Raw genomic sequence first — 71690 nt, 5'->3', positions numbered from 1 at the left:
AGGAGTTGGCCCTGCCCTCCCCCTGCTCCGGTCGTCAGGCCCCAGCAGAGCCACACCCTTTTCCACGTGTCACCTGCCCTGCCAAGGCCAAAGGGCACCCTGCCTGGGTTTGTCTCTGTGCACCCACCCTGGGGAGCAGGGAGCCCAGCCGCCCTTGGTCACCCTTGGCTGGCGGGGCCTCTGGACTCCGGGGCTGTGGCCGTGCCAGGCAGGGCCCGGTCATGACTTGTGGCTCCTGAAAGTACCTTTGGACTGAGCTCCCGGGGCCTGGGCCGGGCCTGTCGGGTCACCGTGTGGCTGGTTCAGGGACAACGTGTGGATGAGGTGTGTTCCTGATCTCTCTGGCCGGCCTGTTAAACACTGACCAAGGCCAGGCCCCAGCAGGCTCCAGGGACTCAGCCTTGAACACGACAGGTGCGCCCCCCCGCCCCCCACCCCCACCCCAGGTGCTCACAGAGCGCTGTGTGTAGCCGGGGGAATCATTCGAGTATCACACGGTGATTGCACAGTTGCACACAGGCAAGAACCATGAAGAACGGAAGTTTCCTGCTGTGAGAGGGCTCCCAGAAGCACGGAAAGGAGTTAGAGATGTTCTGGGCCGCGAGGAGGACGTGAGCAGAGGCCCTGGAGGCTGCCTGCCGGCTTCGTGCAGAGGGCAGAGAGGAGGCTGGAGGGAAGCGAGGTGGGGAGGGGGTGGGCGACCTTGAGGGGGTGGACACTGGGCCTGGGCAGGACGTTGGTGTTTATCTGATGATGATGGGGAATCACAAGGGGGTTTAATGGGGCAGGGACCTCCCATTTGCTGTGAGAAAAGCTCCTCCTGGCTCTCGGGTGGGCTCGGAGGTGAGGAGACCCGGAGGGAGGCTGAGGCAGGCGTCCAAGCGCTCGGTGCCGGCGCAGGCCCGTCTGTGTGGCCCTGGGGCTCAGAGAACCTCGTGGCTACCGGCCTCCTCTCCCCAACCCCAGCCTCTCTGCCTTCCGCCATCCTGATGCTCGTGAACACCCCGTACAAGCGAGGATTCTACTGCGGAGATGACTCCATCCGGTACCCCTACCGTCCAGACACCATCACCCATGGGCTCATGGCCGGGGTCATCATCACCGCCACTGTCATCCTTGTAAGGCAGGAGGGGCGTGGAGGGCGGGGGCTGGGGCGTTAGCAGGTCGCGTCCTGCCCGGGGTGGTGTCTGCGGGGAAGAGGGCCCCCTTGGAGTTCCCAGCTCCCCAGTGACCGTAGGGAGGCCGCGCACCCTGACCCCTTTCAGCGGCCCTGAAGTCCCCGGCTGTTCCCCGCAGGTGTCGGCCGGGGAGGCCTACCTGGTGTACACAGACCGCCTCTACTCCCGCTCCGATTTCAACAACTACCTGGCCGCCCTCTACAAGGTGCTGGGGACGTTCCTGTTCGGGGGTGCAGTGAGCCAGTCGCTGACAGACCTGGCCAAGTACATGGCCGGCCGGCTGCGGCCCAACTTCCTGGCCGTGTGTGACCCGGACTGGAGCCGCGTCAACTGCTCCGTGTACGTGCAGGTGGAGGTGTGCAGGGGAAGCCCTGCTGACGTCACCGAGTCCAGGTGGGTACCGCGGGGGGCCCGGGCCACAGACACCCTACCCGGGGAGGAGAGTGGGGGCTGGAGAAGGGCCCTCGGGAGCTGGATATTGAGGGACGAGTTGTCAGCTATAGAAGGTGCAGAGGCTCCACGCTGGGCAGAGAACAGGCAGGGGCAAGGCCTGCAGGTGCCCGTGGGCCTGTGTCCTGCAGGCAGGGGGGTGAGGTGGCGCCAGGGGTGTCGGGCCCTGGAGCAGAGCAGGAGGGGTCAGGAGTGACCCACCTCCCCTCAATTTCAGGCCCCACCCTCACGCTTCTGCTCTGTCCTCTCACCGTCTCTACTGGGAAACTTTTCATTTAATTGATGTCCTTATTTTCCTTCTTTAAAAATTAGATAAAAATTCACAAAGCATAAAATTCACCAATTTAACCATCTTAATGGGTACAATTTGTTGGTTTTTAGTACATTCCCCGTGTTGTGCATCCATCCCTGCTATCTTATTCCAGAATATTCTCATCACACAAAAAAAGTCCATGTCCATGAGCTATCGCCCCCTCCCCAGCCCCTGACAACCACTAACCCACTCTCTGTCTCTGTGGATTTGCCTGTTCTGGATGTTTCACATCAGCGGAATCACACACTGTGGCCTTTTGGGTCTGGATTCTGCAGTGTTTCCAAGTTCACCCACGTCGTAGCTTCTGTCAGTTTTTGCCTCATGTATTTTGGGCTCTGTTGTTAGGTGCTTATATCTTTGTAACTGTTATTGATATACCTTCTTTTTTTTTTTTTTTTAAACATTTTTTTTCAATTATTAATTTATTTATTTATGGCTGTGTTGGGTCTTCGTTTCTGTGCTAGGGCTTTCTCTAGTTGTGGCAAGCGGGGTCCACTCTTCATCGTGGTGCGCGGGCCTCTCACTATCGTGGCCTCTCCTGCTACGGAGCACAGGCTCCAGACGCGCAGGCTCAGCAATTGTGGCCCACGGGACCAGCCGCTCCGCGGCATGTGGGATCTTCCCAGACCAGGGCTCGAACCCGTGTCCCCTGCATTGGCAGGCAGACTCTCAACCACTGCGCCACCAGGGAAGCCCCAATATACCTTCTTGATGGATTGATCCTTTTCTCACTATATAATGTTCTTTGTCTTGTTATTTGTTTTCTGTATATTGTATCTTTTTTGTTTGTATTTCAATTTCTCCATCACTGCCTTTTCTGTTAATAGGTATTTACTCTGCAAAATATTTGCAGCTATGTAGTTCCACCCCCACCCCTTACGAGGTTATTGTCACAAATTATATCTTTATACATTGTGTGCTCATCAACATAGATTTATAATTACTGTTTTATGCGGTTTTTAAAAAATTGAGCTATATTTGCCATATAACATCATGTTAGTTTCAGGTGTACAACATAATGATGAGATGTTTGTATTTATTGTGGAATGATCCAGTAAGTCTAGTTATGTGCAGTTTTTTCTTTTTTTAATCATGTAGGGAAAAGCAGGACTATAAACCAAAATACATTAACACTGCTGTTTATGTTTTGTAATTACTTTTACTGGTGACTTTTACGGTTTTTTTGTGGATTTGAGTTACTGTCTAGTATCCTTCATTCCTCCATGAAAGACTCCCTTTAGTATTTCTTGTAGAGCTTGTAGGTGTATGAGCTATGAATTTTCTTGGTTCTTGTTGGTCTGGGAATGTCTAAATTTCTCCTTTATTTTTACAGGATCATTTTGCCAGATGTAGAATTCGTGATTCACAGGGGTTTTTATCCTTTCAGTACTTTGAATATGTCATCCTTCTGGCCTCCATAGTTTCTGATAAGAAATTAGCTACTAATCTTACTGAGGATTCCTCGTACACAATGAATCCCTTCTATTGCTGCTTTCAAGATTTTCTCCTTGACTGTCTTTTGGTAGCCTGATTATACTGTGTCTCTTTGTGGCTCTCTTCGAGTTTATCCTCTTTGAAGTTCATTGAGCTTTTTGGATGTGTAGATTGATGTTTTTCATTTGATGAAAATATTCTTCAACTATTCTTTCTGCCGTTTTCTCTCTTCTCCTTTTGAGACTCTTATTTGTATATATGTTGGTACATTTGATGGTGTCCCACAAGACTCTGCGGTTCATTCATTTTTCTTCATTCTTTTTTTTTGTTCCTTAGACCAAAAGTCTTGATTGACCTATCTCCATGTTCACACACGCTTCTGCCTGCTCAGATTTTTTCTGCCTGGTGATTTATTTCAGATACTATAGTTTTGAACTCCACAATTTCTATTTGTTTCCTTTTTATAACTTCTGTTTCTTTTTGGTGTTCTGTATTAGGTGAGACATCATTCTCACAGTTCCTTTAGCTCTCTGAACGTATTTTAAATGGCAGATTAAAAGTCTTTATCTAGTGAGTCTAACATCTGGGCTTCCTCAGGGACAGCTGCTAGTAATAGATTTTTTTCCCCCGGGTATTTCCCGCATTTTTTCATGCATGCCGTATAATTTTGTTGTTGTTGTTGAAAACTGGGCATTTTAAATGTTGTAATTTAGCAACTCTGGAAATCAGATTCTACTCTCCCCAGGGCTTGTTTCTGCTGTTTGTTGTAGTTGTTGGTTGTTTGCTTAGTGAGTGTTGTAGAGTCTGAGTGGCCGTGAAGTTCTGCTGTTAGCTGAGAGATCAGCTAGCGATTGGACAGATATGTCCTTAAATACCTGGAACCGGGGGAAAAAAACTTCCATTTTACAGACGGGCTTTGTGTGCTGTGTTGGGGCATGTCAGTTGACAACTCTGCCTTAACCTTTACTTCTTGCTTGGTCAGCCAGAGGTGAGAGCTTAGGGCCTTCTCAGGTCTTTCCTGAGCCCTGAGGCCCAGCCCTGGCCTCTGGAATCCCAGCCCTTATTCTCCAGAGCTTCTCATTCCCTGGCCTTTCCTCCCAAGCTTTTTGGTTAGTCTGTTTGCTGCAACTGCTATCCGTTGCCCCAGGCAGTGGTGACCATTACATTTGCTGTAAATATTTACGACCAGTGATCCAGGGAGCCATCAGACAGGACCGGACAATCTCAGTTCTTTGTAAGTGAGCTCTGTTCTCCCTCCGCGGCCACCACCAATCTGATTCTTACCGTTGTTGTCAGTTTTTTAGTTGCTTTTATGGGGTGGGGGGATGGACCTTTGGAGTCTCTTAATCTGCCATCTTTTCTCTTGTCCGTTGATGTCCTTTGTTAAAACTTGAAATTATATAAAAAGAAAATGGGAGCCTTGTATCAGTGACCACAGGTGGAAAATAGTCTTGAAAAGAAACACGGTGAAAGTGAAACTGCTGGCTGGACACAGTTGTCTGCCCTCGGTTCTGTGTTCAGGGCCTGCAGCATCTTTGTGGTGAGGCCTTAAAGACCGCGAGACCCTACCGCATTGTCACAGAAATGGAAAGGGAAGAACTGACGGTGTCCAACAGTGGCCGTGTTTCTACGTGAAATCTTCCCAGACTCTGGAAGGCATGGCAGGATGGGACCGGGGCCGGGGGTGTTTGACGGCAGAGGTGCTGAGTGTGGGCCCTCCCGAAACCTGCCGCGCTCTCCTTTCTCAGATTATCCTTCTACTCTGGACACTCCTCCTTTGGAATGTACTGCATGATGTTCTTGGCGGTGAGTTTGTTTCTCTGTGACGTGCTTGTTGTGGAGCCGAGGCCAAGGCCCTTCCCTGGGCCTCAGTAAAGCGGGGTGGGTGGAGGTGGTGGTGGATGGGCTTCTGGTTTGTTGATAAAGACTGGAGGCCCTGGGCCTACAGGTTCCAGACTCTTGGCCTCAGTGTCACCGTGTGTGCGTCCGGCGGGGGTGGGCTGGCAGGCTCCCATGCTGACGGCTGCTCTTGGCCCCCAGCTCTACGTGCAGGCCCGGCTGTGCTGGAAGTGGGCACGGCTGCTGCGGCCCACCGTGCAGTTTTTCCTGGTGGCCTTTGCCCTTTACGTGGGCTACACCCGTGTGTCTGACCACAAACACCACTGGAGTGATGTTCTCGTTGGCCTCCTGCAGGGGGCGCTGGTGGCCGGCCTCACTGTGAGCTCCCGGACCCCGACCCCCTGCCCTGACCAGAGACCCCCCCCCCCCTCTGGGGCCCTCCTGCCCTCTCTCTGCCTCTCCAGGACCCTAGCCCTCTCCTCCCATCTTTCCCCTAAGATCCCACCTCTGCCGTCCTCACTGCCCCCGCCACCGTGCCCCTCAGCTCCTGGGCTCCACTGCCCCTCCCTGCCCTGTGCCGCCCCATCCTGTCCTGTCCCCGCCCAGTCAGCTCCTGCCCTCCTCTCCTCTGCTAGGTCCGCTACGTCTCCGACTTCTTCAAAGCCCGGCCCCCGCGGCACTGCCTGGAGGAGGAGGAGCTGGAGCGGAAGTCCAGCCATCACTGACACTGGCCCTGGGCTAGGCTGGCTGCAGCCACTGCGGGTCCCCTCCTCCTGAGACCCTCAGGTCTCCTCCTCCTGGGGCCGCAGCCGCGTCCAGCTGGGGCTCGGGCTGTGGGCAGCAAGCGTGTCCATGGTCCTGGCAGGTCCCTAACCCAGGATGGCGGTTAAGGCCCTGCACAGGCCCCAGGCTGGATCCTGGCGTGGGTTCCACTAACCCCACCTCCATGCACTGGGCCAGGGGTCTGGGGGTACCTGGGGCAGCCCTAGCGTGTGGAGGGGGGACTCTTCCTCAGAACCCCTGTCTTTTGTTGGGTATGGGAAGGGACCGAGAGATCCCAGTGGATGCCGTTTTTGTGAAATGTGACGTCTACGTGGATTTTTAGTAAAATAGGGCGTTTGCTTGACAGATGTTATCAGCACCTCTTCCTTATGGCCGTCCTGAGGACTCTCTTCCTACAGCAGAGGGCGAGACCCTCTCTGGCTGGGGGCTCAGCTGAGCGAACCAGCCATGCGTGCGTTGCTGCTCTGGTCACGTGGGCAGGAGGGGCGCAGAAGAAAGGCCGACTGCCCGTTCCACTCTCCTGTGGCACTCAGGTTGGGGGTCGGGCGGGCCTGCACAAGCAGTCGGGGTGTCACCCTGCACAGAGAGCCCTGAACAAAAGACACCTGCCGCTGTTTGGCCCCTGGGGCCGGGGAGGCTAGCAGAGACCTGAGTCCAGGTCGAGTGGAGAGGTGTATTTCCAGCTCTCCCCTCCTCCCAGTAAGGAGGCCTCTGCCGGCGGCCCCTGTGCAGGCCCCCAAGTGGAAGGGCTTGGGCAGAAGTTCAGATGTGGGTAAGAGCGTGGCCACAGGAGCCTGGGTCCTCTGCAGCACCCCCAGAGACTGACTGTGTGCAGGGCTGTGCTCAGGTCCGCTGAGAGGGCAGCTCCCGTGGGCTCTGCCAGGTGGAGCCTTGCGGTGGCTGTCGTTGAGTTTGAAAGATCACACATGGGGTTTGGGCCTGGAGCGGGCTCCTTGTCCCCTTTCTGCTTGGGGATGTACCACCCCAGGCCCGGCCCAGGCCTCAGAGTCCCTCCCCTCAAATGACCGGGACCTCTGCCCTCGGATCGTCCCGTCTCAGTAGTGCCCACCTGCATCTGTCCACTCCCTGTGTCCCTGGAGGACTCAGTGAAGCTGAAACTCCCCCAGTCCTGACCCCTTCCCTCTGGTCACATGGACCCCTGTGCACATGGGGCTTCAGAAACGGGCCCCCTTGACTTCTGCCCTGGAATGGGAACCCCTCACTCACCAGCCACAAAATTGAATGTCAGGCAAGCGGCATAGATCAGGCCATAAACAAACCTTAAAGAGGGAAAATAGGTTCAAAACCTTAGTGTGGGGAAGACTTTTGTAATTGGGAAAAATAGAGAACGGGAAGTAGAAGGAAGCTGGGGCCCAGGCCGCAGCAGAGGGTCAAGAGGTGGAACAGACGATGAGGTATAGACTCCACGTGCCAGGAAGGTGTCCAAGGTGACTGAAGCTTCTGGACCTGATCACTGATGGGCCGGGGTCCCTGAAACTTGCAGAACACACAGAGCTTACCTGCTCAACCAGAGTGTAAGTAGGAAGTTTAATCTTTCGCCAAACATCTGGGCAAAATGGGTGATTTAGTTTTAAGGGTCTGTTTTTGTTTTACCTGCACCCAGAACCTGTCTTATTCCGTATCCGTTTCAGGGTGTTCCCGTCTGGTCTTAGCAGTGACTGGGGGCAAAGATGCAGCCTAGCAGCCTTCACTGGAGGCCAAGATGGAGAAGATGAAGATGTTCACGGCCACCATGGCCTTGCCCTCAGCCTGTGGTAGACGGGGAGGGAGGTGGCCCACACACTGCAGGTCAGCAGGACGCTGAAGGTCAGGAGCTTGGCTTCCTTGAAGGCACTGGGCAGGTTCCGGGCCAGGAAAGCCCTGTTGAAGCTCCCCAGGGCAAGGAGCCCAGGTATCCCAGGACACAGTAGAAGACAGGGACCAAGCCCCGGTTGCAGGCGAGGAGGACACATCTAGGCTTGGAGTGCGTGTCTGTGTCAGTGAAGAGAGGAGAGGTTCCCAGGAAGATTCCACAGAGCGTCGGGTGGATTGGGGAGTGGATGAGAAAGGTGAAGTCGGGTGCCCCTGACACCAACCAACTTTCCTCCCAGGAGCAGTGATCCTGAAAGTCAAGACCACACAGATGGTTTTGGCCCAGACAGTGGAAACAGCCCAGTAAACACCGTGCCAGATGTGGTTGCTGGAGGGCGCAGGTGGCCGTGCTGGGACGGCCGATGAGGGGTGAGCAGCGCAGGAAGCCTGGGCACAGGGAGATGAGGAGGACGCAGCTGAGAGTCTCGTTCCTGGCCTTGACCGTGGGCGAGTCTCGGGCTTAACGAAGACCCCGAGGACCACAGCTGTGAGAGCAGCGGAGCAGAGAGCCGCCCCCAAAGGGTCCTCAGAGGCTGGGCAGGTCACAGCCTTTGCCGGGGGGCTGCGTTCTCTCTTACTGTTTGAGTATAGGACGCTGCACGCACTGGGCATCTGACGAGAAGGGCAGAGATGCAGTGTTTCAGGTTCAGTAATTCTTACAAATCCAAGCGTCAGTGTGTGGTCACATTGGAAGTTAGGACATATTGATACACCCAAGCAGCGCTGCAAGGCAACTCCCATGCGTAATTTGAGGTTTACGGTCCTTATGGTTCTATGGCAAAAATAGTCTTTTCTCTTTTCCTCTTTACGTGGAGGGGGGTGGGGGTGGTGTTTCTTTAGTTGATTCTCGTGGGAAACTCCTAGGTTCTTAGCCGGGTAAATATCATTTCTCATGGCGTGTCCTCGACGCTCAACATTCCGTCTACCTTCTGATGTTGATCGGGTTTTGAGAACCCCTCCTAACTGAGTATTGAACCACATGCAGGAATTTCTGTGCAGCACAGTGCTGTGGTTTTGTAGGAAGTCATGCTTGCTTTTTCACAGGTGAAGTTTTGTAAGGGCTGTGACTGACAATATTTCACAGTACAAAAATGGGATGAAAAGGTGGCAGAATTTAGTAATTATGAAGTCTGCCTGTTTGTGTATAGGAATCCATCGTGCCGCTCTCTTTCCTGTATTTTGAAAACTTTTACAGTAGTTCAAAACAGGAAAGCTCTGCCTAAGTAAATCTTCCTAAGTTGAAAAATAATGTATTCATTCCTCATTCACCAAACAAATCCCTGCTTAAGTTGTAACGGCATAAAATCCTAATTGAAAAACTTTGTAATGTTGGTTACTGTAGCGGTTTCTGCTCAAGGGTTCCCAGCAGCAGTGGAGGTCATGACGTTCATGTCTGTCTGACCGACCACGAACAGGCCATTGGTAGGGACTTTGTGGAGGGTCACCCCCTGGGGCTGTGTGGTTTGGGGATTCTTCCTGGAGGCTTAGCAGCCTCAAGCCTGCTAGTCTAGCCCCGCCAGTACCCTCAACCATCAAGCACCTCTTATGGCGGGGGTGGGTGCTGTTCTACTGCAGTTTTTAAAACCTGTGCTTTTTCTTAAGCCTCTTTTAGCATATTTTCAGCAGCTGGACAGCTCCTAGGTCTCCTGTCGGCCCGCTGACTTCCCGTATCTGACGTAAACATGCTCCAGAATTTTTCTGTTGGCCTCATTTTTTTTTTTTTTTTTTTTTTTTTTAAAGGATTCGTTTTTTTTATAGCTGCTTTATTTATTTATTTATTTATTTTTGGCTGTGTTGGGTCTTCGTTTCTGTGCGAGGGCTTTCTCCAGTTGCGGCAAGCGGGGGCCACTCTTCATCGCGGTGCGCGGGCCTCTCACTATCGCGGCCCCTCCCGTTGCGGGGCACAGGCTCCAGACGCGCAGGCTCAGTAGTTGTGGCTCACGGGCCCAGCTGCTCCGTGGCATGTGGGATCTTCCCAGACCAGGGCTCGAACCCGTGTCCCCTGCATTAGCAGGCAGATTCTCAACCACTGCGCCACCAGGGAAGCCCCTGTTGGCCTCATTTTTTTTTTTTTTTTTTTTTTTTTTAAATTTATTTATTTATTTTTGGCTGCGTTGGGTCTTCGTTGCTGCGCGCGGACCTTCTCTAGTTGCGGTGAGTGGGGGCTACTCTTCCTTGTGGTGCGCGGGCTTCTCATTGCGGTGGCTTCTCTGTTGCGGAGCACGGGCTCTAGGTATGCTGGCTCAGTAGTTGTGGCTCTCCGGCTCTAGAGCGCAGGCTCAGTGGTTGCGGCGCACGGGCTTAGTTGCTCCGTGGCATGTGGGATCTTCCCAGACCAGGGCTCGAACCCGTGTCCCCTGCATTGGCAGGCGGATTCTTAACCACTGTGCCACCACGGAAGCCCTGGCCTCATTTTTATCAGTGTGATTTTTTGGGATCCAAGTAGCCCAGTTTATACAATTGATAACTACATTTCTGGGTGAATCTAGGGTCCTAAGGAACAATTTCCAATTGGAAAAAGGCTGGAATCACTTGACAACAGGCACCCGCCCTGCAAGGGTGCCCAGATCTCCCCTGTGCCTGTCTTTCCTTGGCCTCCAGAGACAATGCTCACCTCTCACATCATCACAGACTAACAGCCCCGCCCAGGTCCAGCCATGGGGCGGGCAGCAGCAACACCACGCCTGAGGCCAGAGGAGCCCTCCTGGAGGCCACGTGACTGAGACCTGGTGACCGACCCTTGACAGTCAGTCAGCAGAAGGCCACAGGGACCTTCAGTGACCTGAATGGGAAGGAGAAAAGCATGGTCATTTTCTTCTCCAAGGAGACAATCAAGAGAGAATACTTCTGTGATAACTCATTTGAATAATATCCCTTTTCACCTGCCACGGAAAGTGATCTGGATATTAAACAACGTTACTTTCAGTAAGTGCAGCCGCAAGAGTTTCTCTGTACCATGTTTTCTTTTCTTTTCTTTCTTTCTTTCTTTTTCTGGCCACACCGCACGGCTTGCAGGATGTTAGTTCCCTGACCAGCGACTGAACCCGGGCCCTGGCAGTGAAAGCGCCGAGTCCTAACCACTGGACCACCAGGGAATTCCCCATATTTTATTTTCAACGTCACTGGAAGGGCTACCTGGAAAAATTGCTCAGAACCTATTTCTAGGACCTCCTGCGGTTGACTTTAGTCTGTGAAGTCTTCATTCTCTCACTTGTCATTGCCGAGTCAAGTAAAGAACATGCCACTCCAGTTCTGTGCATTCCGGTTTTCCACCTTGAACGATGTACAAGGACATTCTCTCCTAATTTGTTTTACTGCCATATTTTGTTGCTGGACAGGACGTATATTCAGCTCTGCCCCACCGTGCCTTCATCTCCATCTGTGGGAATTTGTAGAGGTCCAGCAGTGTCTCCCTGAGCAGGAAAAAGCTGATGTGGTTCCTGCAGTGACAGCGGTGGCTTTGTTCTGTTTCTCACAGGTGAAATACAGGTTGGTCTGGCCCGCTCCTGACAGCCATGCCAGGGAGCTCTCCAGGGTCCTTTGGTCTCTTTTGTAGGAAATGTATACGTGATATCCTAAGGGTGGGTTAGGTGGGTGATTGGTGTTCCTGTTGATCTCCTCAGTGTCAAGTCCAAAGGCCAGAATGTAAATATAGTTTCTGAATATCCACCTGCACTAAAGGAAGAGCATTAGGGATCCAAAGTCATCCACACATGCGGTGATTATCTATTAGGCTAATCACAGGGCACCACGTGGTGCTTTGTCCAAATATGGAAGCCACTAATGACACTTAATGGCTTTTTAAATTCAAATTAATTTAAATTAACAAAATAAAAATCCAGTTTACCAGTCACAGTAGGCTGAGGAGAGGAAAAAGGATATTTCTGTCATTGGAGGAATTCTTTTGAGATATTCTTGTTTAGAGAATTAAAACTAAGAAAATTCAGTTAGGGTTAAGGTTCCAAGTTAGAGTTAAGGTCAGGGTCAGAGGTTAGGTTCAGGATGAGGTTAAGGTCAAGGTCATAATTAAGGAGTGGGGAGGTAGCTCCATATCCTTGGTGGCTGAGTGACTGTATCAATTAATTGGAATTTTCTGCATAAACTAAACTGAGGGGAAAAATAGACAGCCATACAATTATAGTGGAGACTTTGCTATCCACTTTCAATAGTGGGTAGATCTAACAGAACCAACAACAAGCAAAAAAAAATAATAAAATAAAATAAAAATCAGTGGACTTGAATAACACCACAGACCAAATGGACCTAACAGACATATGTGGAACTTTCAGCCCAACAACAGCAGGATGTACATTCTTCTCAAGCACATATGGCACATTCTCAAGTATAGATCACATGTTAGGTCACAACTCTTTAAGAAGATTGATATATATACCAAGTATCTTTTCTAACCACAATGGAATAGAACTAGAAATCAATGGTAGAAGGAAAACTGGAAACTTCACAAATAGGTGAAAATTAAATAACACACTTTGAACAATCAGTGGGTCAAAGAAGAAATAAAAAGTGAAATTTAAAAATATCTTGAGACAAACAAAAATGGAAACACAGCATACTAAAACTTGTGAGATGCAAAGAAATAGAAAACTGTCCCTGTTTGCAGACGACATGATCTTATCTATAGAAAACCCTAAAGACCAAAAACAAAAACCTGCTAGAAATAAATGCATTCAGCAAAGTTGCAGAATGCAACTCAAAAATCAGTTGTTGTATCTATACACTAATTAATAGGGATTAATGTTGAATCTTTTCAGGCGACTTGTCATCTGTAAACCTTCTTTGGACAATTGTCTATTCAAGTGCTTTGTTCATTTAAAAATTGGGTTGTTTGTGTTTGGTTCAGTTGTAAAAGTTTTTTGTATGTTAGGGCTAGAGTTAGGATATAAATGTTAGGGGTTAGGCTTTAAGGATGTTAGGGTTTAGGGTTGGGATTGGAGTCAGGGGTTAAGGGTCAGGGTTAGAGTTAGAGGTCAAAGTTTAGAGTCTAAGGTCTAGGGTTCCAGGGTTAGGGTTGTTAGGGTTTAGGGCTTGAAGTTAAAGGTTGGGGTTAAGTTTAAGCCTCACTGGCCCACTTCCCCCTCTTCTTTCCCATCTCTCTGAGGCCTCCAGGCTGGATAGGACTCACCTGGTCATGAGGCCCTAGCCTGACAAGGGCCTGCATGGTACCAGGGGCCTCAAAGAGACCCTCAAGTCTTACACATGAGTCAGGAGTTGAGCTGGACAATTGGTTGTCTGCCCTGCCTAGTCCTGGACTCTGACAGTGGAAGAATGAAATGTCCACACTGGTCACTGACTGTTTCAATCCCACCTAACCTCAGTCAAGGATTGTGAAGGGCCTCAGAAGTCAGGTGGGGAAGGTGATGCTGGCCCCACTCTATCTGGGCAGTCCCCAGGTCCGGCACAGCCCTGACACGTGAGGGTACTTAGGAGACGTGTCTAGATTTATGCAGGACTGGGTGCAGCGACCTGCCAGCCCCCAGGTGCTGCCTTCTTTTTTTTTTTTTTTGCAAAAGAATTTCAAATAACTTTAATATAGAAACTCCATTCTGAAGGAGGGGAAGCATAACTCACCACTCCTTAAGTACAGACTATGCATAGTGACGTTCATCCAAAGAGTACTGTATGGAAAGGGTATAACGAGTGGAGAAGGGAAGAGGAACTTTACAGTGGAGAAAACCAGCAAACACTACTTCAGCCAGGTAATCAAGGTCGACAGCAACACTGCAAGGTCATGATGATAGTAGGTACTCTTGACATATTGTGATGAAAATGGTACTTTACTTTGTGATCTTCCTCCCACAAACCCTAACCCATAATCATGAGAGAAAAAATCATATAAATTCCAGTCAAGGGGAATCCTACAATCCTGACTAATATTCCTCAAAACTGTCAAGGACATCAAAAACAGGAAAGTCTGAAAACCTGTCACAGCCAAGAGGGGTCTAAAAAGATATAATGACTGAATGTAATATAGTAAACCGGATGGGATCTTCAAACAGAAAAAAATACATTAGGTTAAAAACTAGTAAAATCTGTATATAAACTATGAACTTCAGTTAATAAGAACATTTCAATATTGGTTCACTAATTGTAACAAATGTACCATACTAATGTACAACATTAATAACAGGGAAAACAGTGTACAAACGTATATGGGAACTTTCTATACTATCATTCCAATTTTTCTATAAATCTGAACTGTACTAAAAATTAAAGTCTACATAAATAGTGGTAATTACAAATATACCAAAATATGTTTATAGTTAAGAAATACTCCACAGCATGATTTTTTAAATTCTAAAGGAAGACCATAAAAGCATTCAAATATCTTTAATCCATTACACTAAAAATAACAGTGTCTTACAATGCCACAAGTTAAAGTAAAATCTTCAATATTATTATCAATTCCTTAATTCCATCAAGGAGAAAATTCCAGGTGCTGCCTTCTTGATGGCTGTTGTGGCCCTCCTGGGACTTGATGAATCCTTTGTCCCATCTGAGTGGGCAGCAGAAACAGGTCTCAGGACAGCCCTTGGCTTCCGACCATCCAGGCAGGCACCTGTGGTTCTCCAGCTCAGGTCAGTCTGGGCCCCCGTCAAGCCCCCGTGGCCGATTACTGAGCTGACCCTGCTGCTGAGCGATTGACCAGCTACCTAGGCAGCCTAGAGAGCCCCTTGGGATTTTCTGATTCCCCATATCCCTACGGTTGGGAAAAGGGCCTCCTTCCTCACAGCCAGTTAGGTAATGGCCCTCTAAACGTTGAGTGTGGCCCTGGCCACAACAGCCAGATGGTGGCACTGCAGTCCTTTGGCCTTCTGGTTGTAACAAAGTTTGACATTCATATTCATTGAGAATCAAAGATATGGGAGCAACTGGGCCTCCCAGTGGACAGTTTCACACTAAGGCCTTGTGTTCTTGGAGAGCCATGTGCGTCCACGGTCCAGCCCCCTGTGGTCTCAAGAAAGCCAGCCAACTGTGGATTCCATGGTATGGAATAATCCTTGAGCTTCCCTCTGCTTCACTGAGCAAGAGTTTCCTTGCCATCCTAGCATTCGGTCGAAGGCACATGGGCTGTTCTGGGCCAGTCTCTGAGATGCAGGGATCCAATGCCCAAGGCAGGAGCCCTGAGTTTACAACCAGTACCTACCTTGCCTTTTCAGCAAGTGGAAGAGCTTGCCATCCTGGGAGAACAGCAAGAGCACTGGGTGGGCGGCTGCAGCCCCTGACCCTAAGTCAACCCCTTCTTTCACTGGGATTCCGATCCCACAGCTGTGCAGTGGGCTGTCAGTGATGTGGGATCTGCTGCTTTCGCTGAGCCAGCATCTGTCCTCATGTCCAAGTCCAGCACCTCAGCTTTCCTTTGGGAGCTACCTCTCACCTGCTTCCAGTCTAAACAGTTCCAGAGGGCTGACCCTACATTTCACCCACTGTGAAGATAGGTGTATGATCCAAGTCTGGCCAATGCCATGTTCCATCCTGTGGGTGCTCTGATGAGCTCAAGGATGAGAATGTGACCCAAGCCAGGCCAAAGGCATTTAAAGCTGTGACTTTTCATGGAGCCCTAGGGACGGAGAAACCCTTCGCAGTAGAATGGACATTGAGTGGCTTCATCCTGGAGGCCGCGGAAGCAGTGAGAGAGACTGCCTGTGAATGGGCCACCCCAGAGCACTTAGTAGGGTAGGGCTGGAGAGGGACCGGGTCACACTGCGAAAGGGTGAGCCCCTGGGTCTGCCAGGTCCAAAGCCGTTCTTCAACTTGCCTCTTGCAATTATTAGTTTACTTCTATCATTTAAAGATATTAATTTATTTTACTTCAGTAAGTGTGTCCAGTCACTTGCAATCAAAAAAGTCCTGACACTTGAGAATCTATAATCCCTGAGATTCCTTCAGATGTCCTCACTGGGTGTGGCGTGGCTGGAAGAGTTGAAGACACTGGTTGGGGTCTGGTCTTAGGGGAGCTGCCGAACATCTCTGTCCCTGTTCCTTCCTTTTCCCAGGAGAGGAAAACCCCTGAACAATGAGCAAAGAACCAGCAGAGGGAAGAGGTCCCCGGGTGGTTAACTGGTCTGTTTGTATTTTCTTTATTTTAGGGTCAATTTAGTTAATGTGTATTTTTACTAGGGAATCACCCATTTCCACTAGTTTTCCAGCTTGATGCAATAGGTTTCTCATATTTGACTTTCAATTTCTTCTCTTTTTCTAGTTTTCTACAGAACTGTTACAATTAGTGAACCGATATTCATACGTTATTTTAAACTAAAATGTCCATATTTTATTTGGGTTCCCTTCTACCTTTTCTGTGCTAGGATCCCATCCAGGGTATCATATGACATTTATTTGTTATGTCTCTTTGGGCTCCTCTTGGCTTTGACAGTTTCCTGACGCCTTGTGTCAATGACCTTGACGGAGGTAGGTCACCGTGCAGACCCCACACTTCGGGAAAGGGGAGTTGGCTTGACTTCCTTGATGCATGGTTGAGTGTCTTATCAATTGTTTGGAATCCCCCTGCATAGGAGATTTCTATTCAACCTCATTTATTTAAAAAAATCAAAAAATCTATGTGATCATTTATTTTTACCAGTGTGGACACCTGGATAGATATTTTAGGCTTTTTGGTTGTAACCCAGCACTACAGTATTTGTTTCATTCATTCCTGCTTTGGCTACTGAGAGCTCTTTCCATTGGTCCTGTTTCCCTTGACATAATTCCATCGGTGGGTTTTTTTTCTTGGTACTTTCTTATTTATACTTCAGGGTTATCCTGGCTGATATATTTACTGTCTCAGTCCTAGTATCAGCCATTTCTTCAAAGAGCCCTGGTTCCTTTTACCAGAGAATGATATTAAAACATGTGGGAGCTAAATGTGCTCAGCTGACAATGCAGGGAAATTTATGCACGCATTCCAACCTGTGTGAGTTGTTGGCGCTCAGGGCGGGCGGCTCCAAAATATGCCACAACGACATAGTGATCATTTTAAATTAAAGTTACTTAAGAAACAGGCTGAAGCAAGAGGAACACTTTGACCATTCTCTCTGAAACAGGCTGAAGCAAGAGGAACACTTTGACCATTCTCTCTGTCTCCCTGAAAGCAGGAAATAAATCTCCTGTGTGAAAGGCGCATCTGGAGGTAAAAGGACACCGCTATTGCTAGAGACAAGGAATTCGGGGCCAGGAGCCTAGATGAACAAACCTCATTACTTCTTTTTTTTTTTTTTTTTTTTTTTAAAACGATCATACGCCACCACCAAGTGGGTTTTATTTTATTATTATTATTTTTGGCTGCGTTGGGTCTTCGTTGCAGTGCGCTGGCTTCTCGTTGCCGTGGCTTCTTGTTGCATGGGCTCTAAGCATGCGGGCTCAGTAGTTGCAGCACACAGGCCCTAGAGTTGTGGGCTTTAGTAGTTGCAGCCCGTAGGCTCGGTAGTTGTGGCTCGCGGGTTCTAGAGCGCAGGCTCAGTAGTTGTGGCTCACGGGCTTAGTTGCTCCATGGCATGTGGGATCTTCCCGGACCAGGGCTCAAACCCGTGTCCCCTGCATTGGCAGGCGGATTCTTTTTTTTTTTTTTTTTTAATTATTTATTTATTTATTTATTTAATTTATTTATGGCTGTGTTGGGTCTTCGTTTCTGTGCGAGGGCTTTCTCTAGTTGTGGCAAGTGGGGACCACTCTTCATCGCGATGCGCAGGCCTCTCATTATCGCGGCCTCTCTTGTTGTGGAGCACAGGCTCCAGACACGCAGGCTCAGTAATTGTGGCTCACGGGCCTAGTTGCTCTGCGGCATGTGGGATCCTCCCAGACCAGGGCTCGAACCCGTGTCCCCTGCATTGGCAGGCAGACTCTCAACCACTGCACCACCAGGGAAGCCCCGGCAGGCGGATTCTTAACCACTGCGCCACCAGAGAAGCCCCTACTGCTTTAATTTACTCCCGAAGCCCAGACTCTGTTTAGATTCTTCACTAATTGAGCACGTCAAACCTCAGTTTCTTTGTCCTGTCAATTCCTCACAAATTTATTGTTTCTTTGCCTAAAAAGTATAAAAGCTGCCTGCTCTGACTACTACTTAGGTCCCATTTCTATGAGACCTCTGTGTGCAGGGATAAAAATTTGTTTTTTCCTCCTGTTAATCTGTCTTGTGTCAATTTTATTATCGGTTCAGCCGTAAGAACTCAAGAGGGAAATTCCCCCTCGCTGACAGTATATTCATCTAATTATGAAGATTTCTGTGTGGAATTGTCTTTATCCATATTAAAGATGAGTTTATACTGATGTCTCCAACATGATCTTTTATCACATGGATGTTGTAACCTCCCCTTAATTATCTGTAACTTTCCCCTCAGACGGTGAGAAAACTGCCTCCCACTGTCTGTCGTTTATTTAATTCATTGCTTGTTCTCTTCCAGGTTACAGATATACTGGTTTCAGTATTGGTAGCTACTACCCCATGGGAAAGACCTTTATAAAATAGAGTCCACTGTTTATGTGTGGTTCATTTTGCCTTTAGTCTACAGAGTCTGTTCATTTCCAGAGTTACTGAGGTCAGCACCTTTTGCCCCACCAACAACAGTGAGTTTTTTTCATACATTTCTAGATTGGTTAGATTCTTTGTTACATTCTGCATTCCATCGTGTGACACTCCTATAACCTAAATAACTAAATTTTAATAGATTATGATTTACTTATTGGACTGTATAAATCCATGGGTTTAGACAAATGCATAGTGTCAGTTATCCATCACTTAAGTATCAAATGGAACACTTCACCCCACCCCACCCCAGAATCCGTTTACCGTCTCTGTTTTGCCTTTTCCACATTTTCATATGAATGGGGGTCATACAATGTGTAGCCTCTTCTGGCTGGATTATTTCACTTCGTATAATTCATGTAAGATTCATCCTGTTTTTTGCATGGGCTGATGGTTCATTCCTTTATATTTCTGAATAGTATTCCATTGCATGTGTATGAGAGGAAAAAGAATTTTTCCCTCTATCATTGTAGGTTCTTGGTTGAGACCCCCCCTCCCCCCATAATAAAAGATTACCAGGAAAAAAACAGGTTTAATAACATGTGTACCTCTTGTATGCATGAGAGATACCCAGGAAAACTGAGTAACTCCCTGAAATGGCCCAAGTAACTTGAAATACCATCTTCTAAATGGAAAGAAAACAGGGGTGTGGTTGCTGTGCAGATTTAATCCAGACCTTTTCTACTGAGTAGAATTTCTTGAGGTTTTGTCACCCTTCTATTCTTAGTATGGGGAGGGAGATAACCTTTCAAATGAAGATTTCCCTTATAAATGTAAATTTCCTTCACAAAAGGGCCATCTTGACTTGGGTTTCAGAGATTCTTATGTGTCCTTTTTTTTTTTTTTTTAAGATTTTTTGGATGTGGACCATTTTTAAAGTCTTTATTGAATTTGTTACAATATTGCTTCTGTTTTATGTTTTGGTTTTTTGGCCGCAAGGCATGTGGGATCTTAGCTCCCTGACCAGGGATCGAACCCGCACCTCCTGCATTGGAAGGGGGAGTCTTAACCGCTGGACCACCAGGGAAGTCCCTATGTGTCCCTTTTAAAAAAAAACCAAAAAACCAAAAAAACACCGTCAGCCCCAAATAATCCTTATGCCAAAGAGACATATTTTGGGGTGGCATGTTCAGTTCCCGTGACATGGATATACCCCAATTTGCTTATGCTTTCATCCACTGAAGGGCATACTGATTTCTTTATGTTTTTAGCCATTATGAATGGAGGTGCTGTGGACATAGTTTATCAAAACAGTTGTCTAAATGGTGGAAGAGCAATTGTTGGATCCTGAGGTGAGACTTGTTTAGTTTTGGGAAAAAACTGCCAAACTGTCTTTTGAAGCAGCTGTACATGCGTTCCATCAGCAAAGAGGGAGAGTTCCTATTTTTCCTCACCCTCCAGCAATCAGTTTTGTCACTTTTTTGGCATTTACCAGTTCTAATAAGTGTGCAGTGCTATCTTGTTTTAATTTGTAATTCTCCAATGGTATATGATACTAAGTATATGTTTGTATGCTTATTTATTGTCTGTATGTTATTTGACCAGGTGTCTGTTCAGATCTTTACCCATTTTAAATGGTATTGTTTTGGAGTTCTCAGTATAATTTGAGTACTTTTATCAGATATGTGTTTTGCGAATACTTTTTTCTCTCTGTGGCTTGTCTTTTGGTTTTCTGAATAAGGTCTTTCACAGAGTAACGATTTTTAATTTTCTAAAGTCCACATTATAATTTTTTTTTCTTTTGTGGGTAGACTTTTGGGATTTTTGTGTTAAAATTCATTACCAAAACTGATAGGGATAGAGTAGGATAGTTACACAGGTAGTTGTAGAAGTCCTCGTAGGGGATTATAGATAGAGAGGGAAACCTAGGGAACTTTGGGAGAACACTGTGAGTTAATGACGGCTCAAGAAAGCTATCTGAATGTCGGGGAGAAGCAGGCTTGCTTAACTATAAATAAATAAAACCACGAGAGATGCCCTAGGTCATTAAGTGAAAGGAACAAATGAGGCCTGCATTCTGCTGGTTCAGCCAGGTGATGACCCTTAGGACCAAGGACAGGTGTCCTGCCTGATACTAAAGAGGTGCAGTGATGTAAGCCTGACCTCAACTCGAAGAATGATGAAGGCGGTCTTTTCCCCCTCCCCACTTCCCTTTGGTTATAAAAATGTAGCCCACTTAATCCTTGGGGCAGAGCCCCCTCTCTTGCCCGCTTGCATCCCTCACAAGTATCCTATAAATCTACTTCTTGCCTATCATTTTACCTCTTGCTGAATTGGAGACACAAAGAACCTGAGCCTCAGCAAGTCCAGACACCAGGTGAGTGATTCTAATTAAAAGACTGTGGGCTCCAGTCCCCAAACTGGCTTTTGGCTGGGTCCGAGTCCCGGCACGTGGGTTCAAGTCCCAATCAGAGGTGCGTGGTTTCAAAACCAAGGTTATGTAGATTTTCTTCTAGAATTTTTATAGTTTTGCATTATAACTTTGTCTATGGACAATGTTGGGTAAATTTTGGTGTGAGTTGTAAAGTTTGTGTCTACATTCATTTCATTCTATGCAGTTTCCAATTAATTGTTCCATAACTAATTGTGGAGAAGTCATGGGCTATTTGGCTAGGTTTCATATTTTTATCTCCAAATCTTAGTGTATTCACCAGGACCTCCAGCAGGGAGCACAGACCCACTGAACTGTGGGATGGTGTGGCCTGCATGTCCCCAGCGGCTCCCCGGGGGTGCAGAGCCCGTCTCTGTGACCCCGCAGTGCGTGCGCGTTCTATCTGTGGCCTTGGCTCCCTGCACAGAGAACGGGAGCTGTGTGTCCTCAGGACCCGCTGGGGAGGAGGCACCATGGCGGGAGAAGTGGGGAGAAGCTTCCTGTGCATGGCTGACTGCTGGGGGCCAATGCTGAGGACCCAGCAGAAGAAGGGCTTGATTGGAGCATTGTGGGTTTTTCGTTGGTTTTGTGTGCGGCTCAGACGGCGTCCAGTTTTCCCAGCGCCCTCTATTGAGGGGTCCGTCCTTTCCCTGCTGTGTGTCTTGACTCCTTTGTCATGAATTAACCGACCACATGTGTGTGGGTTTATATCTGGGCTCTATGCCTCTAGTCCACGTGTCTGCTCTTCTGCCAGTTCCATGCTGTTTTAGTTGCTGTAGCTCCCTGATATAGTTTGAAGTCAGGGAGCGTGATTCTTCCAGCCTGCTCTCCTTTCTCAGGGTTGCTTTGGCTGTTCGGGGTCCTTTGTTGTTCCACACAAATGTTAGGATTGTTTGTTCTATTCCTGTGAAAAATACCTTTCATGTTTTGATAGGGATTGCCTTGTACCTGTAGATTGCTATGAGTATGATGGACATTTTAACAATATTAATTCTCCCATTCCATGAGCACAGGATATTTTTCTATTCATTTGTGTCTTCTTCAATTTCTTAATCAATGTCTTATAGTTTTCCTAGTACAGGTCTTTCGTGTCCTTGGTTAAATTTATTCCTAGGTAATTTGTTCTTTTTGATGCAATTATAAATGGGATTGTTTTCTTAATGTCTCTTTCTGGTGGTGTGTTATTAGTGTATAGAAATGCAGCTGAGTTTTGTACATTGATTTTGTATTCTGCAGCTATATTCTGACAATCTTTTGGTGGAGTGATGTGGAAAATTGTAATTCTAAAATCCCACAGTTTCCACTGTATCCCAGGTCATCCACAACACCCAAGACATTGTGGCCACTAGTATAAACTTCCCATAGTGCCTCTTAATAACATATGGACTCCTCCAAGGGCGATTCGCATCATCATTTTGGGTGAACTTGGTCTGGGTAAGTCTTGGCCTCTATAAAAAAGTTTGATGTTTCTCAGATTTTCTGGCATCGTATTAACATGATTGCTTTGAAAAGTAATTTACTTTCCAGTAATCTCAAACGTATAGAAAACTTTCAATAACGGTAAAAATACTCACACTTACCACTTTACACAAAATACTGCGGTGTGTTTGACCCAAATCAGGAACACTCTCCCCGTGTACCAGCACATAACCCCCAGATGAGGAAATCACATGGTTTCCACACTATAATCCATTCCACAGGCCCACTTCAACTTTCACCAGCTGCCCCAACTGTATGAAAATGTCTTTTTCCATTCTGATCCAGTTTGCTTTTTTGGAACTGTTCCTAAGACTTTCCCTCATTTTCAAAACCTTGATGGATTTAAAGTCCACACGATGAGTCCAGTCTGGGTGGCCTTTCCAGTATGGCTTCTTTCACTTAGGGTGTTTTCAGTGTTCTTCCATGTTGTAACATGTGTGAATACTTCATTCGGTTTTTAGTTGTTATTACAAATATATAACTAACCGCAACCCTAACCCTAACCATTTAAACCATTTTAAGTATACAATTCTGTGGCGTTAACTACATTTACATTGTTGTACAAATATCCTCACCATCCACCTCCAAGAGTGTTTCATTTTCCCCAAGTGAAACTGTGTATCCATTAAACACTGACTTCCTGCAGCCCCTGGCAACCACATTCACTCCCTTTCTGACTTTCTCTCATCAAGGTATCTCATAGAAGTGGAATCATATACTTGTCCATCATGACTGGCTTATTTCACTTAGCATAGTGACTTTAGGTTTCATCCACATTGTAGCACGTCAGAATTTCCTTAGTTTTTAAGGCTGAATAATATTTCCTTGCGCATATACCACATTTTGTTTATCCATTCATCCATTGATGGACGCTTGGGTTGCTTCCACCTTTTGGCTATTGTGAATAATGTTGTTATGAATATGGGTGTACAGATATCTGTTCCTGCTTTCAAATATTTTGAGTATATGCTCTGAAGTGGAATTGGTGGGTCATACGTTACTCTATGTTTAAGTTTTTGAGGAACTGCCATATTGTTTTCCACAGTGGCTGCACCCTTTTACTTTATTCCTTTATATGGCAGAATAATATGGTAGTTTATGGAGCTACTCCATTTTATTTATCCATTCACGCTCTGGTGGACATTTTCATTCTCTCTAACTTTTGGTTGTTGTGAACAATGCTGCTATGAACAATCGTGTACGAGTTTTTGTTTTTAATTCTTTGGGGTCTATATCTAGGAGTGGAGTTTTGAACTATATGGTAATTGTATTTTTATCTTTTCAAGGAAATGCCAAAGTATTGTACACGTAAAGCTGCAGCATTTTTCATTTCCACAAGCTATGTTTAAGGGTTCCAATTTCTCTACATCGTTGCCAACATATTATTTTTAGTTTTCTTGTTTATAACCATTCTAGTGTATGTGAAGCGGTATTGTATTATGGCATTAATTTGCATTTCCATTATGACTACTGATGTTTGAAATCTTTCCGTCTGCTTGTTGGATATTTGTATTGTCTTTTCTGCAGAACGGTCCATGCAAATCCTTTGTCCATTTAAAAAATTGGCTTATTTGTTTTTTTGTTGATGATTTGTAAAAGTTCTTGAAACATTCTGAAGAACAGATATGTCTCATGTGCAAATATTTTCTTCCATTCTGTGGTCTGTGTTTTCACTTTCTGGACAGTACCGTTTGATGCACAGAAGTTTTTAAAACTGAGGAAATAGAGTCTATCAATTATTACATGGGGAATGTAACCTTCTGCCTTTGTTCATCTGTAACTTCCCACTCCAAGGGTTCCACCATTTGTCATCCATTGAATTCATTGCTTGCTCCATTCCAGACTACAGATATAGTACCTTCAGTATTGTTAGCTCCTACCACCATGGGAAAGAACTTACAGAGTCCAGTATTTATGTATGGCACAATTTGCCTTTGTAGTACAGATTCCGTTCTTTTCTATAGTTAACTAAGTCAAGTACCTTTTGCGCCACCACCAACAGTGAATTTTTTCCATACATTTATAAATCAGATTCTTTGTCACATTCTCTCTTCCACCCTATGACACTCCCATGTCGTATTTGAATATATTATGATTTATTTGTTGGGTTGTAAGAATCCATGGGTTTAGACTAATGCATAGTGGCAGGTATCCATCACTAAAGTGTCATATGCAATATTTTGACCCCCCTCACCCTCTAACATGTTTACCATCTCCGATTTACCTGTTCCAGAATGTCATATAAATGGAGTCATTCACTGTGTAGCTTTCTCAGACTGAATTCTATCACTTAGCAATATACATGTAAGATTCATGCATGTTTTTTGCATGGGTTGATGGTTTCTTCCTTTTTATCTCCGAATAGTATTTTATTGCATATGTATGGTAGAAAAAATAATTTTCCCTTTACCCTCCTAGGTTCTTGATTGAGACCACCCCCCCCAGTAATAAAAGACATACATAATTATGCAGTCAAATGCAAATAGACATCTTTCTTTCCAAAATTTTAGCCCTGAGTCAGTAAAACTGAGTAATAAAAAATTATCTGTTTATTTAAAATAGTTGGCTCAAAAATAGCACTATCATTCGACCCAGCAATCCCACTACTGGGCATATACCCTGAGAAAACCATAATTCAAAAAGAGTCATGTACCACAATGTTCACTGTAGCACTATTTGCAATAGCCAGGACATGGAAGCAACAGATGAATGGATAAAGAAGATGTGGCACATATATACAACGGAATATTACTCAGCCATAAAAAGAAACAAAATTGAGTTATTTGTAATGAGGTGGATGGACCTAGAGTCTGTCATACAGAGTGAAGTAAGTCAGAAAGAGAAAAACAAATACTGTATGCTAACACATATATATGGAATCTAAAAAAAAAAAAAAAAAGGTTCTGAAGAACCTAGGGGCAGGACAGGAATAAAGACGTAGATGTAGAGAATGGACTTGAGGACACAGGGAGGGGGAAGGGTGAGCTGGGACGAAGTGAGAGAGTGGCATGGACATATATACACTACCAAATGTAAAATAGCTAGTGGGAAGCGGCCGCATAGCACAGGGAGATCAGCTCGGTGCTTTGTGACCACCTATAGGGGTGGGATAGGGAAGGTGGGAGGGAGACGCAAGAGGAAGGGGAAATGGGGATATATGTACACATATAGCTGATTCACTTTGTTATACAGCAGAAACTAACACAACATTGTAAAGCAATTATACTCCAATAAAGATGTTATAAAAAACAAAAAGTCAGCTCTGAATTGTGTTTCTGGCAGATGGAACAAGAAAGATTACCTAAGTGAGAGTTAAAGGTTTTTTTTTTACTAATATTGTGGAGAAGATTTTTAAGATTTGGATTTGCCCATATATGTAATCTTATAGAGGCTGTGGGCTAAATTCTGAACAGAGGAATTTTTGGAAATAGCTTGTGGCCATCTTGTGTTTTTAAAAGCCAATCTGAGGGACTTATCTGGTGGTCCAGTGGTTAAAATCCACCTTCCAATGGAGGGGAGGTGGGTTTGATCCCTGGTCGGGGAACTAAGATACCACATGCTACGGGGCAACTAAGCCCTTGGGCCACAACCACTGAGCCTGTGAGCTCTGGAGCCTGTGCACCACAACTACAGAGAAGCCCCCATGCTGCAACTAGAGAAGCCTGCGTGCTGCAGTGAAGAGCCCGGGTGCCGCAACAAAAGATCTTGCGTGCCGCAACTAAGACCCGACACAGCTAATAAAACCACGAACAAACAAAAAAACAAATCTAACACTGGGACTTCCCAGTGTTAGATTGGACTCCGCTCTTCCACTGCAGGGGGCGCAGGTTCTATCCCTGGTCGGGAAACTAAGATCCCACATGCCGCGCGGTGTGGCCAAAAAAATAAAAATAAATCAGTAAAAAATCTAATATTAAAAAAAAATGAGGCTAATCTGAATGGATAAAATATCCAGTTTGCCTACAATTAACATTTTCCTTTCAAGTCTCAGGTAGTGATTTTAGTGGACTAAGTTACTTTCAATGGCTGGGCATGCAAAGGAAGAAAGCATTGTGTTTTTTTGCGGGGGTGGGGGGCGGTCCGCAGGTGTAGGAGGTTTTAATTGCACTTATCAGGTGAAGAAATAAGTGTCTCATATTTTATAACAGGAGGCAAGAAGCACAGTTAAAAGCAAGGCACCCTCAAGTTAGAGTTATTTCCTTGGAAGTTTGCATTTAAAGACTTGGTTCTCAGGACCAGGAGGACAGAGCTCTTGCTGGCAGAAGGGCCTGAGGAAGGATGGAAGCATCTTAAAGAAGAACTTCTGGGGCATATTTCCTATTATCAGAGGTGTAGGGCAATTACTATTTAAGTGTTTCTTCTTTCTTGAGTGTAGGACAGTTCTTTTCCCAATGCCCAGACATGAGAAGAACGTGGAGACTTTGACATCGGTAAGAAGGGTGGGTGGGCTTTGAATTCCTCCTAGAGCTGCATTTCTGTTTCTGTACAGATGAGATTAGTAAAGCAAGCACTGCTGTTTTTAATTCTTCAAGGAATTGCATATCCTGCTCAATGATTACTTCAAGAAGCTCACCTGCTCATCCAACTTCACTGTCTTGAATTTGCTTCATTATATCAAGGAGAAGATTGCCACCTAAGATGTAAGTCAAAATATTCCTGTGTCTGGATTTAGAGCTGTGTGCCTTTCAGATATTTTCATGGATCCTTCCACAAAGGCTCAGCATGCTCTCTCTTGCTCAGAGCACGTGGTTCCATTTTAGCCGGTTGGTCTTAGCAGAGGAGACCTCACAAATAGCTCCTTTCAGGCCTGAACAGTGGCCTCCAATTGGGCCAAGTTCTGAAAATTAGCAGGAGGTCTTGGCAAAGGATCTGGCCATTTGCGATCTTGGTGAGGATTTTCTTCAGGGGGCTGTCTGGAAGATTGCATTGAGCACAGTGTATATGTGGGTGGAAGGGTTGATGGTGTACATGGATTTTAGATTTTGCTCTAAATCTGATTTCTGTGCTTCTGTTAAGGAAGTGTTCTTCGGCTCTTGATGATACTCCTTTGTCTTTCTTTTAATTTGATCATCCTGGAGGTTTCAATAGGATCTTTGTTTTAGGGTGAGCACCTAAAAAAAAAACCTTGCCCATGTAGTCTTATCAGGTATTTGGCCAGGACACCCAGTAGATTCTCCAGGCAGTATCGAACACTTCTTTTCCTCCCAGAGGGTTTCCAAAGGTATACCTATTCCAAATGCAACTCAGAACCAATTAGCCTTTTTATCACTTAACCATGGACAAAAAGTTGTCACTAAAGAGTGTGAAAAGAGAGCAGCCCCCATGATTCAGAGTAACTCCCAAAGAGAGCCAAAAGAAATGAAGTGTAAATGAGCAAGAGAAAAGGTTTATTTCTATGCACACAGGTGCCAATCAAAAAAGTAACTAACAGGAATTCCCCGGCAGACCAGTGGTTAGGACTCCATGCTCTCACTGCCAAGGGCCTGGGTTCAGTCCCTGGTCAGGGAACTAGGATCCCACAAGCCTCATGGTGTGTCAAAAAAAAAAAAAAAAAAAAAAAAAAGTAACACGTTAAATGGTGAAAGTTAAAGGCTTATAAACAAACTTAACAGGGGAAAGGGAGAGGGAGAATTGGCTTCTATGGGAAGAACAGATAGGTTTATTTAGGAAAGACAAATGGGTTCCTTGGGAAACAATGGGATACGAGAAAGTTTATGGTAATGTTTGTCTGTCCAGGGATGAGTGATCTTTGCATCTTCTTCAAGGTTATAAAACACCGTGCAAAAGGGATTTATGGTAGGTCTACCCTTGGTCTCTCTCCTGGGAATAGAAGCCACCCTGAAGAGGGAATTTAGGGCTGTGGTCATTTCTCAGAAGGTTCAGCTTTTGCTCAGATGAGGGGAGCTCCAAGAAGGCTTTTTTTTCTGCATCTGTTGACTCTCAAGTATCTTCATTTGAAATTGTCTTTATACCAACCACAGGGCTCTGCCTGGCTCTCCATCCCTCCAACTTTGTTCTTCGTTTCCAAGATTCCTTGATCTATTCTGAGCCCCTTGCATTTTCCATGTGAATTTTAGATTGACTGTGAACTTCTGCAAAACACCACCTGGGATCTTGGTAGGGATTCTTTGCATCTTTAGATCTATTTATGGAGTATTCGCATCTTAATAGAATTAAGCCTTCTGATCCATGAATATGGGATTGGTTTTCATGAATTGAGGTCTTTCTTAATTTCTTTCAACAAGCTATTGGTGTTTTTAGTGTACAAGTCTTATCTACTTTCTTCTTCACCTCTGTTGGATGCTGATTCAGAACATAAACAACCTCCTGAATAAACTGGCCCCAACCAGTTGTACTGCCACCTAGATGGTCTGGAACTGAGTTACCAGTAGCTTTTGTTCTTTACTTGATTTTTTTTAAAAAATAAATTTATTTATTTATTTATTTATTTTTGGCTGTGTTGGGTCTTCGTTTCTGTGCGAGGGCTTTCTCCAGTTGTGGCGAGCGGGGGCCACTCTTCATCGCGGTGCGCGGGCCTCTCACTGTCGCGGCCTCTCTTGTTGCAGAGCACAGGCTCCAGACGCGCAGGCTCAGCAGTTGTGGCTCACGGGCCCAGTTGCTCCGCGGCATGTGGGATCTTCCCAGACCAGGGCTCGAACCCGTGTCCCCTGCATTGGCAGGCAGACTCTCAACCACTGCACCACCAGGGAAGCCCCTTTACTTGATTCTTAATTCCTTTAGAATTCATTACTTTACTGTCATATTTATTGTCCTTGTGATAAATCTTTTAAAAATAAAAATGAAACAATGTCCTTTAATTACTCCATAGATGCATGATGAATTGATCACACTTGACATATGACTTTAATCTTTTTGGAATTATTAAAGTAATACACATGCATTATAAAAAATTGAAATATCACCTAAAGGAAAAGAGATTTGCCAATCCCACCCCCGGAGGTGACCATCATGAATGGTTTGGTGTATCTCTCTCAGGCTCTGTCTCTCTCAATCTGTCTGTCTGTCTCTCTCACACACAAGGAGATTCATTTACATCTATGCTGATGTCACATCTTTGTGGTCTTACAGATGGGATCCTGGCTGCAGACAGCTGATCCTCACGCTTCCCACCTAAGAGGACCCTGAGGTCTCGCCTGTCATCAGGTAGAGACCCTGCCCCCACCTTCCCAGCTGCACAGCATTCATTCATCCATGTGAACAAGAAATGATGGATCCCACCCCCTGCTTCATGAACATTAGTGTTGTTTCCAATCGCCTTCAGCCAGGTGCTGTGATGAATATCACTAAATTAAATGACATCTTTGAAAAATGGTGCAGGAATTGTAGTGGCATCAGCTCTAAGAATCAGCACTGCTAGTAAAGGGACGCACCTGTTGGATTTGATGGGTCCTGCACACTGTTCTCCCCGAGAGGAGAGTGTGCTCATGCTTCCCTCTAAGGGATCTGCTCTGGCCTTTGCTTCCTCACGTTGTCACCAGGGCTGGTGGTCACCAGACTAGAAACCTGCCAGTGTGATGGTGACCAGTGCTGTCTCCGTAGTGTACACATTTGTATGTGTTCTCATCTGAGAGGTCAAGCATCTCTAACATAGGCTGGCCATATACATTGCCTGTCGTTAGAATCGCATGTGTTTGCTCTGTTTCTATTTAGAATATTGATTTTTGAGAGGTTTTTGAACCACAGGCACGTTAAACCTTTCTCTGGCCTTGGGTATGAGGAAAGTTTTTCCAGTCTGGGGTCTGTCTTTCCAGCTGCCTTTCTTGGTTTGTTTGTTCGTTTGTTTGTGCCACAGGAAGGGAAAAAGCATTTCCCTTCTGTCTTCTGGCTCTGGTGTCACACCTAGAACAGCAGTGTCTACCCTGAGATTATACACATATTTACTAAAAGGGCATCTTATCTTTAAAGCATCTGGCTTTCCCTTTCAAATAACAAAGATGCTATTTCAAATAAAAACAAAAATAAAAATTCACCAGTTCCCTCTTAACATAGGTGGGAAGACACAAAAAGCCATCATTTATATGGTTTCATTTATAGGAAGTATCCAGGATATGTAAAGAAACAGAAAAAAGAAGAGGATTAGGGGCTGTCAGGGGCTGGGGGAGGGAAGAACGGGGAGTGTGTGCTTTGGGTACAGGGTTTTATTTTGGGGGAATGAAATAGTCTCCAACTAGACAGTGGTGATGGTTGCAGAGCATTGTGAATGTACCCAATGCTGCTGAATTGCACAATTTAAAATAGAAAAAGTTTAAGTTTTATTATTTTACACTTAAAACATAAAGGACAGGATGCTGTAAATAATGTGGAAGAAAAAAAGATGAAATTACAAAACACCCAAACACAAACAACGACAGGGGAAGGAAAGTAAATTTCGGGTGGCAGAGCGGGTTCGTGGTGTAGCTCGGGTGCTGACAGCGATTGTTGCTGCAGAGCCGTCTCTGCCTATGGGGCCGGGGTCATTTCTGAAATGGCTCTGGGTCTCCTGCTGGAGCTGTGAGAGAAGAAAAGATGACCCACAGGCCTGCCTTTCCGTGTGCCCTACCGAGGACAGAAATCTCCCCCAGAGCTTTCCAGAGAATTCCCAGTCCAGGAACTCACAGCAGGATGTCTTCTCTGACTGCAGTCCACCAGGTGGGTGGTCTGAGGCCAGCCTTGGCTCCGGGCCCAACGCCAGCCTCTGGGGACTGCCCGCTGTGTGGCCCAGCGCTCACCCCTCCCCGCACCCTCACATGCACCCACCCCCAGCCTTCTCACCTTTGTGCTCTGCCTGGGTGGGCTCCAGGTCCTGCAGCTGACTCGGGAGGGTGGACGTGGTGCTCTGGCTCAGAGCCGGGTGTGCTGAGCGCCGTGGAAGCCCGGGAATGGAGCCCGGCGAGTGGCCTGGGTGGTGTCTGGGCAGGAGGCCTTCTCCATTTACCTCTGGGCCGTGGTTCTGGAGAACCCTCCATGGCCACACTCCCCTGGAGCCTGTGCTGGCCCTCGTGGGCAGTGCGGAGCACTGGCCCCTCACTCGGGGAGATGGATCGGGTGTCCCCGTCGATGAGCTCCTTACCGATCTCCAGTGTGGGGCTCTGCAATGACGGTGACCAGCAGCCGGCCTGGCCTGGAAGTATCAGAGCCCTGCCCGGCCATATTCACTGCTTATTCCTGCCACTTGCCCCTCTGCTCCCAGATCAGGCACAGACCTATGTCGGCTCACACATCCGCCCGGGAGGAAAGAGATCCACCTAGAGGGCTTGGCCTAAACCTCGGGCAGAAGGGCGCTGCCTCGGCTCTCTCCATCCCGTCCAACCAGTTGGGGCCTGCGGTGTGGACATGGCGGGGCCTCCAAGGCTTCTGACCCCTCATCAGCCTGCTCTTGCTTGAGGCAGAGCCACCCCACACATCCAGGGAAGGGCCATAGGGCAACCCGAGTGGGATCAGAGTAGTGGCCTGGCCTGGGCCTCCCAGTGTTACCTTTGGGTCCCTCTGGGCAAATGGCCAAAGGCTTCTGGGGTGAGATCTGACCCAATGCCTGCAGCGTTGGAAAATGCTCTTTCTGGGATGTTTCCTGAGGCCACGGGCTTGGGATATCGGGACACAGCACAACTCGTCCATTTCAGTGTCTCTAACCAAGTGAGCTGGGTAGGGGGCTCTTCTAGAAGCGGGTGTGTCATTACCCAGGTTCCAAGTTCTGTTGGGCTCTATTGCCGGGGAAGTAAGGTCACTTCCTGGGGTGCCCTTGCCTGGGTTGCTTCCTTACACAAAGCTCCCCAAGGGCACCTCTGGGCTGCTGACTGCTCACCCCCCACCCCCATGCCATGTCCATACACAGTGACACAAACACAGCTCTCCCTACACCCCCTGGGAAGCCCTGGGTGCCGCCAGGGCCCCAGCTCTGAGGACACTTCAGACCCGGCTCCTCCTCCTCATCAGTGATGTGACCCTAGACAAGCCATGTGCCTCTCAGGGTCTCCTCAGTCTCCACATGTGCACAGTGGGGGTCATTCTGGCATCTACGTCCTAGGGAAGCCATCAGGTGTATAGACCCAGAAACACCTACAGTGCCTGTAAAACCCGTGGGCTGGTATCACATGGAGCTCATGCACAGACTTAGCAAAGGAAGGATTCCATGAAGGGCTGGCGTAGCCCAGAACAAAACTGACCAGGCCTGGCTCTGCTCTGGGATCTAGGGAGAGTCACTCTCCTTCCTGCCAGTTTCCCGGTCCTCCCACCCCCACCCCGGGAGGGTTGTAACTCAGTAAAATTCAGACATCGCCCCCTCCGGCAACAACCTTCCAGGTCTTCGTGCTGTGTTTAGATTCAGGTCCCGTGTCTCATCTTGGCCCTGGGGTGGGCCGCCCCCACCATGGCTCCCGGCATTCGTGCCTCCTGCTCACATATTCTTGTGCTATCCCCGCCCCTCCAGGGTGGATGGACATTGTGGCTGGGTTCTAACGTGTGGACTGATTGATGAAAATTGTGTGACTTCTACTCATTCCCTCTCTCCTGTGTTCATTCTCTCTCTCTGTCTCTCTCTCTGCCTCTTTATGTTTCTGTCTGTCTCTTTCTCTGTCCCTTTCTCTGTCTTGATCTCTCTCTCTCTCTCTCTCTCTTTTGTATGTATGTATGTATGTGTGTATGTGTGTGTGTGTGTATGTATGTGTGTGTGTATGTGTGTATGTATGTGTGTGTGTATGTGTGTATGTATGTATTGTTAGGGCCCTGGGCAGGTCATTTCAAAATAGGCTTTAATGACATATTGATGATTTTGATTTAATGTTACTGAAGAAAGACCCATGCAAGAGATCTCCTCTCTGTCTCCCTGAAAGTAGGAAATAAGTCTCTCCTGCGAAAGGTACACCACCTGGGGGCTGAGGCCTGAGGTCTGAGCGGGGAGGGCTGCAGGCGTGCTGGCCCCTGCAGATCAGTTCATTCTGGGAACCCTCTGTTGTGACTACTGTGGTACCAGTTAGCTTTGTGATGACCAAAGCCAACTCCTTTGGCATGTTCTTGGGATCTATGAGTCCATTTCTGTTTCGTTGTGTTTGTTCACTTGCTTTGTTATGTAGATTCTACATATAAGTGACATCATAAGGTAATTCTCTTTCTCTGTCTGCTGTATCTCACTTAGCATAATGCTCTCTAGGTCCATTCATGTAGTCGCAAGATTTCATTCTTTTTTATGGCTGAGTCATATTCCAGTGTGTGTGTGTAAATATATATAAATACATATATATATATTTAAAGAAATGTATATATATATATATATATATATATATATATATATATATATATATATTATATATAACCTTTATCCATTTGTCTCTTGGTGGACACTTTGTTGGCTTCCATATCTTGGCTATTGTCAATAAAGCTGCCATGAACATAAGGGTGAGTATATCTTTTCTTTTTTTTATGTTACCTTTTATTTGACAGTGCTCCCTGTGTAATATAATACACCAAATATACCAAATATGCATCATTAAGTATCTCTCTTTGAGATGCTTCAGGACAATATCACTTCATTTTTCCTTAATAAAATCCATTTCCTTTCTTCATAACTTCTTTTACTAGAAACACACATCTTATTTTTCTTCTATACTGAAATGTTTCCCTTATTATTTCTAGTAATTACATCTACATAATTTTTAAAATAAGGGTGAGTATATCTTTTTAATTTGTGTTTTTGTTTCCTTCAGAAAGATACCCCCAAGCATAATTCCTGCATTATATGGTAGGTCTATTTTTAATTTCTTGAGGAACCTCTGCATTGTTTTCCATAGCGGCTGTACTAATGAACATTCCCAAAAAAAGTTCATGAGAGTTCCATTTTCTCCACATCCTTGGCAATACTTGTTATTTGTTGTCTTTTAGACGATAGTCATTCTTTCAGGTGTGAGGTGATAATCTCATTGTGGTTTGGATGTACATCTCCCTGATGATGAGTGATGTTGACCATCTTTTCACGTGTCTGTTGGCCATCTGTATACATTCTTCAGAAACATATTCGGTCTTCTGCCAATTTTTTAACTGGGTCTTTTTTTTTTTAGTTTGAGTTGCATGAGTTCTTGGTCTATTTTGGATATGAACTCTTTTTTTTAACATATATTGTGTGCAAATATTTTCTCATGTTCAGTAGGCTGCCTTTTCATTTTGTGGATGGTTTCCCTTGCCATTGAAAAGCTTTGCAGTTGGATGGAATCCCACTGGTTTATTTTGCTTTTGTTTCCCTTGCTTGAGAAGACAGATCCAGAAAATATTGCCAAGACTGATGTCAAGGATCATACTGCCTATGTTTTCTTCTAGGAGTTGTATGGCTTCAGATCTTACACTGAAGCATTTGATTCATTTTGAGGTTGTTTTTATAGATGGTATGAGAAAAGATTCCAGTTTGGGTTTTGTGCATGTAGCTGTCCAGTTTTCCCAATACCATTCATTGAAGAGGCTATCTTCTCCCCATTGTCATAGATGAAATGACCATATAAGCATGTGTTTACTTCTGGGCTCTCAATTCTGTTCCATGAATCTATGTGTGTTTCTTTTGTTCCAGTACCACACTGTCTTGAATATTCTAGGTTTGTAGTATAGTTTGAAATCAGGGAGCATGATTAGTCCAAGTTTGTGCTTCTTTCTTAAGATTGTCTTGACTATTCAGGTTCTTTTGTGTTTCTTTACACATTTTAGAAACCTTTGTTCTAGTTCTCTGTAAAATTCCATCGGTATTTTGATAGGAATGGCATCAAATCTCTAGATTGCTCTGGGGTGTGGAATCATTTTAACAATATGAATTCTTCCAATTCGTGAACACGTTATATCTGTCCCTTTGTTTGTGTTGTCTCTAATTTCTTTCATCAATGTCTTCCAGTTTTCTGAGTACAGGTCTTTTACCTCCTGGGTTAGATGTATTCTTAGGTATTTATTTTTGTTAATGTCATTGTCAATGGGGTTGCTTTCTTAATTTCTCATTCAATAGTTTGTTGCGAGTGTATAGAGATGCAATAGATTAATTTTGTATCCTGCAACTTAACTGAATTTTCCAATGAGTTCTATTTGTTTTGGGGGGTCATCTTAAGGATTTTCCATATAAAACATCATGTCATCTACAAACGGTGACAGTTTTACTTTTTTCTCTGCCATCGGATTCCTTTTATTTCTTTCTGTCATCTAATTACTATGGCTAGGACTTCGTAGACCATGTTGAATGAAAGTGGTGAGAGTGGTCAGGGTTAGAGTTAGATTTAAGCATAGCTGGTCTTCTTCCCCTTCCTCACGCTCCATCTCTCTGAGGTCTCCATGAAGGACAGGACTTGTCCAGGGTCACAAACGACTCAGGGAGTTGGTCTGGGCCATTGTTTCTCTGCCCCTCAGTCCTGGGCACAGTTTTGTGTACTGTGTACCTTCTTTGACCAGATGTCCATTTAGAGCTTTCCCTATTTTTAATGGGGTTGTTTGTGTTAGAGTTCTTTGCATATTTTGAGACAAATTCTTTATTAGATATGTTTGCAGTTTTTTTCCCCCAGTTTGTGTTGTCTTTCGATTTTCTGAATGAGGTTTTTCACACAGTAGAAATCTTTAATTTTATAAAGTCCATGGAATCCTTTGTTTTTCTTTCTGGATTGCTTTTTTGTGTTGTGTGTTAAAACTACAGAGCTAATCTACAAGACCAAACCCAAGCTCATATCAATTTTCTTTTAATGTTTTCTCCTATAATTTTGAAGAGTTTTTAAAAAAAATTTTAATTTATTCATTTATTTATTTATTCATTCATTTATGGCTGTGTTGGGTCTTCGTTTCTGTGCGAGGGCTTTCTCTAGTTGCGGCAAGTGGGGGCCCCGCTTCATTGCGGTGAGCAGGCCTCTCACTGTAGCGGCCTCTCTTGTTGCGGAGCACAGGCTCCAGACGCGCAGGCTCAGCAATTGTGGCTCATGGGCCTAGTCGCTCCGCGGCATGTGGGATCCTCCCAGACCAGGGCTCGAACCCGTGTCCCCTGCATTGGCAGGCAGATTCTCAACCACTGCGCCACCAGGGAAGCCCCTTGAATAGTTTTGCATTTAAAACTTGTCTCTGAATAATTTTGAGTGAATTTAGTGTAAGTTGTAAAGCTTGTGTCTACATTCATTTCGTTCCATACGGTTTCTAATTCATTGTTCCTTAACTACTTTGGAGAAGCTATGGGATATTGTCTTCATTTGTTTGAATTTCCACAATTTAATGGGTTCAGCAGTTCTGCCAGCAGGGGGCGCTGTCTCCAGCGACCCGTGAGAGAGTCACGGCCTGCACTTCCCGCACTGACCACAGGGTGGCGCTGAGCCCGCCTCTCCGACCCACAGCGCATGCGCGTTCCCCGCGGACTCGGCTCTGAGCGCAGCTGAGGGGAGTTGTGTCTCCTCCTCAGGCACCGCCGGGGCTGTGGCTGGGACGCTGGGCTCGGCTTCTCTGCTGGGAGCTCGGTCTCCTCAGGACTCACTGGGGATTCGGCTTCAGGACAACGTGGGGCTGCGTCCACGCTGACGGGAGCTGGATTTCCTGAGGACGCAGGCGACGCGGGGAGGAAAAGGTGAGGAAAATTGGGGAAAAGTGGGGAGAAGCTTCCTGGGGGCGACTGACGGCTGAGGGGGCCCGTCTTCGTGCGACCCAGAAGGGCTTGGTGTGCAAAGCTGGGTTTTCGGTCAGGCTGGTGTGCGGTGGAGCCGCGTGGGTTATGGGGTGTGCAGTTTTCCCAGCACCGTTTACCGTGGGGCTGCCCTTCCCCTCGGTGTGTCCTTGGCCCCCTTGTCGTGAATTAACGGACCCCGCCCGTGCGGGGTGGGTTCTGGGCTCTCTGTCCCGTCTCTCTGGTCTGTGCGCCTGTTTTGAGCCAGTTCCGCACTGTTTTGGTGGCTGTAGCTTCGCCATGTAGTGTGAAGTCAGGGAGGGAGGTGCCTCCGGCCCGTTCTCCTTTCTCAGGTTCGCCTTGGCCATTTGGGGTCCTTTGTGGCTCCACACACATCTTAGGAGGGTTTGCTCTATTTCCGTGACAAACACCATTGGAATTTCAGGAGCGCCTGCATTCACTGTGTGCACTGCTTTGGGTAGAACGGACATTTTAACAACAGTAATTCTTGCATTCCATGGGCACGCGGTGTCTTTCCATTGATTTGTGTCTTCTTCAGTTTCTTCATCAATGTCTTAAAGTTTTCAGGTCTTTCACATCCTCGGTTAAATTTATTCCTTGGTATTTTGTTCTTTTTGATGCAATTGTAAATAGGGTTTTTTTCTCTTTCTGATGGTTCATTATTAGTGTTTAGAAATGCAGTTGAGTTGTGTGTACTGATTTTGCGTCTTTACTGAATTCATTTATTATTTCTGATAGTTTTTTGGTGGAATGATGTGGAAAATTGGAATTCCAAAATCCCGCTGTTTCTACCACATCCAGGTCATCCACAACAGGGAAGAAAGGGAAGTCCTTTATATTGGGAAGTCCTCATACAGTCTTTCCACAATGCCTCTAAATGACATGTGGACTTGGGGTGAACTGGGTCTGGGTAAGGCTTGGCCTCTGTATGGAAGTTTGATGTTTCCTCTGCCTTTCTGGCATGGTTTTGACATGGTGTTTTGAAAAGTAATTGACTTTCCAGTAATTTCAAACGTACAGACAACTTTACATACATAAAAGCAAGTCTTGTATCTTGATTAAATATATTCCTAAATATTAATGTTGACATTATTTAAAACGGAATTGTTTTCATAACTTCTTTTTCAGATTATTTATTGCTAGTATATATGTATAAGATAGATTTTTGTGAATTGATTTTTTTTCCTGTAAGTTTGCTGAATTATTGACTAGTCAAATAATTTTTTGTTGTTATAGGAAGTTTTATATATAAGATGGTGTGATCTGTGTTCTGTGAATAGACACAGTTTTAATTTTTCCATTCACATATGGATGCCTTTTATTTCTTTCCTCAAAACTCTGGGTAGAACTTCCAGTACACTATTATCAGTGGTGGAGGCCAGCTTCCTGGCCTTGTTCCTGATTTCAGGAGTAAATCTTTCAGTTTTTAACATTGAGCATGATGTTTGCTGTGGCTTTGTATACTACTCTTTTTCGTATTGAACAAACTTCCTTTTATTCCTCCTTTCTTGAGTGTTTGTATCATGAAATATCACTAGATTTTGATTATAGCTTTTTCTGCAATAATTGATATGATCATGTGTCTTTACTTCACATCTTTATAGTTCTTCAATACATTGCTTAGTTTTAATATGTTGAACAACCTGACATTTCCGCTGTAGAGATACTTGCTTATGGCATCATCCATTTAATGTTCTGTTGGTTTCATGTTGTTCTAATTTTGTGGCGGATTCTTGCATTCATATTTGTAAGGTATACTGGTGTACTTTTCTTTTTCATGATGTATTTGTGTGACTTGATTAGATGTGGCTTGGTGTTGGTGGTTTGAAGGGTCAGCATTAGGGCTGGGACTGGGTTATGGTTGCCCCTAAGTGACCCCGCCTGTCGCAGAGCAGGCCGCCCGCCTCTGACCGCCGTGTCCCCCCGCCAGCTCCGGCCCGGCCCTCTAGAGACTCCTCACTCCCCAGAGGGCAGGGCTGACCGCCCCTCGGCCTCCCTCCCGCCTCTGCCTGTCCGTCCGTCCTCCCTGAGTCAGGACACCGCTTCCTCCGTGAGGCTCCCGGATTCCGGCCTGGGGCCCCAACCCCCCCCCCACGCCCCCACGAGCTGTGTCGACCACCAGGATTGTCACCTCAAGAGGCCCCGGAAGACGGACTCCCCGGGACCTCAGAATGGGACTTTGTGTGCAGATGGGTCACTGCAGAGCTGCCCGGGGTGAGACGAGGTCACTGACCTGTGTGCGGGCGTCCTCATGGGGGGCATTTGGACCCTGACACACGGGGGAGAAGGCGATGTGACGGCAGAGACAGAGATGGGGCTGGGAGTGGCCTGGGACCGACTGACCCCAGAACCCGCGGAGGAGCGGCCCCCAGCTACTTGACCTCGGGCTCCAGGCCTGAGAGGAAGCGTCCCCTGTCCCAACCCCGCCCCCCGTCTGGCGTTCTGTGCCGGGGCCGCAGGAATCCCACACCCCGCCTGCGGGGGGCGGCGCGGTGCTTGCTGACACCCAGGACCGTCACCGGCCGCCTCCCCTCTGGGCATGATGCCCACTCCTCCTCGGGGAGGGACCCAGGGCCCAGGACCCCCGTCCCACATGTCCCTGTCACGGCGACCTCCCCCCCTCACCCAGCCACCCCTGGGGAATCTCAGGCCCCAGAAAGGAGCCGCAGAGGCGTGGTGACCTTGGCGAGTGGCCGCAGGCCACCGCACCGATCCCCAGACCTGAGTGTGGCCATCTGAGAAGGGACCCACCAGCCCCCCGACCCAGGCGCCCCGTTTCACAGGGCAGGTCCTCTTGCCGAGTCCCTGGAGGGGGGTGTGGAACAGGGGTGACTGAGGCCTGTGAACATGTGGGCCAGAGAGATGTTCCCCAGGAGCCCAGGCGCAGTGAGCCCAGGACGTGTCCATCCCTCCCCTGCTGTACCCCACGGGGTGAGGATAAAGCCCCAGTGACCCCCAAGAAGACACATGACACCCAAGGACTACCATCCACAGACCGGGGACTGAGTGTCCACCTCATTTCCCCGGAGAGAACGATGTCTTCACCAGGGCTGCAGACTGGCCCATGTGCCCACAAACACCCAGCTTCAGTGAACCAGCCGGACAGAAAACCCCCTTCCAGGGTCTCCTGTGTTAACAGACCCAGCCTTCGGGGGAGGGGGGCCGGCCCGAGCGAGGATGCAGGTGCTCCAGCGCCGGACACTCACTGCCCGTCCCCCTGTCCCTCTCCTGCTCCCTGTGGCCTCACCCCTCAGGAATCCTCCTCTCCAGGCCCCAAACACCCACATTTCCCACCTCCACCCCATCACTCTCCATTTCAATTTGCCTGTTTCCCCGCCAGGTGAAGAGGAGGGCAAACGTCCCGCACTGGTGTTTTCAGCAGTGTAGACGGGGCTTCCTTTCTCTTCCCGGCTGGGGTCTGGCCAGACACCAGGTGGCCTCCAGCGGTGCGGGGCTAGGCGCCGCCCTGCAGGGAGCAGCCCTGATCCCGCGCCTACAGCGCCGCCTGCTGGTCTCTCCGTCCTGCCATCGGGCACAGTCTTCACCTTCCCGGCCGCCTCGGATGGTCCGGATGGTCCCTCTCCACACCGTCCGGCGATCAACCCCTCCTCCCCACCGCCATCATCCCGCACTCCACACCCCTCGTCCAGCCTCGGGGATGACCCAGGACCCTTCCTGGGCTCCCCGGCTGCCCACCCTTGGTCTGTGTCCTCAGTCCACCTGTGCAGGCAGGTGAGGGTTGCCTCCAGAGACTCCCAGCGCTTCACCCCTACATCCTCCCCGGGGTTGGCCCACGTCCTGTCGGGATGTTCCACCCTCACCAAGCCCCCGACTACATGGCAAGGGCAGACATCAGGCCTGCTGCATGCACTGCTGTGCGTCCTGCTGTATACACAGGCATGACCCTGCCCCAGGGTGCAGAAAAGGCAGCTCTACCTCGGGATGTGGGGAGATGGACTGACCACAGGGCGGACGTCAGCTCTCGGCTCACCAGGCAAGGGCAGCCGGGTTCTCGCTCCTTGGACCCTTTCTCACCCAGCCTGACCATGACCCAGCTTTGTTCCCACCCCCGTCGTCCCTCCATTGGCCTCGCTCTTGGGAGCAGAGCAGGACAGTGTGGTCAGTGGTCACAGGCTGAGACACACAGACACTGGCTGACCCGCGTGCACCCATGCTGACCACACAGAAAGGACACTGCACCAGGGCCCGTGCGGTGTGGGTTCACCTGCCCACAGAGAGGCCGGGCCTCTGTCCTGGCTCTAGGAGGTCACCTTGAGTCTGACGGGAGTGTCCGTCCTCCGTGGGCCTCACTCCAGGCTGGTCTGTGCTGACGGCATGATGCACGGTGGGACTTCCTGAGTCCCCCCGGGGGCTGGAGGCCAAGGTCAGGCACATGGCGGTCCCCACATTGACGTGACAGACCCCAGTAAACCCTGCACTTCAGGACTCGGTTGGGCTTCCCTGGGCTGCCACAGCCGAGGATGCTGGACCCTGCTGGCCCCTCTTTCCTCGCTGATTTTAAGTTGCATCCTTCACCATAATAAACCCTGAGCATAACAGCTTCAGGGATTTCTGGGAGCAGCCTCCAAGAAAAAAGAAGCCGGGGAGGGGGTCTCTGGTCCCCGACTCTGCAGGTGGGGTCAGAAGTCGGTGGGGAGGATCTTGGGGCCCTGGAATCTGAAGGACCCCCCTACCAGGGGAGGGGTAGGAGACCCCGGGTGGAAGTTAAGCTGAGTCCAAGGCCCTCCTGGGTAGGAGGCATCCTAGCCCCGGGGATCCTGAAGAGGCCGGCTCCCTACTCCCCTCCGCCTCCAGGCCTGGTCTCTGCTCTTGAGAAATTCCCTAGGGTGGGGTCCTGGTGCTGGAGATGCCCCGATGCTGTGGCCTTCTGAGCCTCCAGGGAGGATAACGGGAGTGGGGGAAGACTTGTTCACAGAAAGGGAGCTTCTGCCAAAACAAAGCCTGGGTCCGCTGCCCCCGACCCCAGGTGCACTGGGGCAGGAATGTGAGAGCGAGGCTCCTTCCCCTCCCAAGACACCCAGGACACATGGGCGCTGGTCGCTGGACTCCCACACAATATTAAAATCTCCCACGCAGGCCTGTTGGGTGAGAGACACTATTTAAAGACTATTAATGGGGCCAGGGGGGCCCAGGGGGTGAGGCTGATGTGGGGAGAGTTGGAAAATCACCCAAAGATGCGCTCTCCCTGCAGTGACCCCCCAGGTGAGCCCAAGTGGAGGTGGACCCCTCAAGTCAGAGCCCACATCCTGGGTCTTTGGGGGACAAATAGCCAAGCACCCTCAGTCTTTGCCTTCACCTGCTGCAGTTAAGGCCTGCCCTGTCTGCTTCATGGCCAAGTTGTCACCCCTCCCAGAAGGCCTCTTGGAGGCTAATGGGATGGGGATGTCCATGGCAGGACTGGAGGGTCTGTGGTGGGCTGGAGGCCACGTGGCAGGGAGGAGGGCTCCCACCGATCCTGCCGGCCCACCCCTCATGGTCATAGGCCCGCACAGAGTCCACCAGGCTGTGGATGTGGTAGAAGGTGCAGAGGTCCGGGGACCGGTCCAGCCCATGCAGGTGTCTGACCACCGAGCAGTCAGTGTGGAGTATTCACAGGGAGCCCTGGCCGTGCTCGCACCCTCCTGGGAAGGACATGTCAGCGTGGTCCCTGGAATGACCGGGAGGTCAGCCAGAAGCGCCCCCTACCCAACCTCACTGTTACCACAAGAAACAAGAGACAACTCCGTGCAGATAGACAGAACATCACCAGCCTGATGCTGTCCTGAGGAAGGTCCCTAGGCTTCACTCTGTGCGGCCTCCCTCCGCCTGGTGTTCCAGGGGCTTCCACTGCAGCCGGGGCACCAAGCTTCTGTCTCCACCCACCACCCCTCCTCTCCCTGGCTCCTGGGTTCCTCTCATTAGGAGAGGGTCTTCTTGAAGTTGTCTCCCACTCACGGACAAGATAAAATGATTAGAAAACAAGCCAGAGCTGCAGCCCTTTGTCTATCCTGACCCTCAGGACACCACACCTGTTCCTTGGGCCTCGCCGGTGCAGCAAGGCCCATTTTCTGCAACTCTGAGGCCCTGAGGGGCGAGGATTGGCTGACCTGGGCAGCCTGACCCGGCCGGCCAGCCCTTCCCAGGTGTGCCTGGGTTGAGGTCAATATAAACACCCCCTCCAGGCAGCAAGAGCCCCTGCAGCTGTGCCTGACGCCATATTCTCTGCCCCGTCAGCAGTCTCGGAGCTGGGCTGGTGGGAGGGAGTAGGGGCCACGGCTTTGTGGGTGGCCCGGTCTGAGTGAGGCTCTGCTGGACTTTCTGCAGGAGTTCCCAGGCTGCTCCCTGCTAAGGAAGACGATGTGTCACCAGTACCTGCCGTTGGAATTTCTCCCCGGGCAGAGGTGAGGAAGGAAAAAAGCAGTGGGGGCCGGGACAGGAGGGGTACCTCAGGCAGGGAAATGGAAAGCTTCCAGAAGAGCGCCTGGGGCCAGGACCATCCTGCCTGGCCTGCAGGCACCAAGTCGGGCCTGCGTGCTGTCGCTGGTGCGACTCCAAGCCCCTTCCTCTAGGTTTTAAAGTCTTTGCACACATTCAGGTGTTTTACCTGGGAAGGGTGGGAAAAGTTCAGCAGCAGCTTTCAACCCATTATCTGTGTATAAAATAGCCCTCATTTTAGGAGATTACCAAGGTCCCGTATAGACTGGCACAGACAGCAGCCATGTGGGTGGGGTCTGGGCAGAGTGAGGACCCTGGAATCACCTGGAAAGGATCAAAGCCTGGCTTCATCAGAAAGTGAGCTCTTCCACCATGGGGCCTGTGGAAACAGCCACTCCACTCTGTCCATGGAAAGGGACCCAGTGCCAAGTCCTGAAGTGGTTACCTTGCAAAGCTGGCTCTTCTGGGATTTCACAATCAATAGCATCATGTAACCAATAACTATGGGCTTGGAGGAATTGCTTTCTGGTATGTGATGAGAGCACTGTCAGTTTAGGCACAGCAAGCCTAGATTAGGAATGTTTGAAGGGGAAGAGTTTGAGAGATTGTGAAGCTTGGTTGTCAAGGAAACTGAGCAGGATTTTCAAGGTTGTCAAAGAAGTTTCTCTCTTAAACTGAAGGCACGGCTGGGAGAGCTGAACTCCAGGGATCCTTTAAATGAGATGCTCTGAAGCACCATCACCTGAGTGGTAATCTCATCGTGAGCTGGGGTTCACGAAAAGTGTTATGAGATCAAGCCTGACTTTCTGTGACAGCTGGGGAGGGGTTTGTAAAGCACCTTTGCTTTTAAGGCAAAGGTATGTTGCTGGAACAGAGTGTCTCCCAAATGTGGGCCGAAGCTCAAGATGTCTTTGTCCCTTTCTTGTGAGAGTCCAGGGCAGTGGGTGTCGGGGCCCAGGCTCGGTCCCCCTTGTTTCTCCTCCCTGCTTCCAGGTGAGGGCTCCAACCAGCAGGGTGGGGTGACCACGTGGGCATCACGCCCTCCGTCCTAGCATGCAGGCTGGTCTAGGCCCTCACCATCTCCACCCGTTCCCCTTGGTAACACGAGACACTGTGCCCCAGCTGTAAGGGGTGGGAAAGCTGGGAGGTGCAGGGTAGCCGTGAACAGGTAAGAGAGAAATGGGTTCTGATGGGCAACTGCGCGGCTCTGCTGTGAGGGTCGCCCGTACGCTAGCGCACACACTCTGGGTCCTGTGAAACTTCGATGCTTTGTGGTTCTGGAAATCCTATAGGAGACGGTCCACAGCAGGTGAAGCTAATGCCCTCAGTGGAGGTGGTGAAGCCAAAGATCTGCAGTTCAGACTAAAGGTGCCTATGTACATACAAGACAAAGCCATCTCGTGTGAATGTAGTTCAGGCACGTTTAACATGAATGCAATCATGTTATGCCTAACATCTTCTATCTTGTACCTCCCCTCAGGGACCCCCTCCTCAGTTCCTGTGGCTCCTGTAACTCATGTACAGGGGAATGGAGAGTGGGCCCTGTCCAGTCTGAGCCCTGAGTTACCCTGTGTGTGAGTCTGCTCCGGGCTGCCGTAACAAATACCACAGACAGGGCAGCTTAAACGACAGACATCTCCTAGTCCTGGATGCTGTCTGAGATCAAGGTGTTTCTTCTGAGGTTTCTCTCCTTGGCATGTCGACAACCATCTTCTCCCCATGTCTTCACATGGTCTCCCTCTGTGCCTATCTGTATCCTAATCTTTTCTTGTAGGACATCAGTTCTATTGGATTAGGATCCACCCTAGTGACCTCATTTTTACCTTGATCGCCTCTTTGAAAACCCCGTCTCCAAATACAACCACATCCTGGGGTTCTGGGGGTTAGGGATTCAACATGTGAATTTGTGGGGTACATGGCTAAGCCCACATCATCCTGCTTAGGAACCAATATGTGCCTCGGTCCCTCCTTCCCTCAAGTCTCACGGGGATCATGCGATGGCTCAGGGAGAGTTTGTGCAGAGTTTGTGTCCCAGCTGGGGAACCCTTCTCTGCTCTCTTTGATCAGGCAGTGATGGTGTGTTGCTAGTCCCGTCCTGAGGTGAGCAGTTCTGGGGTTTTGTGCTGTGTCGCCTGGCCTGCTGAGATGTTCATTGTCAGGGAACCCAGGAGCCAGCAGCCTACTGGGGATGCCGGAGACTCTCAGGGCCATGATGGACACCTCTCCCACCAGACACCCCAGCAAAAGTGAGGAAAACTTTGCGGGGGTGTACAGGTGGGAGAGAGTCAAAGTCTCGTTTATGCTTCAGAAAGACCACTCTTTGGGGCGGGATGAGATGCACTTTGGGGGACAGTGAGCTTTGTCAGGGCCTAATGGAGGGATTGGGCTTGGGCCAGGGCTGTGGGTGTAGAGGTGAAATAGTGTGGGGACTGGCCACAGACTCTGGAGGAGGAGCTGACAGTCACGGGGGCACAAGGAGAGTGAGAGGCTGGGAGGCCCCAGTGTTACCGAGCCAAACTTGGGTCCACTTGCCCGAGTGCAGTAAAGCCAATCTACTGACACCGGTTGTGGTGAAGGAAAGTAGAGCTTTAAGTGTAAATGTGCCAATATAAGGAGGACAGGTGGCTTGTGCTCTAAAAGCCCGAACTCCCTGAGGGATTTCAGCAAAGCATTTTTAAGGCCAGTTTAAGGAGGGTGGTCACAGGGTATGTGATCAGCTGGTGCACAATTATCTGGTTGATGGTGAGGTAACAGGCAGTTAACATTGTAAATTCTTAGGCACCAGAAGCTCTGGGGCTACCTGTTCATGGTCATCAAGTAGTTAATTTCTTCCACTTGGTGGTGGTTTTAGCATCTGTAAAACAACTCAGGAAGCGTACATCAGATACTGTTATCCAGGTACTTCAGAGAGGAGCTACAACAGAGGATATGGGGGAGGGGTCTGTCCTGGGAAGGCTCCATAGGGTCCTGCTCGGTTACAACTGGTGCCTGGGCTTGGCAACCTGGTAAGGTGGGGCTGCTCCTGGCTGTGGGTAGCTGCAGGATCACAGTCCTCTGAGGGGCCTGTTAGCCCCCAAGGTGAGATGGGGATGCAGTGGCTGGACAGAGGCTTCTGGCCTGGGAGAGGGGTCCAGGCTGGAAATGTCATTGGAATCATCGCAGGGAGGGAGAGGAAAGGCCAATGGGGGCAGGTAAGTCACAGCAGACTACGTGCAGGTGACTGTGGTCCTGTTGGAAGCAACTCAGAGCCAGAAAGGAGTGACCGTCAGGGGCTCAGCTTCATTCTCTTGTTCCTTTGTAAAACCACTGTGTCAGAGTTTGAGACACCGCCAGGAGACTTCTTGGGCCAGTGCTGCCATGGCTTCATCAAAAGGCCCAGGGGGAACACAGAACCGCAGCACGCCCTGCCCATGTCCGCATTGGGAATGTATCCCATCGGGGCACCGTGGCTCACAGACTTCAGGGAACCTCTGCCTTCAAGACTGGTCCTCCTCCTTCCTCTCACCTGCTGGTCAGAGGCCCAGGAATCCCCAACCTGGCTCCATCCCCAGGGCCTGGATTCTGGGACAGCTTAGGGGTAAGCAAGACCCTTATGCTCCTTTATCTGCCTGGGGGCAAGAATGTCTAAAAAGGTGCAACTGGCTGATTACAGAGGGCTGAGTGTTTGCAGCAGGTATGGTTGGAAAGATGGGGTGTGAGTTTCCTATGTCTTCACAGCCTTCCCAGTGTAAAGATCTGTGCATGTCCTATGGCCAGTGAACTCCCCACACCATCCTCCCAGGAAGCTCAGCCAAGTATTATGAGGGCAGAGGCTCTCCCCTTGCTTATCTGTAACTTCCCACTCCCACAATGAGGAGCTTGGTGCCCACTATCTGCCATTTACCTATGCGTTGCTCCTTTCCAGATTACATGTGCAGAGGTTTCAGAATTGTTAGCTGCTACACCCTGGAAAGAACTCCATAAAATAAAGTCCACTGTTTGTGTACATTTTGCATTTAGTTTAGAGATTGCGTTCATTTCCAAAGTTAACTTAGGTCAGCACCTTTTATCCCATCCCCTACAGTGAGTTTTTTTCCATGCATTTCTAATACAGTTAGATTCTGTCACATTATGTATTCCATCCTGCAACACTCCTACATTGTAAATAACTAAATTTGAATAGATTATATGATTGACCCCTTGGGCTGTACACATCTATGGGCTTAGACAAATGCATAGTGACAGGTATCCATCCTAGAGTATCACGTGGAATACTTCAAACCCCCCACCTCATGATCTGCTTATCATCTATGTACCTTTGCCTTTCCTAGAATGTCATCAATGGGATCATACTGTGTGCAGCCTCCTCAGACAAGATTCTTTCACTTAGCAGTATATACTAAAGATTTATCCATGTCTTTCCATAGGTTGATGGTGCATTCCTTTCTACTGCTGAGTAGTATTCCATTGCACGTGTATGGGAGGAAAAACAATTTTCCCTCTACTTTTCTAGGTTCTTGGTTGAGACACCCCCCTGCCCCCCAGTAATAAAAGACAGGTCACCAGGAGAAAAACAGAAGTTTAATAACATGTATACCCCCTGTATACAGGGGAGATACCAAGGAAAAATGAATCACTCTCTGAAGTGACCAAAGCCATCACCTTAAATACCATCTTCAGCTAAAAACAGAAGAAAGCTGTTGGGAAGGGGGAAGCCAGTTATGACAGGTTATCATGCATAGCACAGTAAACAAGGGTATGATTGTTTGCACATTTAAGTCAGGACTTCTTCACTGATAACAGTTACTTGTGATTTCATTATCCTTATATTTCTGGTGCAAAGAAGGACATACCCTTAAAAATGGAGACTTCTCTATTGTAAATGTCCTTCAGAAAAGGGCAATCTCTACTCAGTTTTCTGAGATTCCTTTTTTTTTAAGCAGACTGAAATAATCCTATGCCAGAGAGGCATATTTTGGGGTGGCATATTCTACTTGCCTTGACATAGATGTACCCCAGTTTGCTTATGCATTCATCTATTGAAGGACATTCTGATTTCCTCAAGTTTTTAGCCATTATGAGTAGAGCTTCTGTGCATAATTGCATCTTTGTTTGCATTTGGACATAGATTTTCAAAGCAGTTGCCTAAATACTGGAAGCACGATTGTTGGATCCCAAGGTGAGACTTGTTTAGCTTTGGAAAGAAGTGACAAACTGTCTAACAAAGTGGCTGTACATGCATCCCACCAATAAGCAGGGAGAGTTCCTGTTGTTCCTCACCCTCTAGCAATTGGTCTTGTCATTATTTTGAGTTTGGCTGTCCTGATCTTGGAGAGGCACCAGTGAGTGGTGGCGTGAAGTGAGATCTTAATTCCCTGCCCAGGAATTGAACCTGGTTACCCTGGATGAAAACTAGGAATGCTAGCTACCACACCCCCTGGCTCTTGCCCCCAGTGAAAAATGCATTTCTTACAGAGGCAAACTGTAAAAACAGGTACAAAGTTTATTATTAGAGACATAGCACAACAACAGGTGGGAGAGCACACAGAGAAACAGTTTGTTTAGTTAAGACAGAAGCAAGGCAGAGATGCACACCCGGAGAGAAAGGGTGTGGGCGTCCCCCCAATGAGGAGGAGCACAGTAAAGAGGCGGTTAAGTCACTTATATAGGGCAGTTCTTCCGGGTCTCTGTTTACCTCTGGCCAATTACCTGGTTTCTTTTTCCACACCTGCCCTGCCCTAGGACCCTGCCCAACATGCGTGTGCAATATTTTTCCAAGGTGGATTACAGCCCAGAGACCTATGGGACGGCCTTAGCATCAACTATTATGGGGTGGTTTCTCTTCCTTTTTGAGCCCCAAGGAGCCTTTCTGCACATGTGCAATGTCTCCCTTGCCCCAAGGATGGAAAATGTATGACCTCTTGATCTTTTAACAGGGTTTAGTCCCACTCTGTCCTTGCCACAAAAGTGTCCAATGTCCAGTTATTTACCCTGTTTCTGTTGCTGGTTTTTATATCGAGGTGCAGATCTCGAAATATAGACAGGAGTCCAGTCATAAACATGTAGTCCTGGAGCCCGTTTGTCTCTTGCTTCAGGAAATGTAAACAGGGGGCTGGTAATGAATGTCCGACCTGGAGCCCATCTTCTTCTCACCCCAGGAAGTGTGAACAGGAGGCCAGTTGTAAATGTCTAACCTGGAGACCATCTATCTCCTGCCTCAGTCCTAATAGGTGTGCTGTGATAGCTCATGATTTTAATTTGTAATTCCCTAACGGTGTATGATGTTGACCATGTTTTTGTATGACTTTTACTATCTGTATATCTTTTTTGGCTGGATGTCTGTTCAGATCCTAACCCATTTTTTATGGGGTTGTTTTAGAGGTCCTTGTCTATTTTGAGTCCAAATCCTTTATCAGATACAAGTTTTGCAAATATTTTTCTCCCAGTTTGTGGCTTGTCTCTTGATTTTCTGAATAAGGTCTTTGAGAGTAGAAATTTTTAATTTCATAAAGTCCATAAGATTACTTTTTTCTTTTGTGCATTGACATTTGTGTTGTGTGTTAAAACTCAAAGCTCATGATCTCCAGACCAAACCCAAGGTCATATAGATTTTCTATGTTTATTTCTGTAATTTTTATAGTTTCACATTTTAAATGTCTGTTAATAAATTTGAGTGAGTTTGGCGTAAGTTGTAAAGTTTGTGTCTACAGTCATTTCATTTCATACAGTTTCCAGTTAATTGGTCCTTAACTATTTTGGAGAAGTCATGGGATACTTGACTGTATTTCAGTTTGAATGTTCACAGTTTAGCGGATGCAGCCCAAATGCCGTTAAACGGCGGGGCCTCCACTGAACTGGGAGGCGGCTTGGTCTGCACGTTCCCATTGGCTGGCAGGGAACGTGAGCCCGCCTCCCTGACCCTCCGCGGGAATGCGCATTCAGCCTGCAGACTTGGCTCCACGAGCCGCTGACGGGAGCCCCGTCTCCTCAGGACCCGTTGGGGCTTTGGCTTCTGGAACATGCGGGGCTGAGTCCATGCTGACGGCTGGGCTTTGGGACAACCCAGAGTCGAGTTCACACTAACGGAAGCCGGGTCTCCTCAGGACCCACTGGGGCTTCAGCTTTGGGACATCGTGGGGTCCATTTCTCTCTGACAGGAGCCTGGTCTCCTCAGGACCTGCTGGGAGGTGATGCCGCTGAGGGAAAAGGTGAGGAAAAGTAGGGAGAAGGTTCCTGTGTGTGGCTGACAGCTGAGGGTGTCTGTCTTCAGAGGAGCCAGGAGAGGAAGGGCTTGATGTAGAAAACTGGGTTTTTGGCCACTTTTGTAGGTGATGTAGACAGAGTGCAGTGTTGTTCTTTGGCGTGTGGCGTCTGGTTTTCCCAGCACCATTTATTGAGGGGACTGTCCTTTCCCTGGTGTATGTTCTTGGCTCCTTTCTTGTGAATTAACTGACCACATGCCTGTAGGTTTATTCCTGGACTCTCTGCTCTGTTCCTATGGTCTGTGTGCCTGTTTTTGTGACAATTCCACACTTTTTTGGGACTGTAGCTTCGTAATGAAGTGTGAAGTCAGGGAGCGAGATGCCTCCAGGCCGTTCTCCTTCCTCAGTGTCGCTTTGGCTCTTCTGGGTCCTTTGTGGCTCCACACAAATGTTAAGATTGTTTGTTTTTTTTCTATGAAATGTCATTGACATTTTGGTAGTGGTTGCGTGTATGTGTACATTGCTTTGGGTAGCATGGACATTTTCACAATATTTTCACCCATGCACACAGGATACCTTTCCATTGATTTGTGTCTGTTCAGTTTCTTTCATCAATGTCTTAGTTTTCAGTGTGCAGGTCTTTCAAGTCCTTGGTTAAATTTATTCCGAGTTTCTTGGGGGATGAAATTATAAATGGAATTGTTTTCTTAATTCGTGTTTCTGATAGTTCATTATTAGTGTATAGAATCACAAGTGATCCTGCAGTTTTACAGAATTCATTTTTTTAGTTCTGACCATTTTTTTGGTGGTTTTATGTGAAAACCTAGAATTCAGAAATCGCACTGTTTTCCACTACACCCAGGTCATCCACAGCGCCCAAGACCTAGTGAATCCTAATATTATCTTCCCACGGTGTCTCTTAATACCATGTGGACAAAGTGATTAGCATCACCACTGTGGTTGAGTTTGGTCTGGGTAAGTCTTGGCCTCTCTAGCAATGTTTGATGTCATCGCTGATTTTCTGGCATGTTACTGACATGGTTGTATTGAAAAGTATTTTCTAGTAAATTTCAAATGTTTAAACTTAAAATAGCAGTACAAAGTTGTCTACATTCACACGAAATACTGCAGTATGTTTTGGCCAAAACAGGGCCAGTCTCCCAGGGAACCAGGACATATCCCCAAAATGAGGGATAATTATGGTTTCCACATTATAATCCTATCCACAGGACCACTTCAGCTTTCACCAGCTGCCCCAACTTTGTGGAAATGTCTTTTTCCATTCTAATCCAGTTTTCTTTTTCTGGAACCATCACTAGGGCTTTCCCTCATTTTAAAAACCTTCATGGATTTTAAGTGTACAAGATGAGTATGATCTGGGTGGCTTTTCCTCTATGGCTTCTTTCACTTAGGACGTTTTCAGTGTTTATCAATGTTGTAACATGTATCATTTTTTTCATTGTGATTGAAAACACATTACATTTATCATTTAAGTCGTTTTAAGTATACACTTCTATAGCATTAAGTACATTCACATTGTTGTAAAAACATCCTCACCATCCATCTCCAGAACTCTTTCCTTTTCCCCTAGTGAAACTGTAACCGTTAAACACTTATTCCCCTCAAGCCCTGGCAAACTTATTCTACTTTTTGTCTTTGAATTTGACTTATCTGGATACCTCATACTAGTGGAATCATAGAGTGTTTGTCCTTTTGTGTCTGGCTTGTTTCACTTAGCATAATGACTTCAAGGTTCATCCACATTGCAACCTGTGTGAGAATTACCCTAGTTTTAAAGGTTGAATCATATTCCATTGTGTATATACTACACTGTATTTATGCATCCATCTGTTGAAGGACACTTGTGTTGCTTCCACCTTTTGGCTATTGTGAATAATGTTGCTATGAATATGGGGTACAGATATCTGTTCCAGTCCTTGCTTTCTAATATTTTGGGTGTATACCCTGGAGCGGAATTGAGGGATCATACGTTAATTCCATGTTTAAGTTTTTGAGGAGCCGCCATACTGTTTTCCACAGCAGCAGTACAATTTTACTTTATGCCTTTATATGACAGAATAATGCAGCTTATGGATCTACCTTATTTTGCTTATCCATTCACCCGTTGGTGGACATTTTAATTGTTTCTAACCTGGGCTATTGTGAACATTGCTGCTATGAATATTGATGTATAAGTTTTTATTTGAACACCTGTTATCAGTTCTTTGGGTGTATATCTAGGAGTAGAGTTGCTTGAAACATATGATAATTATATTTTTTTTTGTTTTTGAGAAAATGCCAAAGTTTTGTACACATACATTGCACCATTTTACATTTCCATAAGTAAAGTTTAAGGGTTCCAATTTCCCTACATTGTTGCCAACATTTGTTATTTTTATTTATTTTTAATATAACCATTCTAGTGTGTGAGAAGAGGTTTCACACTGTGGTCTTAATTTGCATTTCCATCATGACTACTGATGTTTGACATCTTTTCATGTGCTTGTTGACCATTTGTATGCCTTGTCTGGAGAACAGTCTATGCAAGTCCTTTGTGCATTTCAAAAATTGGGTTGCTCTTTTATTGAGTGGTGAAAATTCTTGATATATTCTGGATAAAGACTCTTATCAGATATATAATGTGCCTATATTTTCTTCCATTCTGTGGGCTGTCTTTTTACTTTCTGGATAGCCTCTTTTGATGTACAAAAGTTTGTAATTTTGAGGAACTCCAGATTATCTGTTTTTTTTCTTTCATTGCTTGTGTTTTAGGGTCAGATCTAAGAAACTATTGTTAAATGCAGGGTCATGAATCCCTTGGTTTATTCCAGAGTACCGTCATCCCTCGGTATCCACTGGGCTAGGGTTTAGGTCTGGGGTTTGAGTCAGGTCAGGGTTTAAGGGTCAGGGGTCAGGGTTATGGGTCAGGGTTTGAGAGTCAGGGTAGAGGGTCTAGGGTTCTGGGGTTAGGGTATTAGGGTTAGAGGTTAGGGTTCTCTAGGGTTAGGGCTAGGTTTAAGCATAACTGGCCCCCATTGCCCTTCCTTTCTCCTCTCCAAGGTCTCCAGGATGGATAACATTTGCCCAGGGTCACATGTGAGTCAGGGAGTTGAGCTGTACCACTGTATTTCTATCCCCCAGTCCTGGGCTCTGAGAGAAGAATGAAATGTCTGTACTGTCTCTGAGTGTTTCAAATTGAACTCGATGTCAGTCATGGGTTGTGGAGGGTGTCAGGAGTCATGCATGGTTGCTTCCTGCCCTCCCATCTGGGAAAGGTGGTGCTGGCCCTACTCTGCCTGGGCAGCCCCAGTTCCAGCAGAGTGCCCAGAGAGGAGGGCACTCAGTGGACATGTGTGGATTAATGCAGGACTGGGTGTAGCAACGTGCCAGCCCCCTGCCTACTTGAGGGCTGGTGGGGCCCTCCTGGGACTGCAGGCATCCTTTGTCCCATCGGAGTGGGTATCAATAGACAATCAAGTCTCAGGCAGGACAGTCCTTGACCTCTGACCATTCAGGGAGGCATCTGTGGTCCTCTAGCTCAGTTCAGCCTGGGCCCTGTCAAGACCCCATGGACAATAAGTGAGCTGACCATGGTGGTGAGCAATGGAACATCTACCTGGGCATTGTAGCCTTTCCTTTGAGATGTTTCAACTACCAACATCCATGTGGTTGAGAAAAGGGCCTCCCCTTCACAGCCTTCACAGCCTCCACAGCCTCATAGTCTGCCAAGAGAGGTAATAACCCTCTAAATATTTGAGCGTGTCCCTGACACAACAAGCATACAGCAGACCATGGTCCTGCAATCCTTTGTCCTTTTAGTTGTTAGAAATTTTGACATTCATATTCATTAAGAGTCAAAGTTATGGGAGTAACTGGGCCTCCCAATGGGAGATTCACACTGACACTGCATTGTATTGGAGAGCCATATGCATCCATGTGGCCTCTGGAAAGCCTGCCAATTATGGATTCCATGGCATGGAATAATTCTTGAGCCTTCCATTACTTCATTGCAGAAGAGTTTCCTTACCACCCTAGCATTTGGTTTCTTCCCTTAGTAAAGGAGACAGACGAAACTGGAAAAGGAGCAGTATTGTTTTTCAGGGATGGGTAATTAATATGGCAAGGGAGATGGCATAACTCAAGGGCTTCCACCTCTCAGGGGCAGGAATGAGGTCTGTGTGTCTTCTGAGGGCACATGGGCTGTTCTGGGCCAGCCTCTGAGATGTGAGGACCTGATACCCAAGGCAGGAGACTTGAGTTTACCAACAACAATGATCCTGCCTTTTCAGCAAGTCAAAGAACTTCTTGCAGTCTTGGGAAGACAGTAAAAGCACTGGATGAGTAGCTGCAGCCCCTGACCCTAAGTGAACCCCTTTCTTCCTTTTGTGTCAGATTCTGTGCTATGCTGTGAGCTGTCATTGACATAGAATCTGCTGCTTTCTCGCAGCCAGCACCTGTTCTCATGCCCAAGTCTAGTGCCTCAGTTTTCCTTTGGGAATTACATCTCACCTGCTTCCAGTCCAAATAGTTCCAGAAGGATGAGCCCATGTTCCACCCAGCTCGAAGATGGGTTTACAACCCACATCTAGCCAGTCCCATTTTCCATCTTCTGGTGATGGGTCAAGGATGAGAATGAAACCCAAGCCAGGCCAAAGGTATTCAAAACCATGACTTTTCTTAGAACCCAAGAAAAGGAGAAACTTTTTCTCAGAAAAAGGATGGTGAGTGGTTGTCAGCCTAGAGTTGCTGTTGGCCCAAGGGCAGAGAGAGAGACTGTGCCTGTGAATGAGGTCCCCCAAAGGCACTGAGCAGGACAAAGGTTTGGAGAGAAACAAGGTCACACAGAGAGTGTGAGACATTGGACCTGCCAGGTCCAAACCCATTCTTAAACTTGCCACTTGTAAGTATTAATTTATTTCTACCCTTATAATAAATACTAATTTATTTTACTTCAGTAAGTGTGTCCAGTTGCTGGGAATAAAAAAAGTCCTAGTTGACACATCCGAATCAATAATCCCTGATCCATCCTCAGGTGTCCTCACTGGGTAGGTGTGGCTGGGGGAGATGAAGACACTGGGTGGGGTCATATACTAGGGGAGCTGCCAAACAGCTCTGTCCCTGTTCCTTCCGTGTCCTGGGAGAGGGAAACCCTGGAACAGTGATAGGATAACCAATAAGGGAAGAGGTTCCTCAGTGGTTAATTAGTCTTTTTGTATTTTCCTTAATTTAGGGTCCATTTTGGTAACCTGTTTTTACAAAGAAATCACCCGTTTCCTCTAGATTTCCAGTTTGTTACAATAGATTTCTCTTATTTGACTTTTAATTTTTCCAGTCTAATTTTCTACAGAATCATCACAAATAATGAACAAATATTGATACTTTATTATTAACTTAAGTCTCTATTCATGTTCCCTTTGTTATACCTTTCCTTGTTCCAGGGTCTCAAAGGACATGGGGTCATCATGTCTGTTTTGTCTCTTCTGGGCTTTGACAGTTGCTCAGACTCGCCTTGTTTCCATGACCTTGACAGTGTGGAGGAGGATTGGTCAGGTATTGTGTAAACTGCCCTGCACTGGGATTTGCCTGGTGTTTTTGTTGTAATTAGACTTGGCTTTGAAAAAGCAGATCACAGAGGTAAAGTGCTTCCTCTTCACTATATATCGAGAGAACAGGCTCTTAAGGGAACTTCTCACTTATATTCTTAACTTTGGTCACCAGGCTGAGGTAGTGTTTGTGAAGTTTTCCCACAGTGAAGTTAATTTTTTCCCATGTTCATCCTGTGTGTCTTATTTAGGAGGAAGTCATAATGCAGAAGCCACACTTGAGGAGAGAGGGGTTAGCTTCACATCCTTGATGGACAGCTGAGTATCTATATGAATCGTTTAGAAACTTTCTGCCTAGGAGATTTCTATTTAACATCATTCATCAAAAACTATGTAACTTATTTTTACCAGTTTGGACACATGAATAATTATTGTAAACTTTTGGGTATAATCCAGCACTACATTATTAGACTGCTTAGTTCATTCTTGCTTTGGCGGTTGAGCGCTTTTTCCATTTGCTCCTGTTTTCATTTTACATAATTTTTCTTTTGTGGGTTTTTAAAATTTTTGGTACTTCTTTACTTTCTGATATTTTAAGATTATCCTGCTTCATATATTTACTGTCTCAGTCCTAGCATCAGCCCTTTCTTCAAAGAGCCCTTGTTCCTTTTATTAGAGAATGGTATTAAAAACTTACACGTGGGAGCTAAATATGCTCAGCTGACAGTGCATGGAAATATGTGCATGTATCCCAGCCTATGCATATACACATAATTATAAAGATTTCCATGTGGAACTATGTGTATCTCTATTAGGCTAAAGATAGTTTATACTGATGTCTCCTACCTGGTCTGTTATGACATGGATATTGTAACCGTCTCCCTTTGTTTGTCTGTGACTTCCCACTCCAGTGGTAAGAAACCTGGCTTCCACCATTTGTCATTAAATTCAGTGCTTGTTCCATTCGATCACTGATATAGTAGTTTCAGTACTATTAGTTACCACTCTCCATGGGGAAGAACTTACAGAGTCCACTGTGTATGTACGGCATATTTTGCCTTTGGCCTACAGAGTCCGCTCATTTCCAAAGTTAACTTAGGTCAGCCCATTTTGTCCCACCACCAACAGTGAGTTTTTTTCATACCTTTCTAAATCAGTTAGATTGTTTGTTACATTCTGTATGCCAGTCTTTGACACTTCCATATCCTAAGTAACTAAATTTGAATAGATTATAATTTACTTGTTGGGTTGTAAAAATCTGTGGGTGTAGACAAATGCATGCATAGTGACAGGTATTCACCACTAAAGCATCATATGGACCTCTTCAACTACATATTCCATAAACTGTTTACCATGTCTGTTTTGCCTTTTCTAGAATGTCATATAAATGAGGTCATACAGTGTGTAGTGCTTCAGACTGGATTCTTTCACTTAGCAATGTAAGTGTTAGATTCATCTATTTTTTTTTTGGCACGGGTTGATGATTCATTCCTTTATATCTCTGAATACTATTGCATTGCATGTATATGAGAGGAAAAATAATTTTCCCTCTACCCTTCTATGTTCTTCATTGATATCCCCCTTGTAATGAAAGGGAGATGAACTGGAGAAAAACAATCAGAAGTTTAATATATACCATGCATACCTCCTGTATTCTTGAAAGATACCTAGGAAAACTTAGTCTGGCCCAAGCCATTACCTTAAAGGCTACCTTCAGCTAAGAACAGAAGAAAGATGTTAGGGAATGAAGGAAGCCATTTAAGGGAGGTTATTAGGCAAAGCACAGTAAACAAGGGTATGGTTGTTACGCAGATTTACATCCAGACCTATTTCATTGACAAGCTTTTTTTTTTAATATTTATTTATTTGGCTGTGCCAGGTGTTAGTTGCGTTATGTGGGACCTAGTTCCCTGACCAGGGATAGAACCCAGGCCCCCTGTATTGGGAGTGTGGAGTCTTAACCACTGGACGACCAGGGAAGTCCCGACAAGTTTTTCTTGATATTTAGTCATCATTCAATTCCTGGTCCAGAGAGGGACATACCCTAATAAATGGAGATATCCTTAATAAATGTAAATTTACCTCATAAAAGGGCATTTTCTACTTGGTTTTCAAAGATTCTCCTGGGTCTGCTGTTTTTTAAATTAATCAGTCCAAAATAATCCTTTTGTCTAATGGGCATATTTTGGGGTGGTGTATTCTGCTCCCCTTGACATGTATGTGCCCTAATTTGCTTATGAATTCATCTACAGAAGGACATCCTGATATCTTTAAGTTTTTAACCATTATGAATAGAGCTGCTCTGCATTACTTGATGCTAGTTTTTGTTTGAACACAGGTTTTCAAAGCAGTTGTCTAAATACAAGAGGTACGCTTCTTGGATCCTAAGGTGAGACTATTTAGACTTAGAAAAAACTGCCAAACCGTCTTCCAAAGTTGGTTGTACGTGCATTCCACCAGCATCTTGAGTATATTCCCGTATGCTTATTTAGTATCTGTTTATCTTCTTTGGCCAGGTGTGTGTGTTTCAATCTTTACCAAATTTTAATGGCATTGTTTGGTATAATTTGGGTACAAACCCTTTATCAGATATGTGTTTTGGAAATAGTTTCTTCCAGTTTGTGGTTTGTCTTTTGGTTTTCTGAATAAGTTCTCTCATAGAGTAGAAATTTTTAATTTTATAAAGTCCACATTATCAACTATTTTTCTTTTGTTGATAGACTTTTGGTGTTGTGTGTTTAAAACGCATCACCAGACCCAAGGTCATGTAGATTTTCTTTCTTTTTTAAAAAATTTATTTATTTATTTATTTATTTATTTATGGCTGTGTTGGGTCTTCGTTGCTGCACGCGGGCTTTCTCTAGTTGCGGCTAGCGGGGGCTACTCTTTGTTGCCATGTGTAGGCTTCTCATTGCGGTGGCTTCTCTAGTTGTGGAGCATGGGCTCTAGGTGCGCGGGCTTCAATAGTTGTGGCATGTGGGTTCAGTAGTTGTGGTGTGTGGGCTCTAGAGTGCAGGCTCTGTAGTTGTGGCACACGGGCTTAGTTGCTCTGTGGCATGTGGGGTCTTCCCGGACCAGGGCTCGAACCTGTGTCCCCTGAATTGGCAGGCGAATTCTTAACCACTGCACCACCAGGGAAGTCCTAGATTTTCTTTTTTTTTTTCTAGAATTTTTATAGTTTGGTGATTTAAACTTGTCTATGGGCACTTTTGAGTGAATTTCGGTTTACATTGTAAAGTTTGTGTCTACATTCATTTCATTACATATGGTTTCTAATTAATTGTTCCTTAACCATGTTTTGAGAAGATACAGAGAGATACTTGGCTCCATTTCAGTTTGGATTTCCAAACTTAGTATATACAGCAGAACAGCATTCTGGATGAGGCCTCTGGGTTTGTGAGTGTGGCGCTCCCGGCACTTTTCTGACGTCCCACAGGGGGCGCCGAACCCACCTGTCTGACCCTGGGGGCACAGGTGCATCCGGCCCACAGACTTTGCTCTGTGACAAGCAGACAGGAGCTTTGTCTCCTGTCAGGGCTTAGGTTTCTGGACCATGGGGCAGTGTCTACACTGACTGGAGCTGGCTTTTCTCAGGACCCACTGGTGAGGAGATGCCATGAGAGGAAAAAATGAGAAAGTGTAGAGAATCTTCCTGTGCAGCTGACTGCTGGGTGGGTGGGGTGCATCTTCAGGGGACTCAGGAGAGAAAGGGTTTAATGTGGAATACTGTGCACTTTTAGTTAGTTTTATGTGCAGTGTAGATGGTGACCAGTGTTGTTCTTTGGAGCCTGGTGTCTAGTTTTCCTGGCACTGTTTGTTGATGGCTTTGGGTAGAATAAACATTTTAATAATAGTCATTTTTCTGATGCATGAGCATGGAATATTGTTTTCTATTGTGTCTTCAATTTCTTTATCAATACTTTATAGTTTTCTGAGTATAGGTCTTTCATGTCCTTGGTTAAATTTATTCCTAAATAGTTTGTTCTTTTTGATGGAGTTGTAAATGGGGTTGTTTTCTTAATTTTTCTTTCTGATGGTTCGTTTTAAGTGTATAGAAACAAAACTGATTTGTGTGTAATGATTCCATATTTTGCAACTTTACTGAATTTATTTTTTTAACATTTTTTTGAAGTAATGTGAAAAATTGTAATGCTAAAATCTCACTGTTTCTACTGCATCCCAGGTAATCCGCAGGACCCAAGACATGGTAGCTACTAATATACTCCTCTCACGGTGCCTTTTTTTTTTTTTTAATTTATTTTTGGCTGTGTTGGGTCTTCGTTGCTGTGCACATGGGCTTTCTCTAGTTGCGGCAGCGGGAGCTACTCTTTGCTGCAGTACGCGGGCTTCTCATTGCAGTGGCTTCTCTTGTTGGGGAGCACGGGCTCTAGGCGCGCGGGCTCAGTAGTTGTGATGCATGGGCTTAGTTTCTCCGCAGCACGTGGGATCTTCCCGGACCAGGGGTTGAACCCGTGTTCCCTGCACTGGCAGACGGATTCTTAACCACTGTCCCACCAGGGAAGTCCCTCCCACTGTACCTCTTAATGCCATGTGGACCCCTACAAAGGAAATAACAATCACAACTTTGGTTGACCTTTGTCTGGGTAAGTCTTGGCCTCTATAACAAAATTTGATGGCTGTCTTCTCTGATTTTTTGGCATGGTACTGACATGGTTGTTTTGAAAAGTAATTTACTTTCCAGTAATTAAAACGTACAGAAAAGTTTCAATAATGGCAAAAGTACTCACATTTGCCACTTCACACAAAATGCTCAGTGTGTTTTACCCATAACAGGGACACTCTCCTTAGGAATCAGCACATAAACCCTACATGAGGAAATCATGATGTCTACATTATAATTTAATACACAGGCCCACTTCAACTTTTGCCTATTGTCCCAACTGTATGAAAATGTATTTTTCCATCCTGATCCAGTTTTCTTTTTCTGGAACCATTACTGAGATTTTCCCTCATTTGGACAACCTTGATGGATTTAAAGCAGACAAGATGAGTATGGGATCTGGGTGGTCTTTTCTGTATGGCTTTTTTCACTAAAGATGTTTTTAATGTACATTTATGTTGTAAGAAATATCAGCACTACACTTTTTTTTCATTGTCATTAAAAATACAAAACATGACATTTACCATTTAATTCATATTACATATACACTTTTGTGGTATTGACTGCCTTCATATAGTTGCACAAACAAGTTAACTAACATGTGTACCACCTGTGTGCATGGGAGATACCCAGGAAATTGAGTAACACCCTGAAATGGCCCAAGACATCACCTTAAATACCGTCTTCATCTCAAAGGAAAAAAAAGGAAGGGTATGGTTGTTTCTGTCTACATTCATCTGATTGCGTATGGTTTCCAATTGATTGTCGTATAACTAGTTTTGGAGAAGTCATGGGATAGTTGGCTTCATTTCAGTTTGAATTTCCAAATTTAGTGGATTCTGCAGGCTTGATACAAGGTTTACAAACTTGATATTGGATCAGGACCTCCCATGGTGTAATCGGTATTAATGGTTTGTTCAACAATTAAAGTTCTGTGTGATATGAGTTCAGACTGGAGTAATCTTTGTTAGTTTCTATCTGTTATACATTTGTCCCAGGATGAAAGGACAAGAAAAACAAGGCCTACTTTATAAAAGTGCCTTCAAACTAATCGATGGTATAATCTCCACCTAATTTTTTAAAAATTTATTTCATTGAAGTATAGTTGACTTACAATGTTGTGTTAATTTCTGCTGTACAACAAAGTGATTCAGATATATATATATACACACACACACATACTGTTTGTTACATATATACATATGGTTTACTACAGGGTATTGAATATAGTTTCCTCTGCTGTACAGTAAGACCTTGTTGTTTATCCATCCTATATATAATAGTTTGCATCTGCTAATCCCAAACTCCCAATCCATCCCTCCCCTGTCTTCCCCTTGGCAACCACAAGTCTGTTTCCTATATCTGTGAGTTGGTTTCTGTTTTGTAGATTCATTTGTGTCTCATTTTAGATTTCACATATAAGTGATATCATATGGTATTTGTCGTTCTCTGTCTGACTTCACTTAGTATGAAAATTGCTAGGTCCATCCATGTAGATGCAAATGGCATTATTTCACTCTGTTTTATGGTTGAGTAATATCCCATTGTATATATTTATCACATTTTCTTTATCCATTCATCTGTTGATGGACATTCAGGTTGCTTTCATGTCTTGGCTATTGTGAATAGTGATGCTATGAACATAGTGGTGCATGTATCTTTTCGAATTATAGTTTTGTATGGATATATGCCCAGGAGTGGGATGGCTGGTTCATATGGCAATTCTATTTTTATTTTATTTATATTTTTATAAATTTATTTATTTTATTATTTATTTTTATTTTTGGCTGCGTTGGGTCTTCGTTGCTGTGCGCGAGCTTTCTCTGGTTATGGCGAGTGGGGGCTACTCTTCGTTGCGGTGCGCGGGCTTCTCATTGCGGTGGCTTCTCTTGTTGGGCGCACGGGCTCTGGGCACGTGGGCTTCAGTAGTTGTGGCATGCGGGCTCAGTAGTTGTGGCTCGCGGGCTCTAGAACGCAGGCTCAGTAGTTGTCACGCATGGGCTTAGTTACTCCACGGCATGTGGGATCTTCCTGGGCCAGGGATTGAACCCATGTCCCTTGCATTGGCAGGCGGATTCTTAACCACTGCACCACCAGGGAAGCCCCGGCAACTCTAGTTTTAGTTTTTTGAGGAACCTCCATACTGTTTTTCATAGTGGCTGCACCAATCTACATTCTGACCAACAGCGTAGGAGGGTTTCCTTTTCTCCACACACCCTCCAGCGTTTATTTGTAGACTTTTTATTGATGGCTATTCTGACCACTATGAGGGGATACCTCACTGTAGTTTTGATTTGCATTGTTCTAATAATTAGCAATGTGGAGCATCTTTTCATGTGCCTATTGGCCATCTGTATGTCTTCTTTGGAGAAATGTCTATTTAGACCTTCTGCCCACTGTTTGATTTTTTTTTTTGAGTTGTATGAGCTGTTTGTATATTTTAGAAATTAGGCCCTTGTTGGTCACATCATCTGCAAATATTTTCTCCCAAACAATTAGCACAGGTGCTGGGACAGCTGGATACCCACATGCAGAAGAATAAAGTTGGACCCTTACCTGACCCCCCGTCCCATAAACAAAATCAACACAAAATGGATCAAAGGCCTAGATGTAAGAACCAAAATTATAAAACTCATAGAAGAAAACATGAGAGTAAATCTTCATGACCTTGGATTTGACTATGATTTCTTAGATCTGCTACCAAAAGCACAAGCAACAAAAGATAAAATAGATGAATTGGACTTCCTCAAAATGAAAAAAACATTGTTTATAAAAGGAGCAAGGAATAAGATAATCCACCATCCAAAATGGCACAAGATGTTTGCAAACCATGTATCTGATAAAGGACTGTAGCCCACCAGCCAAGCCCCCGGTGGTCCAGTGGAGTGTCTGTGTGGCTCATCCCGTCCTAGGTGATCAGGAGATTTCAGGCCCCACAGCACCCAAGGGGTGGACACTGGTCATCCTCAGCACCCTCAAGGAGTGAGTGCCAGATTGTTTTGAGCCCATATTCCCTCCCATTACTGCCCTCAAAGGCTGAAGGCTTCAGCATGCCTCCAGAAGGACACAGAGTATTTGCAAGTCTTTGAGAACGAAGGGAAGAGTCTTCACTTTTCTGAAAAAGGCATCTTATTATTTCACAACATGAACATTTTCAATCTGGCTCCTAGGAGTGCCCTCCCACCTTCTTTATTTCTCTGAAAGTGGGCATGGTGGTTTGGCTGTCCCCAATCCCCACACCAGGTGACAAGGCCAGTGGGGCCAGCTCCTGGTGGTCCTTAGCTTCGTTGGAGATTAACCCAGACTCTCAGCCTGAGATTGAACATGGACGCCCTTGCTTCTCCCCATCACCAATTCTCATCTCCTGCCCTGTCTCTTTTCCTCTTGCTTTTCAGAATCAGATTTACCTGATGGTTACCACTCACAGTTCCCTCAGAATCCAGAGATTTCTCCTCGAAGGAAAGGTTCTATAAAAATCAGAGGGATAAATAAAGAATGCAGCTGATTCCGGCCTTGTGCTGATGCCCAAGAGGGTGATGAGAATGAGTGTTTTCATTAGAATTTTAAATCCTCCAAGTAATAGATCATTGGGGGGGGGCATCCTGTGTCTTCCTGCTCATTCTAATAATGTCATTCCTGAATTTTAATGTGGCAAATAATTTATATTATAAATATGCCGAGGGGGAGATCCATTTAAAAAATGTTAAAGGTAACTCCAAGGGTTTTACAACAAACAAGGACACAGAACCGTGTCCAGACACCGGCTGAGTGATTCCTACCCTGAGCCGCAGTCCCCTGGAGGGCGGAGTGGCCATGACCCTCCTCCCGCAGGTCAGCCTACTCAGGCACATCCCACGTGGGACCACTGTATCGCAGAATCTTAGAGTGGCCAATGGCAGGCAGCTGGCTAGAGATGCGGACAAGAAAAAACTGCCCATCAGCCTGGGACAACCCCAGGGTGAGGCCTTAGTAAGGGCCAGTGTCATGTCATTAGTTAGGGCCAGCATCAGGGCCGAAGTTAAGACCATTGTCAGGGCATTAGTGAGGGATATAATTAGGGTGTTAGTTAGGTAAAGAGTCAGGTCATTAGTTACAGACAGTGGCAGGGCCTCAGGTAGAGACTTCGTCAAGACCTTAGTTAAGAAGAGCATCGGAGCTTCACCGATGTTAGGGACAGCGTCAGGACGTTAGTTAGGGCCAGCCACCAGGCCTTAGTTAGGGGTAGTGTCAGGACCTCAGAGAAAACTTGAGGGCCTTAATATAAGACAGTTCAGGACGTTAGTTAGGGACACATCAGAGACTTTCTTAGGGACATATTCAGGGCCTTAGTAATGGTCAGGATCGGGGCGTTATTTAGTGACAGTAAATGCTATGAGGGACAGCTTCAGGGCCATAGTTAGGGACAGCATCAGGGCCTCAGTTGGAGATAACTTAGGGCCTTAGTAAGAGAGAATTCAGGCCGTTAGTTAGGGACATCGTAAGAGACTTTCTTAGGGACATATTCAGGGCCTTAGTTATGGACAGGATCAGGGCGATAGTGTCGGATATCTCAGTCTATTAGGGTCACCGTCAGGGACTTAGTTAGAAATAGTTCAGGCTGTTCCTTAGGTGTATTCTCATGGACTTAAATAATGCCAGAATCAGAGCTGTAGGTAGGGCGAGTGTCAGGGTGTTATTGTGGGATGTCTGCAGCTATTAGGGACATCGTCAGGGTATTAGTTAGGGAAAGAGGCAGGCCATTATTGTAGACAGTGTCAGGGCCTCAGGTAGAGACAGCGTCAAGGCCTTAGTTAGGAAGAGCATCAGGGCCTTAGTTAGGGACAGTGTCAGGACCTCAGAGAAAACTTGAGGGCCTTAGTAAGAGATAGTTAGGGACACCTCACTGACTTTTTAAGGGACATATTTAGGACCTTAGTAATGGACAGGATCAGGGCATTATTTAGTGACCACTTAGGCTCTGAGGGACAGCGTCAGGGCCTAAGTTAGGGAGAGTGTCAGGGTCCTAGGGACAGGGTTAGGGACTTTGTAAGTTCTAGTTCAGACCATTAGCTTGGGACAGCATCAGGGACTTCGTTAGGGAGAATGTCAAGGCTTCAGTTAGAGATAATTTGCGGGCCTTAATTGGACACAGTTCAGGCTGTTACTTAGGGACATCTTCAGAGCCTCAGTTAGGGACAGCATCAGGGTGTTAGTTAGGGGACGAGTCGGGCAATTATTACAGACAGTGTCAGTGCCTCAGGTAGAGAGCGCATCAGGGCCTTAGGGACAGCGTCAGAGACTTACTTAGGGACATATTCAGGGCCTTAGTTATAGACAGAATCAGGGCATTATTGAGAGGTATATGAGGCTATTAGGGACAGCATCACGGTGTTAGGGAAAGAGTTGGGGCATTATTATAGACAGTGTTAGTGCCTTAGGTAGACGCATCATCACAACCTTAGTTAGGAAGAGGGTCAGGGCCTTGGTTAGGGACAGGGTCAGGCCAACAGTGAGGGCATCTAAGGCTATGAGGGGTATCGTCAAGGCCTTAGACTGGGTCAGCATCAGGGCTGTTGTGTCGACCAGTGTCAGGGCATTAATGAGGGACAAAATTAGGGTGTTAGTTAGGGAAAGAGTCAGGTCATTAGTTACAGGCAGTTTTAGGGCCTCAGGTAGAATCAGCATCAAGGCCTTAGTTAGGAAGAGCATCAGGGCCCCAATTAGGTTCAGCATCAGGACGTTAGTTAGGGCCAGCAACAGGGCCTTAGTTAGGGACAGTGTTGTCAGGACCTCAGAAATAACTTGAGGGCTTTAGTAAGAGACAGTTCAGGCTGTTAGTTAGGGACACTTTCTTAGGGACATATTCAGGGCTTTAGTAATGGACAGGATCAGGGTGTTATTTAGTGACAGCCTGGTCTATGATGGAAAGCGTCAGGGCCCAAGTTAGGGAGAGTGTCAAGGTCTTAGGGACAGGGTTTGGGTCTTCACAAGTTATAGCTCAGGCCATTAGCTTGGGATGGCATCAGGGGCTTGGTTAGGGAGAATGTCAAGGCTTCAGTTAGAGATAACTTGAGGGACTTAATTAGACACAGTTCAGGCTGTTACTTAGGGACATTGTCAGGGCCTTAGTTAGGACTAGTGTCAGGGTGTTAGGGATAAAGTTAGGGTGTTACTTAGGGAAAGAGTCAGGTAATTAGTTACAGATAATGTTAGTGCCTTAGGTAGACATAGCATCAAGTCCTTAGGAAGAGCGTCAGGGCCTCAGTTAGGGACACTGTCAGGACATTAATAGGGCCAGCCTCAGAGTGTTAGGTAGGGCCATCGTCAGGACATTAGTTAGGGGCAGATTCAGGACCTTAGTTAGGGACAGCATCAGGGCCTCTGTTAGAGAAAACTTGAGACCCCTAGTAAGAGACAGTACAGGGGTTAGTTAGGGACATTGTCAGGGCCTTAATTAGGGACAGTGTCAGGGACTTAGGGATAGCGTCAGGACATTAGTTATTGACAGTATCAGGGCCTACGTTAGGGACAGTGTCAGCGTCTATTTAGGGACATGTCAGGGCCTTAGGGACAGTGTCAGGGCCTTTGTTAGTGCCAGTGTCATAGCATAATTAGGGAAAAAGTTAGGCCATTATTTAAAGACAGACTTAGGGAATTAGAGACAGCGTCATGGCCTTAGTTAGGACCAGCGTCAGGACATTAGCTAGGGATAGTGTCAGGACCTTAGTTATTGACAGCATCAGGGCCTACGTTAGGGACAGCATCAGCGTCTAGTTAGGACCAGCATCAGGGCCTTAGTTAGGGGAAGCACCTCAGACATTATGAGAGTAAAATATTATGTTGTTTATAAACTAAGAAGTCTCTGGTATTTCATTTTAGCAGCCAAAGAGCTGGCCGAGGATAAATATCTCTGAGCTTGAATACCTATCAAGAGAAACCTTCAAGTCTCAAAAGAAAAGAAAATGGGCTGGAAAGAAACCAACAGAACCAAATAATCAATAATTGTGGAACAACTAAAAATGCTATGACATATACATAATGGGTATAGCAAGAGAAGAATAAAGATAGAAAACAGAAAATATTTTTATCTTTGTGTCCTTTTCCATGTAGGTTATTACAGAGTGTTGAGTAGACCACTCTTGGTATTCCATAGGTCTTTGGGGATGATATATTTTATATGTATTAGTATATGTTTGTTAACCCCAATATCCTAATTTATCCATTCCTCACACCTTTTCTTTGGCTTAACCATAAGTTTGTCTTCTCAGTCTGAGATTGTCTTTCTCTATGGAAATATGTTCATTTTTATGAATTTTCAGATACCATAAGTGATATCATAGGACATTTGTCTTTCGCATTCTGACTTACCTCATGTTGTGTGATTAGCTCTAGGCTCATCTGTGGTGCTGCATATGCCATTCTTTTATTTTTTTTCTTGGCTAATATTCCATTCTGTACAGATAACACTTTTTCTTTGTCCATTCATCTGTTTATAGACCTTTTTTTGCTTCCGTGTCTTGGCTATTTCAATATTGCTGCAGTGCACATTTGCCATCCTGTTTCTTTTTGATTCTGGCTTTCACAGGTGACAGGCCCAATAGTGGGCCTTCTGGATCATATGGTAACTCAATTTTTACCTTTAAACGCACTGCCATTCTGTTCCTATTATTGGCTGTTACCAGTTTACATCCCACTTAGACTGAGAGGTTACGCTATTCTCTGCAACTTCTTCAACATCTATCGTTTGTTGACTTTTTGCTGATGGTCATTTTGACTGGTGAGAGGTGATACCTTTGTGTAGATTGGATTTGCATGCGTCTAATAATTCCTGATGTTTTGCATTTATCAATGTCCTTTTCATTTTTTTTAAAGATTGAGCTAAACTTACAACTTCAAATTGCCTTTTTGAAAAATTTGTCACGTTTGGATTTTTTTGGCCATTCCCTACCCCAGGACAGTTTTTGAGGGCATGAGTCATTTACAGCCCTGCAGTCCTTGTGAATATTAGTGACCATTAGCAGTGGATTTAAAGCTGCTGTTTGAGGAAACGGCCTTAGGGTGGCAGCATTTCTACGTTGCCAACTCTGCTTGCTAGGGAAACAGAACCTTGCTGCAAGTTGTGGTTTTAGGTTGCAGATTACAGTGGAATGTGTCAGGACAAACCCCATAAGTTTTAGCCTCCTTAATTCTTGTTTGTGTCTTTAAGTTTTAATTTTTATCAGAGCAAATATGATTGAAAAATGTCTTTTGTTCTAGGTGTACAGAATCTTGTTCATGTACACATATACATATATGTATACATCTTTGACTCCTGTTCCATGTAGGTTATTACAAAGTGTTGAGTAGACCACTCTTGGTATTCCATAGGTCTTTGGGGATGATATATTTTATATGTATTAGTATATGTTTGTTAACCCCAATATCCTAATTTATCCATTCCTCACACCTTTTCATCGGCTTAACCATAAGTTTGTTTTCTCAATCTGAGATTGTCTTTCTCTATGGATATATGTTCATTTTAAAGAATTTTCAGATACCATAAGTGATATCACAGGACATTTGTCTTTCGCATTCTGACTTACTTCACGTTGTGTGATTATGTCTAGGCTCATCTGTGGTGCTGCATATGCCATTCTTTTATTTTTTTTCGCGGCTAATATTCCATTCTGTACATGTACCACTTCTTCTTTGTCCATTCATTTGTTTATGGACCTTTTTTTTTGCTTCCATGTCTTGGGTATTTCAGTATTGCTGCAGTGCATGTTTGCCTGTCTGTGCCTTTCCGTTCTGGTCTTCTTAGGGTATAGGCCTATTAGGGGATCGGCCGCATCATATGGTAGCTCAATTTTTACCTTTTAAACGCAGCTCCATTCTGTTCTCATGATTAGCTGTTACCACTTTACATCCAACCAACAGCATAGTGGGTATGCATTTGTCCTCCAACCCGTCAGCATTCATTGTTTGTTGACTTTGTACGGATGGCATTTTGAATATTGGGTGGCGACATCTTTTTGTAGTTTGGATTTGCATCTAACCAATAATTCCTGATATTGAGCTTTTATCCTTGTTCTTCTTTTTTTAAAACAACAGAGTGAGTAACACTTACCTCTTCAAACTGTTTTCTTGAGAAATTTTCCGTGTTGTGAACTTTTTTGGCCATTACCTACCCCAGGACATTTTTTGAGGACACGTGTCATTTACGGCCCTACAATTACTGTGAATCTCAAGTGACCGTTAGCCCTGTGTTTAAAGCTGCTATTGTGGGAGACGGCCACAAGGCGGCAGCATTTCTCCATTTCCAAATCTGGTTACTAGGGCAGCAGAGCCTTCCTGAAAGTCGTGTTCCTAGGTTGTAAATTAGAATGGGATATGCCAGGGAAAACCCCAATAACTTTATGTCTCATTAATTGTTGTTCGTGGTTTTAATTTTTAAAATTGGGGTAATGAGTGGAGTAGTGTTTGTTCTGGGTGTACACAATCAGGTTCAATTGAACATTACATATATCTATTCATGTACACATCCTATTCCCATGTAAATTACTATTATTTTTTAAATAAATTTTATTTATTGATTGATTTATTTTTGGCTGAGTTGGATCTTCGTTGCTGCATGTGGGCTTTCTCCAGTTGCAGTGAGCGGGGGCTACTCTCCGTTGTGGTGCACGGGCTTCTCACTGCAGTGGCTTCTCTTGTTGCGGAGCACGGGCTCTAGGCGTGCGGGCTTCAGTAGTTGTGGTGCCTGGGCTCAGTAGTTATGGCTCATGGGCTCCAGAGCGTAGGCTCATTAGTTGTGGTGCACGGGCTTAGTTGCTCTGCAGCATGTGGGATCTTCCTGAACCAGGGATCGAACCTGTGTCCCCTGCATTGGCAGGCGGATTCTTTACCATGGTGCCTCCAGGCAAGCCCCCGTGTAAATTATTACAGAGCGTTCAGTAGACCTCCCTTGGTATATGGTCGGTCTTTTTGATACATGTGTTTAATATGTATTTGTATATGTATGGTAACCCTAATCTGAATGTATCCATTCCCCCCACCTTTCCTTTTAGATAACCATAGTTTGTTTGCTAAGTGTGTGGGAGTCTTTCTCTGTGGAAATATGTTCATACGTGTCAGTTGTTAGGTAACAGCTAGGAGCGATATCACAGTTTATTTGTCGTCTGCTTTCCGACTTACCTCATGTTCTGTGATTATCTCTAGGCTCATCTATGGTGCTGCAAAGAGCAGTGTTTCATCCTTTTCCATGGCGAATATTCCATTGTGTACATGGACCACTTCTTCTTTGTGCATTCATCTGTTGATGGACATTTTGGTTACTTCCAAGTCTTGGCTATGCTAAATATTGATGCAGTGCAGGATTGCCAGCCTGTGTCTTTTGGATTCTGGTCTTCTCAGGGGTTAGGCCCAGCAGTGGGCCTACTAGATCATATGGTAGTTCAATGTTTACCTTTCAACGCACCTCCATTCTGTTCTCACTACTGGCTGTTACCAGTTTACATCCCACCAGCAACTAGAGGGTACACAGATCTCTAAAACCCCTTCAGAATTTATTGTTTGTAGACTTTTTACTGATGGCATTTTGAGTGTTGGGTGGTGATACCTTTTTGTAGTTTGGATTTGCATGCGTCTAATAATTCCCGATATTGAGCTTTTATCTACGTCCGTTTTCTTTGTTTTTTTTAGGTGAAACAGAGAAACTTACCTGTTCAAATTGTTTCCTTGAAAAATGTGCCATGTTCTGAATTCCTGTGGCCATTACCTGCACCAGGACATTTTTTGAGGGCAGGTGTCGTTTACAGCCCTGTAGTAATTGTGACTATCACATGACCATTAGTTCTGCGTTTAAAGCTGCTGTTGCAGGCAACGGCCAAAAGGGGGCAGCATTTCTATATTCCCAACTCTGGTTACTAGGGCAACAGAGCCTTCCTGGAAGTCCTGTTTGTAGGTTGTAGAGTAGAGTGGAATGTGCCAGGACAAACCCCCCAAAACTATGTCTACTTATTTGTTGTTGGTATTCTCAGTTTAATTTTCATTTTTCTCAGAGCAAATTTGATTGCAATG

At 46.1% G+C, this 71690-nt stretch overlaps 1 protein-coding gene and 1 long non-coding RNA gene across 2 annotated transcripts in view; both read left to right on the top strand.

Moving 5' to 3' along the window:
• The window catches only part of PLPP2 (phospholipid phosphatase 2), an 8434-nt gene extending 2094 nt beyond the window's left edge, over positions 1 to 6340 (top strand). Inside the window, 6 exon segments of the mRNA XM_036848188.1 lie at positions 967 to 1118; positions 1297 to 1571; positions 5124 to 5181; positions 5416 to 5592; positions 5850 to 5928; positions 5931 to 6340. Coding sequence (XP_036704083.1) covers positions 967 to 1118; positions 1297 to 1571; positions 5124 to 5181; positions 5416 to 5592; positions 5850 to 5928; positions 5931 to 5956 — 767 coding nt within the window. The 3' untranslated portion in view covers positions 5957 to 6340.
• A 42872-nt stretch (positions 6341 to 49212) lies between these two features.
• LOC118893247 lies at positions 49213 to 70243 on the top strand. Its single transcript, XR_005019441.1, has 3 exons — positions 49213 to 49224; positions 59667 to 59669; positions 69725 to 70243. It is a non-coding gene; the product is annotated as an uncharacterized LOC118893247 (long non-coding RNA).
• The last annotated feature ends 1447 nt before the right edge of the window (positions 70244 to 71690 follow it).

The sequence above is a fragment of the Balaenoptera musculus genome, chromosome 3 (assembly GCF_009873245.2).
Source record: "Balaenoptera musculus isolate JJ_BM4_2016_0621 chromosome 3, mBalMus1.pri.v3, whole genome shotgun sequence".
NCBI lineage: Eukaryota > Metazoa > Chordata > Mammalia > Artiodactyla > Balaenopteridae > Balaenoptera > Balaenoptera musculus.
This window is presented reverse-complemented; position numbering and strand designations above follow the sequence as displayed.